Raw genomic sequence first — 69,338 nt, 5'->3', positions numbered from 1 at the left:
TTTGCCACTGCCTGGTCCCCTCCAAGTCACTGACCACTAGCTACTACAGCGGACATTCCCAAACATGAATGCAATGGTACCACTTCTCTGCTTGACACAAGAGTTCCCTACACTATGGGGAAGTCAACATCCTTGGAACTATGGGCAAAGCAGAGCACAGAAAGTCCTTGAGAGGGGACCAAACAGGAGCAGAGGAGTTATGACAGGACAACAGAGGCCTCAGTGGCCACGGAGTGAGTTCTCTGTCCTAAGAGCAGTGGGCAGCATGGGAGGGTTTGCAGCAGGGGAACATGATCACATGCGCATTCTCAGGCTTTCCCTATAGTGCACACTCACCATTTGTTCATCTAGAAGCACCCATCAGTCTGAGCGCCAAATATATAACTCTGGACGACTGAGTGCCCCCTGGGGCAGGGTCCAGGCCTTGATCAGCAACACCAAGCACAAGCCAGCTGCAGCTGAGTCCAGGAGAGGGCCCAAGATGAGCATGGTGGGGCAGGCGGGGCACTGGGGGCTCACCCTGCACTGCCTCCTGAGGCTTCCAGAACATGTCCGAGTTGATCAACATCTCCTTCCGGTTACGGTTGACAATGATGATCTTGCTGCTACGACTCAGGACACGGCCATAGGACAGGCGGAAGTCACACACAATTCCTGGGGTGGGGGACAAAGGGAGAGTGGACACAGGGCCAATATCCTGGGGAGTGCCCTCTGTAGCAGACAGAATGCAAAAAGGTTCCCATTTTCACCTCTCCCTGACCCTTGCCACCTGCAGTGACTTTGCAACTCCCCAGCCCTTCAATCTGGGCTGATCTCAGGATGTGCTTTGGCCAGCAGAATGTGTCAGGAGTGCTGGCATGTGTCCTGAGACCAGGCTTCAAGAAGCCTTGCAGCTTCCATTCTCCCTCAACCTTGCTCACCAAGCTCTACATGTTTTTCAACCTCCAAGTGAACTAGCCTAGGCCAGCCTGTGGGATGATGATAAACACGGAGGAGGAGGTAGGGAAGAGAGAGAATTCAGAATCTCAGCTGAGGCCATTCTTGCCCCACTATAGCCAGCCAACTCCCAAGTATCGAAGCCAGCCCGGCCTGGGCCAGCATGGCTGCCCTCCTGCCACCCCGACTGCTGACTCCTGAATGAGTCCTGCCAAAACTAGATCCCACCTCACCTGTTGCTGAGCCTTGAGCAATAACAAGTGCATTTTAAGCCACTGAGTTTCGGAATGGTTAGTACACAATAGCTAACTGGTACAATTATCATGTGTCAAGCTTTAACGTACTCAGGTGAAAATGTGTATGCTGTATGTGTACGTGCTGCGTAGTGTATGCAAATGGAAATGCTATGTAGAAAGCCCTGCAGGGCACCAGTATCTGTGTCCTCCTTTGTACAAAGCTGCGTCTCAGCACACAACTGTAACCTGGCAAGAATTCGCATGAATTTCAAATTGAGGGTTGTTCAAAACCCTTGAAAGGGGAAAGTTTGGGCACTGTAAGAGGGTGGATGACTAGGAGGATGGGGTGCCAGTGAGGACCAGACTAGGAGAGTCAGGGTCACGGGGTGACAGGGGTCCTGGAGGAAAATGGAAGGATGGGGAGGAGTCAGAGGCCCACCTGCCAGGAGGACGACATCGGCCTTCTTCAGGGTGGCGCTGCGGTTCTGCCGGATGTGGAGGGGGTGCCTGCGGCCCAGGAGCCCCCGTGCCATCCCGCCCAGAAAGCAGGGGACACCTAAGGCCTCCACAGCAGCCCTGTGGGTCCAGATACAACAGAAGTGAGTGTGGCCAAGGGCCTTCCCATCCCCAAAGGGCACCAGAGGACTAGGAACCAGGAATGTGATTGTAAAGGCAGGGCTGAGGCTTCTCACCGAAGCTTGTCGGCAGGTGTTGGGGGCAGCAGGGCCTGGCTCCCCACCACCAGAAGGGGCCTTTTGGCCCGGCTCAAGATCTCCACACAGCGCTGAACCTGGGGCGAGAGGTGAAGCTCAAAGAGCCAACCCTGAGTCACCATTAGCCCCCAAGATCAAGGCCCCAGTACTGACTCAGGGAGAGGCCATGCTGCCAGGTAGGGGTCCTCAGCCAAGGATGAGAAGCAATTCACCTGCTGGGGGGATGCCTGGGGGATGTCCAGAGGCAGGGGCCCCTCACACTGAGGCTCCCAGGCTCCTGCAAAGAGGTTGGCCAGGTAATTATCTAAGTACCTGCGAAGAAGAGAGAAAGGGGTGGTTACCAGGATTCACTACTGGGGTTTCAGGAGCTGGAGGAGGAGAGGGGTCAGGAGGAAGCGGGACAGGCACAAGATGGTCAACGGCCCAGGGACAGATAAACCCCAGTGGCCAAGTCTCTAGTGGCCTGTTTCCCCTCAGAAGCTGCTGGTGACCACTCCAACCTGACACAGACCCTCAGAAACAAGTAGCCCCGGAGTAAAGTGCCTGGATCAGGGCCCTAGCTGCGGGGTCAGGCAGAGGTGGCTCTGCCACTACTAAGCTGTACGACTTTGGGCAAGGCACTTAACTTTTCTGAGTACTCTGATCTGTGAAATGTAAAAGGGAACATCCCAAGGTTCAGTGACCTAACCATTAAGGATATAAAGTCAGTGGAAGCTACTAACATAACTCTTTTTCTGGCTTCCCGCATCCTCTTCTGTCTCCTTATTGAGTCACAGGACCTCAACTTTCCCTGAGGCCCCAGGCAGAGCTCTGAAGACACACAGATAAATCCTGCTCAGCTCTACCCTCAAGAACACCCAATGCAGCCAAAAACAGACACGTGGGAGTTGGTAGGAAGCAACTGGAACCGGAAGCTTCTATTTTTCTTTGAAGGATGAGTCAAGATTGCAGAGAATGAGAAGAGGCCAAGGAAGGAACCATGGAGACCCCAACAGGGAAGGAAAAGGCAAGGGAAGAGCCAGCCTTCCCTTGCCTTTTCCTTTTTTGCCTCCTCTCTGAGGAGGAAAGCCCGAGAGAGAGGAGGAGAACAACGAGGTGAGGGGACTGGGAGGCCAGGGAGTAGAGGCTGTAATGGTCACAGAACAAAACTGCTTAAAAACTCTGCCTCCCGGACAAGGTTACAGACCACTTCTTAAATGTTAGGACCACTAAACACCCTTCTCTATTTTTTCTGGTTTCCTAACCATACTGAAGGAAGGATGGAAGACAGCTTGCCTTACACTTGACATGACAATGGACTCAGCCCTGTTCTTATTAACCATCATGATGATAATGGTTAATTCTTTTATAAGTCAGCATTTGCAGTAGCAGAACAATCTCATCTATTTTTCACAGGACCTTCGTCTAGAGAGAAAAGCTAGAGACGTTCATCACAATTAAGTCAAATCATTATGCTGTACACCTTAAACTTACACAGTGCTGTCAATTGTATCTCAATAAAAATGGAAAAAAGTCTAATTAATTGCTCAAGTAAACACAGCTAATTAGCAGCAGTCCTGGGATTCATTTCATTCATTAGAGATGGCACATAGCTCTTTGGGTAAAGCACTGAAGGCTCCTCCAGGCTGAATCTTTGTGTGCCATTAACAACCTGGATGACTTCATCCAAATCATTTGGTAACAATATCTTACCATGTTAACTCAAAGCGTTGTTATAAAAGACACTGAGTAAAACTGTTACTCTGTGAGCTGGCCCTGAAGATACATCTCATGCCCAGGGTGCAGGGACCTGTCTGTCTTGTTCACGGATGTTCCCCACTGCCCATCCTGGAACCTGGCACATAGCAGCACTTGATAAATATATGCAGGAGGACTGGAAAAAGGAGGGGCAAGGATAGGCAAAGGGAAGGGATAATGGGGAAGGAGGAGGAGAAAACCGATTCTCCCTCCTGGCCCTGTTTCAGCCAGGCCCACCTCAGTAGTGACCAAAAGTGGACCCTTTTGCACATGTCTGCTAAGGCTGTGCCCCTACCTGGACCCCTTTATATCCACTCAACTGAGGTAGTGCCCCTCAAACTCACAGCTCTTTCAGGAAAAACTTCGGGCTTGTCCCAGGCCAGCCCCATTGCCCTGCTCTCTCCAAAATCCTGGCCACTTGTGACTCACGGCCCCAGAGTGAGCTGTGCCCATGTCACAAGCCTGTGGGGACCCACTGTCCCCTTCTCCAGGCATTCATATGTGATCCATCCACATTCCTGCATCCCACAGCCACCACCCAGATCCAGGACATCATCACCTCTCATCCCAGGGACCACCACACCTGTTCCCCAGCTTCCCAACTTCCATCCAACCCTACAGTCCATTCTCCAGCAGCAACCACAGGGAATGTAATAAAAATCTGCATCAGGGTATTCCACACCTCTGCTTAAGGCCCTGCAATGCTTCTCAACAGATCTCAGATTAAAAACAAAACTCCAGGCACTCCCAGTGGGCCCTGCTAGCTGCTCTGAGCTCAGCCTCTGCCCCTCTCCTCTTTGCTCACCTGCTGCTGCCACATGGGCCACGTTGCTTTCCCAACCCACCAAGTTCATTCCTGCCTCAGGACCTTTGCATATGCTATTTCCTCCACCTGAAATGTTCTTCTCATGGTTGGCCCCTCTCAAGTGATGTGCAAATCAATGAATGAGTCAAAAAAGGGATAGGTACTGGCAAGAAGTTGCAAGAGAAGGCAGGGAAAGGAGGAGGGCACGATGGGAGTGGGGCTACTTACCACGAGACTACTCGACCCATGATATCCTTGGGTTGCCTGGTTGATGATATCTCCCTCTGGACCATGAAATAGGGGTACAGCACATCAATAGGCAGCTCCACAAACACTGGGCCTGCAGGGGCAGGGAAGACGCTGAGCCTACTGTGCCTCCTTAGCCCCTAGACCCTAGGGCCTGACCACTGCCCAGCCCCAAACCACCTACCCGGGGTGCCTGACTGAGCAGCAGCCATTGCGGCCCTCAGGGTGGGCATGATGTCCCGCACCCTCTTCACGGAAGCACAGAACTTGCAGAGTGGCCGGAACAAGGACATCTGATCAATGGCCTGGAGCGCACCCCGGTTCTGGCAGAGATGGGTCCAGAGGAGTTACCACGTGAGCCCTTCGAGCCATCCTGGAGCCTCCACCGCCCTCCTGAGCACAGGGTACCTGCAGCAGAATACTGGCAGCGCCACCCAGAAGCAGGACTGGAGACTGAGCTATCTGGGCATTCTTCACTGCTGTTACTGTGTTGGTGAGGCCAGGGCCTGCCGTCACTGCCGCCACGCCCACCGTTCCTGGAACACAGGTCATCACCCTCTGCATCCATGCCCTTCCTCCTGGCCACCCCTAAAAAACCTGTGCCCCTCAAAGACCCCTCATCCCAGTCTCACCAGCAGCCCCCAGCCCTCTCCACTCTGCCCTCACCTGTCAGGCGAGCCACAGCATCGGCAGCAAACACAGCCGTGACTTCGTGGCGTGTGTCCACCACACGGATGCCCAGCTTCTCACAGGCTACCAGCAGCGGGGAAATGTGCCCACCAACCAGTGTAAAGAGGAACCGCACACCATGGGCCTTCAGCACAGCTGCCACGCTCTCGCCACCATGCCTGATACTTGCCTTGTCCACCTGGGGCGACGGAGAGAGAGGAACAAGACTGTCAAGGACCCGGGAAAGGGTGCCAGGGCAGGTGGGGAGAATGGCAATCCCCCTCCCCTAGAAACAAGGGAGCAGGGTCAGGGAACTGAGAAAGGCATATATCATATATGAGGCCCAGAGCAAGACACATCATCCTACCAGATCCTCTTGTCATTACAGTTGACCCTTGAACAATGTGGGCGTTAGGGGTACCAACTCCTGTGCAGTCGAAAATTCACATATAACTTTTGACTCCCCAAAAACTTAACTACTAATAGCCTGTTAACCAGAAGCCTTACCAATAATATTAACAGTTGACTAACATATATGTTGTATATGTGTAATATACTATACTCTTAAAAAAAGTAAGCTAGAGAAAAGATGTTATTAAGGAAAGTATAAGGAAGAGAAAATACATTTACTGTATGTAGTGAAAAAAATCCACGTATAAGTGGACCCATGCTGGTCAAGCGTCAACTTGATATCCTTTCATAGCTAAGGGAACCAAGACCTGCCCAAGCAAGATTCGAAGTCCCATAGCACCAACACTGTCAAGCGCCCCACTTTGTTACACTGCCTGCCTGGGGTGGTGGAACAATTAGGGAGAGAGGAGGGGGAAAGTGGATCTACAGAATCCAGAGGAGTTAGGCCAAGAACACAAGGTAGGGGTCATTGGCTGTGACTCCAGGACTGCCTGCCCTGCAGTATCAGGACCTGGTAGCCTGAGTGCAACCTTCAGCCTACCAGGCTCCTTCCCACTCACTGGCCAAGCACAGATGACAAGCTGCCAGCCAAGTGCCTGGCATGTGAGCAGCATCCCAGCCTCAGCTTCCACACAGCTCCGTACATCAGAAGCTTTTGCCTTAAATTTCACAAGTCCTCAAGGCCAGTGGTTTTGATTCTGGCTAGGAGAGGAAGGGCTGGGAAGGGGTCAAAGTTGCTTCAGGCAGGAGAGAAAATATTAGGGAAGAGATCTGGTAAATTTCTGAGAGAGGAGCCAAATAGTTCAGATCCAAGTCTGTGCAGTCAGCTCTTTCCCAAAGAGGTCATCTAGATCAAGCTACCACACAACGTCTCTGAGCCTGTTTCCTCTGCGAAAAATGCAGACAGAAGCAAAAGCTTCAGAAACATGTTGGGTACATAAGAAAATTCCTCTAAAGCACAGAGCAACTGTCAAAAGATATCACAGCCACATCCTCTGGTGCTTGCCTTCATAGCCCTGACCCACGGTGTTTAGGGAGCATCGTTCTGTGAAAAGGGCTCGGCTCTCTGGGGAAGGAGGTGGACGTGGTATTGAGTGCCCCGGCACCACAGCTGCCTTATTATCTCTAACGAGGCAAAGTCCAGGGCCTCGTATGCAGTTTGGCAATGGGGACAAGGCCTTGGACTCTCCGACCAGTCCCTCGCGCCCGGGAACTCATTCCTGCTTTGGCTGCCCCCAGCCCGCCTCCCGTCTGTGCCCCCACACCTTGTGCGTCAACCGATATAAAAGCCCCAGGGAATGAGCGGCGCCCAGCACAGCTGCCACTAACGTCCCGCAGACCAGGAAGAGGAACGAGGGGAAGAAGCTCCCGGCAAGGGTGGCGGCCGCAGGCGTCTCCATGAGGTAGCACCTAAATAAAAATAGGCAGTTCTAGTGCCTGGATGCAAACATACTTTATCCATAAAAAAACAAGCCCTCTTCTCCAGAGTTTCGGTGGGGCCCTTTACGCGGCAAGTCTTGGACCTAGACCACGCCCCAAACCACGCCTACTGGGGGACCAGATCACGGCCCCTCGCGATGAAAGGCTCCCCCTCTTACGCCACCTACACCCAAACTAGCCACCACAATAGCCTCAAAATACTCATTTTCCTACTTACCTGCTTCTCAATGGATTACGCAAAGCCCCTACTCTTTTGCATCAAGGTCCCGAATCTCATCCCCAGAGGTGAGCCCGCCCCACGTCTACGTCACCAAGAACAACGATGCCACGCCCCCAGGCTGGCGTGCGCGACCCTCTCCTCAAGCCAGGTCCCACCTCCGAGTGAGCGCCAGAGCCGGAGCCTGACCCCGACCTCAGGCCGCGGAACGAGGCTAAATCACCACGGGATGTCCTTCCAACCTCTGGGGAACTTCAACCTTCATCTACAAAAAATGGCGCTGACTCCAAAGAAATTCGGTGCCTTTCGTGTCACATGACCTGAGCGCGCAGCCCTCCTTTGCCCACTGGCATCAGTAGTCTGGACCGTTGTGCGTGCGCAAAGCCGTAGCTACGCTCCAGGGCTCCTCCTATAAGGTCTGTCTCTACTGGCCGCCTCCTGCACAGGCCCCGCCTTCTCTCGCCTTTCATTGGCTCAGTGTGAGCCTCATGCCCTTCTTTACAGGAGGCCACGCCTATCGATGTCAGCCATTTGCCAAGACCCTCTCGGGCCCACCTTCTGCGGCCTTCCATAGGTCCCACAGTCCCTAGGCCGCTTTCCACGCCAACCGTGCTATACGACCCTTTACGTTGTCTGGGCGTGAATGGCCTGCCTCCTAGCCTACCGTAACCCCGCAAAGGCAGAGGCCGTAGGCCAGCCTCTGTTATTGGCCCCACCCTTGTAGGCTCCACACCCTTCCCGGACGCTTGGGCTTCCTCTGCTCCACGTGCTAGGGAATGAATGCTCCAAAGAACAGTGGTCCTTGGTTCCAGCCCGCGTTCCACCGTATTCCTGCCCATGTTCCACCATATTCCAGCCGTCTGGCTTCTGGGAAATGATCACCCCATTAGTAAGGGGGAGTAAATTCTGGTACCCAACGCCCTGCTTCTGTCCAAGACAAATGCCGCCATTTTTACACTGGTTCCTATTCCTCGTCAACTTTTGGGATTTCCCTCTGAGAATTCCACCCCATCATTAATTTTATCTTCTACCGAATCATTCCTAGGTTTTAATTTAACCCATTAAAAAAAAAGAAGAAAAACACCATTGGCCCATTCTCTACCTGTTGCTATACCTTTGCTCCTTTTTTTTAGCATAATTTCTCCAATGAGTTACCTGCACTTGCTGCCCCCAGGAACCCCTCCTATTCCTTCTTGAACCCACTCCAAACAGGCTCTTTCCTGCCACTCTCTGAGAGCTGTTCTGGATTATTCCAACAGTCTTCGAATGGGTCCCCTCTCCCATCTGCCTCTCATCCTACACTCTTCCTACAATTAACAATATAAAATGCAAAATTCCTAAAAAAGGCTTTTAAGCCCAATTAAACTCCCAGAGCCAATAATAAAATAGTGATCATTATTTTTTGTCAAGCACTTAACTATGCAAGGGGCTGTCCCATGAACTTTTGATACATTCATTCATTTAATCCTTACATCCCTGTAAGAGAGGTGTGTTATCATTATCACATTTTACAAATGAGGAAACAGAAACACAGGTTAAGGCACTTGCCCAAGGTCCCACAGCTTATAAGAGAAAGAGGCAGAATGTGAACTCAGGCAGAACTGCCTGAGCCCCCAGACTAGGAGCACCTCAGTAATGGGTACTGTGTTTCAATCATATGAATTCCCCATGTCTATCACAGGGTGTATGTAGTGTTTGAGGCCCAACCAGATCCCCTTGTGTTTATGTCAGATTTTATTCTAAATGAGTTGGGAAGCCAGAGGGGATTGTGAACAGCCTAAGTCACACAAAACACAATTGCTTATAGGGGCCTTGTTTGTAGCAGCCAAAAACTGGAAAAACCAAAATGTCCTTCCATAGATGAATGATTAAACAAACTGTGGTCCATCCATACCATGGAACACTACTCAGCAATAAAATGTGTAGGGGTTCAGAATGAGTCACCCCAAGATGTGCCTCTCTGGTATGTGGATTGTTTTGAGCTAAAAGGCAGACAAGATCCTGCAGACAAGAAAAACTCTGCCCCCACTTCTTTTAACTATCTAGAAGAATTTGAAGTAGGCGCCTTGCCCATAACACAAATTATCAGAAATAACTTTTGGGGACACATCTATAGTGCAGGGCAAACTTCTAATTACTGAACATCTGCTTTTCTTATCATCTTGTGACCTTCCTCCCCTCTAAAGGTGCCTTACTTCATCCTTGGCTTAGAATGTCATATATATTTCATTTTCCCTTTCTGTCCTTAAACCTCCCATGTATGTGGAGTCTCTCTCTCTCTCTCTCTCTCTCTCTCTCTCTCTCTCTCTCTCTCGTGTATGTGGAGTTCTCATACATATATATGTAATTAACTTGGTCATTTTTTTTCTTGCTAATCTGTCTCATATCTATTTGATTATTAGACTCACCAAAAGAACCTTAAGGGTAGAGGAAAATTTCCTCCTCCCCATAAAAGACAAACAATTGAAACACACAAAAACTTAGATGAATCTCAAAATAATCATGCTCAGAGAATGGATTTGCGCTTGTCAGGGGCAGGGGTGCAATGCATGGGGGTGAAAGTGGTCAAAGGGTACAAAATTTCTGTTGTAAAAATAAGGTGTGGGGATGTAATGTACAGAATGGAGACCACAGTTCAGAATACTGTTTGTATATTTAAAAGTTGCTAAGAGCCTGCTAAGATGCAGGATCTCTCATAAGAGAACTTTCAAGTTACAGAAAATTTGTAACTATGTGAGGTAATGGCTGTTAAGTAAACTTATTGTGGTAATTATTTTGCAGTATATACATTTATCAAATTATTATGTTGTACACCTTAATCTTATACAGTGTTATATGTCAACTATATCAATAAAACTTGGGGTGGGGGGAATTCCCTAACCACAAGCTCACAAAAAAATTATGCTGAATGAAAGAAGCCAGTCTCAAAGGGTTACATACTATATGATTTCATTGATATGGTATCCTCCAAGTATGAACACCACAGTGAGGGAAGACAGATCAATGGTTGCCAGAAGTATGGGATATGAATGGGTGTGATGGCCACATCCACAGCCCTTTAAAGAAAGGGGTTTGTACTCTTTTGATTTCTACACCCTTTCCTATATCCTGGGATGTAGATGCAAAGGCTGGAGATAAGAAAGTTACTTTGGACCAGAAAGGGGAAGCCATGATTTAATTAAAGCAGAGCCACTTAACCAGCTTTGAACCACCCACCTGCAGACAGTTACATGAAGAAAACATAATGTCTATCCAGTTTCAGCTACTGTGTTTTAGGGTCTCTTTGCTATAGCAGCTCATACTATACAATAACTAATATAAAAGTTAATGCCAGAAGTGTGGTTCTGCAATAATAAAAACCTAAACAATGAAGGATTAACTTAACAGTCAGGTAGTAGGTCATGAGGACACAGACACAAGATAGAAAGCTGGCGATCCATGTTCTGTCATGGCAAATAAGTAGGTAAAACTGCAATGTCTTCCATGACAGATTGGGTACCTATTGGATACCACCTCCAGGAAGTGATTGGGAGAAGCCAGACTATTTCTATGTTTGCTACTTCTTGCTACTGTCGAAAGAGCCAGAGAGAGAGAGAGAGAGGTGAGAAAGACAGAGACACAGAGACTCAGAGAGATAGAGAGACAGAGAGAGATAGAGAGACAGAGAGGGAGTGTATTGGACAATCGCTGAGGGAAGAGACCATAATTATACTAAGGTAGCCTCTCGCCATGCAGGCTACAATTTAAAGTGACTGAGTCTGATGATTTGGGGCTCACAGGGGAGAAGTAATACAAAAGTGGCCCTGAGGAGGCAATTATAGCAAGAGATTGGCCCTTTCTCAGCAGCCTCAAGAGAATGCCAAGGTCCAAGCATAGAGGTCAGGAAGTTAATGAGGGCAGCATTTGGATTTAAGGGCTATATCAGATGGACATGATGCTAAGTGAAATAACTCAGGTACAAAAAGACAAATACTGCATGATGTACTTAGAGTACTCAAAATTGTAAAGACAGACAAGTAGAATGATGGTTACCAGTGACTGAAGGAGAGGAAAAGGAAAGTAGGGTTTAATGGGGACAGAGTTGCAGTTTCACAAGATAAATCAGTTCTAGAGTTGGATGGTGGTAAGGGCGGCACAACCGTGGGTCTGTATTTAATGGCACTGAATCATACACATAAAATGGTTAAGATGGTCAATTTTATGTTATGTGTATTTTACCACAATAAAAAAAATTGGTTAAAAATAAAAGAACTATGTCAGAGAAAATGTTTGGCTGTGGTTTCTTGCATATGGAGCTGCCTAGAGACAAAAAGATGGGATACCTATTGAATTTTGGCAAGAAATCATGATCCTGGACGAGAAAATACTGTGACTGTTTGGCTTAGAACACGATAACCCTAGGCCCCAAAGTCAGACCAGCAGGGATCGCACTGTGAAAGCTTCAGCCAAAGAGGACAGAAGACAGTGAGGATCCTTCCAGAGATCAGAGCCAAGGATCATGGAGGACAATAGACAAAGAACTCACAGCAAAGGGAGGAGCCTTCGCAACTCCTGCCTAATAAAATTTTTTAATTGCTAAGATTCAGCGACTTCTGTGTGTTTCCCATGCTTCCACTGAATTTTTTTTTTTACTATGGTTTTAACATTTATTTTGTATGTTCGGAAATTTCGTTTAAGTTTGTAGGTTGCCAGACCATGAGAAGCCATTCCAAGGTTTAAAAGACAGATCTTATGTTTCAAACTGGATGCAGCGAATGGATGAGTCATTCAGCTACGTCCCGTGGAGTGGGACACTGTCTGTATGAGAAGGAAAGATGCATAGATATCATGTGACATTGAGTATAGTAGTGGCACCAGTAGATCTGGTTATGCTGATCTAGGGAGGCACCTTCAGGTCTTTTAGCGCCAAGGTATCTATAAGACAAACAAATTCTTCTCTTGCTAATATTGACTGCCTCTCATTGCATAACTTTTCTAAACTGAAAGTAAATTAGAAGTAAACTTTTAATTGTGGTAAAATACACATAACGTGAAATTTACCATCATAGCCATATTTAAGTGTACAGTTCAGTGGCATTAAGTACATTTACATTCTTGTAATCAGCTCCATCCTTCACCACCATCCCTCTCCAGAACTTTCTCATCTTGCAAAACTGAAACTTCATCTCCATTAACCCCTCCCTCCAGCTCCTGGTATCCACCATTCCACTTTCTGTCTCTATGAATTTGACCACTCTAGACACCTCATAGAAGCAGAATCATATAATATTTGTCTTTTTGTGACTGGCTTAGTTCATTTAGCATAATGTCCTCTAGGTTCACTCATGTTGTATCAGGTGTCAGAATGCCTTTTCTTTTCAAAGCTGAATAATAGTCCATTGTATATATATATATATATCACATATTACTTATCCAATCATCTTTGATGGACACTTGCATTCTTCCACCTTTTGGCCATTGTGAACAATGCTGCTGTGAACATGGATATACAAACATCCCTTTGAGACTCTGCTTTCAATTCTTGTGGATGTATACCCAGAAGTCAAATTGCTAGATCATATGGTACATCTATTTTTTATTTTTAGAAGAAACATCATAATGTTTTCCTCAGAAGCTGCACCATTTTACATTCCCACCAACAGTGCACAAGGATCCCAATTTCTCTATATTCTTCCCAACTCTTGTTATTTGGGGGGAGGGGGGTGTACTAACCATCCCTATAGAAATGATAGCATAACTTTTAATTCATTATTTTGCCATTCTTTCTTTAATTTTGCCAAAACTTCTCCCAGAAGAGATAGATTAAAAGCCCTATGCTGGCACAAACACGCATGTCAAATTCTGTTTTTGCAAAGAGGGAGTTAAGGCAGCTCAGTCACACTAAAGGGACACTGCAATCTATGTTTCCCAATATGATGCTCATACACCATTTCTGACTGGTCTCTAGAACATCCTCTTTAATCCTCTCAAAATTGTAGCAGAAGAAAATGAGCCACAAGATTCAGCAGTGGTCATGGGGGGACAGAGGGCAGTGAGGATCCTCTCAGAGGACAAAACTAGATATGGAAGGAAAATTAGCCATCTTTACTCCCTATAACTTTTTAAATTTTGCCCCTCAGTCCTTGGCCTCTGGGCAGTAGCAAGAAGAAGAGTGGGAAGTAAAACAACTTAAAATATCTGTTTCAGCTTGAGGGTGGGCTTTGGGCTGCAAGTACCAGAAAATCCAAATGCAAGTGAGTTCAAATGCTATGGACAATTCTTTCACATGCCAAGAAATGTCATTGAAGATACGGAGTTTTTTCATCTTTTCTACTCTGCCATTCTTGGATGTTGTGTCACAGAATGGTTGCAGAAGCTCCAGACATCACCTTCCGGACATAGATTCAAATAGAGACAAGAAAAAAAAATGTCTCTTCTCACAGCTTTTTTAAATGCAAAGAAACTACAGAATCCGCCTCCGAAGACTTTTCTCCTCTTTTATTGGCCATGCCTGAGTCATGCGCCCATTTCCATATCACTCTCTAGCAGGAGAATGGAGTTATTATGACTTATAATAATCAAAATTCTCAACTCTGAGTCTAGTAAGAGCCAAGCTTCCAAGATTTCCCTGAAACATAAACTAAAGCAGGGTTCTGTTAGCAAGAAGTAAGAGGGAAAATGGATGGTAGGCTCTTCTTAGAGTTCATACCAAAGAGAAAAGAAGCAAGCCCTTAATTTGCCCCTCCTTTCCCCTACACACATACTCTTATTAGTTATCTATTTGTTATCTATTAGTTAACTATTAGTTATCTATTGCTACATAACAGATTACTCCAAATTTGGTGACTTAAAACCACACGTTTATTATCTCAAAGTTCCTGTAGATCAGGAATCTGATTAGGGCTTAACTGGGACCTTGACTTCACAGTCTCTCGTGGGCTGCAAGCAGATGTTGACCAGGATTGAGGTCTTAGCTGAAGGCTCAAGTGGGAAGATTCTTTTCCTAGTTTTCTTATTTGGTTCTAGGCTGGATTCAGTTCCTCAAGAGCTGTTGGCCTAAGAGCCTCAGTTTCTCATTGTTGGCTGGGCGCTACTCAAAGCCAGCCAGGGAGAGAGACTGCTAGCAAGACAGAAGTCAGAATCTTTGTAATCTGATTATGGAAGTGACATCCCCTCAATATTTTCATATTTCGTTGGTTAGAAGCAAGTTACTCAAAGGGAAGGAATTACATGAGGTCATGAGCACCCGGAAATAGGATTACTGGGGACCATCTCAAAGTCTCCCTACCCTATATATCCACTCTTTTAAACTTCAGGATTTCAGTGAGTGACCACCTGTTTCCCCAGCTTCCACCTTCACCCTCTCTCTTTCTCTCCTCCCAGAACTAGAAAGGCCTTCTTCCCCTACCCCTTCCTGAAGTAGGCATCCCCCTCTTCTTTCTATTGGGCAACAACAGCAGAATAATTTTAGGGGAACACAATTTAATGGGAAAGAGGAGAGGATTTCAACAAACACATCTTGTAACACAGGAGCCCCAGGCCTGGGACTTGCACTTGGGTTTGGATATTCCAGAAAACCACCAGGATGACCAGATGGGTGAGAAATGCCATTTATTACTTATGAGGCAGGGAAGCTTCAGCAGCGACCCAGTCAGAGCTGCAGGAAAAAAGCTGCTCCTGACCAAGAGCAAGCAGTTTTTTATTCCCACAAGCAGAGGGAGGGGTTATCTCATGGGGGGAGCAGCCGCCTTCTCAAACGGACGGGAGCAAGATGTTCTGCTTGGTTAGAGGAACAGATAACATCCATGGGAGTAGCAGGAAATGTCCTTGGGAGTAGGCACTACTGAAAGCTCTTTGTGTACTGCCTTCCTTGGCTGCTGGCCGGACAGCTATCAGTCTTTTGAGTATGTAGAGGGGCTATGTTCTAAATTAATCCTACACATCTGTTTAGCATTTTCAAAATCTTATCCCTCTGAGAGACATACAATCATGTACACACTGAGATATGCAGAATGAGTAGTAGAACTGGAAAACAAAGAAGCAAGGAGAGGCATCTTAAAGGCAAGGTATAGTGGTCTACATAATAAGTCAGAGTTGTCAGAAATTGTGGCTTGGTTTCCCCAAAATGATCAGAGATAGGTAGAGAAAGAGAGAGAGAGAGAGAGAGAGAGAGAGAGAGAGAGAGAGAGAGAGAGTTAGTTTTCCTTAAGCTTTACCTCTTTCTTTTTTATGAGATTCCACTTGTAAATGCACCAACCAGAATCCAACAGGAAATGGATGATGCACTCCTGATGGATAATACAGGAGCAGTTTTTTAAGGGGGCTGTTTGTAAAAGTGTGGGCAGAATTAAGGTCTGGTGCAGCAACCCAGAGCTAGCAAAACTGGAGAGCTGTTAATGCCCATACACCTGAAGGCGCAAAGGAGAGAGTGGTTACAGCTACCCAGAGAAAGTGGCTGTGTGGAAGGGACAGTGGCCTCTGGTTAAGAGAACAGCCACCCATGGCTGCCCTCCCTCTCCTGCCTGTGCCTACCATTGGCCAAACCTAACTAGAAACCAGAGGGCATAGAATCATCAGTGTGGTCCATACAGGTTGGTCTCCTGAGACATAGAGGCGAGTGGAGAAGGGTAGACCTGGTGGGGAAAGCGGAAGGTACAGCACATTAACCATAGACCATAGTTTCCCAGAAAATATCATGGTGAAAGCCTCTCCACCAGTGTTTAGCTTGCTTTTTTTTTTTTCCCCTAGTTCCTTGAGGTATAAAGTTAAGTTATTGATCTGGGATCTTTCATCTTTTTTACTGTAAGCACTTACAGCTATGAATTTCTCTCCAATTACTGCTTTTGCTGCATCCCATAAGTTTTGATATATTGTGTTTTCGTTTTCATTTATCTCAAAGTGTTTTCCAGTCTAACTTATAATTTCTTCTTTGAGAAAAAATTACATTGTTTAAGAACGTGTTTTTTAATTGCCACATATTTGTGAAGTGTGTGTTACTGATTTATCATGTCATTCCATTGTGGTCAGAGAAAATACTTTGGATGATTTCGATCCATCACCAGAGTTTAGTTAAACAAAAGCACACTACTAAAACACAATGAAATACCATTTTGCATCTATTAGGATGCCTATAATTTTTTAAATGGAAAATAACAAGTGTTAGCAAGGAAGTGAAAAACTTACAGCCCTCATACACTGCTGGTGGGAATTTACACCACTATGGAAAACAATCTGGTGATTCCTCAAAAAGTTAAACAAAGAATTAACTTACGATCCAACGATTCTACCCCTAGGTATATACCCAAAGGGACTGAAAACAGAGACTCAAACACGAATGTTCATAGCAGCCCTATTCACAGTAGCCAACAGATGGAAGCAACCCAAGTGCCCATTAAGAGATGAATAGATAAACAAAATGTATATCTATACAATGGAATATTATTCAGTTATCAAAAAGAATGAGGTTCTGATACATGGATGACCCCCTCAAAATGTTATACTAAGTGAAATAAGCCAGACACAAAAGGACATATATTAAATGGTTCCACTTATATGAAATATCTAGGCAAATTCCTAGCAACAGAATGTAGATTAGAGGTTACGGGAGACTGGGAGGAAGAGGAAATGGGGAGTCATTGCTTAATGAATGCAGGGTTTCACTTTGAGATAATGAAGAAGTTTTGGAACTGGATGGTGGTGATGGTTCCACAAAATTGTGAATGTAGTTAATGCCACTGAATGGTACACTAAAAAAAGGTTGAGACAGCAAATTTTACGTTTTTTTTACCAGAATAAATTTTTTAAGTTCCCCCTTCTCTCTTTTTCTCCCATCATACACCAAGGAGAGAAATAAAGAATCCAAAGGGAAGAGAGCTAGAGGATAATAATGAAAACAACCACGGTTCAGTGTAGGATTCTGACAGGAAAAATAAACAAAGGCAGCCTTGGGTTGGTGACAAACAGCCCCCCAGACGCCCCACCCCCCCCAAAAAAAAAGTGGAAAAAGTTCTGAATGACACAAAATAAAAAGGTGCTGGACCCAGTACCAATACCCACTCACTGCTGACTAAAATACTACTCTCCACTGACTGTTAAGGTTGGGCAGGGTAAGAGGCGTCCCCCACTGGTGACTATCCTGCACTGCAGACCGCGTTGCATCCCACCCTGCAAAGTCAAGGTAGGTAATCAAGACAAAAGGAAAAGGCAGCCTTTATGGAGTTCATGGCAGGTATCAGGCATTGTTTGTTAACTGCCTTATTAAACAGGCTGTTTTATTTAAGGTTCTGGGAGTGGCCCCTGTTTTCCAGCTGGGGAAACTGAATGTCAGGCGGGGCACACGATCACGGAAAAGCCAGCACAGGAATGTAGAGCTAGTGTTTATTTAAAAACCGGCAGCTTCGCGCCAGGGTCCTTCTGAGAGCCACCCTCACCTCCCTGTTGCGCAGAGTGTACACCACGGGGTTTAGCAGTGGCGTCACCACCGTGTAGAAGACAGCCACCAGGCGGTCCTCGTCAGGGTTCCCTCCAGACCGGGGCCTCAGGTAGATGATGGAGGCGCAGCCAAAATGCACAATGACCACGGTGAGGTGGGCCGCGCAAGTGGAAAAGGCCTTGCGCCGGCCGGCTGCCGAAGGGATCTTCAGGATGGCAGCCACGATGAAGGCATAGGAGAGGAGGATGAGGAGAAAGGAGACCAGTACCACGAGGATGCTCAGGAAGAAAATGACCAGAGCTTTGTCAGCACTCTCAGAGCAGCTGAGCTTCAGGACCGGGGCGATGTCGCAGAAGAAGTGCTCTACACGGTCTCTGCCGCAGAAGGCGGAGGAGAATATCATGGTGGTCTCTATCACAGCCACCGAGAACCCGGAACAGAACACTAGGGCCCCCAGGCAGAAGCAGACTGTAGGTCTCATGATAACCAAGTATCGCAGCGGGTAGCAGATAGCTACATACCGGTCGTAGCCCATCAGGGTTAGGAGGAAGCAGTGGCTGCAACCTAAGCCCAAGAAAAAGAACATCTGAGCCCGACAGCCAGCAATGGAGATGGCCTGGCTCTCCATGAGCAGATGAGCCAGCATATTGGGGATGGTGACCAGTGTGTAGCAGGTCTCCGAGAGGGACAGCGCAGCCAGGAAGCAGTACATGGGCGTGTGAAGGGTCCGATCTACATGGATGATGGTGATGATGGTGATGTTACCACTGAGGGTGACCAGGTACGTGAGGAAGAACAGCGTGAAGAGGGTGGTCCTCAGGTCTGGCAGGTTAGAGAAACCCACCAGCACAAACTCTGTCACCAGCCGGGTGTCATTTTCCCATTGCTTTTCAGGAGTCTGAGAGGAAAGAACAGAGTAAATGCAATAGAACAAGTTACAAGGTGTCTGCTATGCAGCAAGGACCTGTGCAGTAAGAGAATCATCCTCGTTTTATAAAAAAGAAGAGAGACTCAGAAATGATGTCACTTGTTTTCCTAATGTCACCCAGCTGGTGTCTCTGCAATAAGAAAAAAGAACCTAAGTGCCTGTCAACAGATGAGTGGACAAAGGAAATGTGGTGATATATACAGTGGAATATTATTCAGCCATGAGAGAGAATGAAATCCTGCCATTTTTGACAACATGGATGAAACTTGAGGGCATTATGCTAAGTGAAATAAGTCAGACAGAGAAAGACAAATACAGTAAGACCTCACTTATATGTGGATTCTAAAAGAGCCAAACATAAAAACAGAGTAAAATGATGGTTACCAGGGGCCGGAGGGTGGGGAAAGAAGAGAGATGTTCAAGGATACAAACTTGCAACTGGTAGAAAAATAAGTCCTAGGGATCTAATGCACAGTAGAGTGAATGCAGACAACAATATCATATTGTAATCATCAAACTTGCTAAAAGACTACATCTAAATTATTCCCACCACAAAAAAGAAATGATAATTCTGCGATCTGACAGAGGTGCTAATTATTGCTATGATGGCAATCATGTTACGACATATAAATGTATCAAATTAACATGTTGTACCCCTTAAACTTACACAATGTTATATGTCAAATACATTTCAATTAAAAAAAAATAGAGGAAAGAAAATCACAGGAACCTCCAAGGAATAATAACTATATTTGGGGTAGGGAGAGATGGTAAGAACATCAGGGCCTCAGGTTACATCCCGCAGAAACAGATTCTGAGGCAAAGATTCAAGAGCAAATAGTTTATCTGGGATGTCATCCCCCCAAACCTGAGATGGGGGTGGGAGAAGAAGACAGACAACAAGGGAATCACCATTGTGAGAAACTAGAATTTAATCCCACCTGGGGAACCCTGAGGGACAGTGAGGAATTCAGTGTGTTTTTCCATCAACCCTTGTTTATCAGTGCTTGAGAGTTTCTACCAGGAAACATTAAATTTGACACAGGTACAAGGAATTCAAGGTCTGGCTGATGAGAAAGGGGATGTGGACCAGGAATTTACGATGTCTGCCACAGTCCAAATACCCAAGAAAGGCAAAGCTTGTAACATAGTCATTATCTAAATTTATGTAAATTTTATAAAAATTTAAAATTTTTGTATTTTAGGACTGCATTGGTGTGAAGATGAATATAATCTTCAATCCTAAAAGTTCATTTATTTCTTCTGATCTTAAAAGAAACTTGAACAACTTCGTGGACCCTAAGCACTGTGTTCATCAAATGGAAAGTAACTCTGAAATGATTGACCATTATTAATTCAAATGATGAGACTGCAGCAAGAATCCTGGATTGGCGATCATTTTATCATTTTATAATCAATTATTCTATCTCAAAAAAAATATATTGGAATGGTTTTTGAGAGTATTTTACTCATTTGTATTGGAATGTTTTTTGAGAGTATTTTACTCATTTGGAACATAGGACTCTGTTTTAAAGAAAATGGTCCTAATGCAATCTTTCCCTGCTTACCAAGAGTTATTTGATTTAGAAGTAAACATACTTTACTGTTAAAGTGTACAGACGAAACTTATTGTATTTAGTTAACCAATGTGATCCTAAAAATAAATTTAAAAAATAATAATAAAAATAAATTAAAAAAAAAAAAAGAAGTAAACATACATGGCTCAGCCCCAAGATCCTCAAATAGCGACTCAAGGAGAAGGTGGAGTTGGTGGGAAGTCCTGATTTATGCGCCATCTAGTGGGTAATCTGCAAGCCAGTGACTCTTATAAAAAGGGCAAAAAATAAATAAATAGCTGTGCCCCTGAAAATACTTATCCACGGCAATAGGACCAGAGAAATTGAGAATGCTCATTTAAATGTTTTGGAAGTTTCCTAAAATTTTAGTTCTCGAAAAATAAGTCTTAGATTTTAGTTCTGAAGATATACAGAGAAAAACAACAAAAAAGTGCTTTGTAGAGTCTAGAGACATTACGGTTCTAAAGATAAGACAAGTCAGGACCAACAAAAAACTTAATAGAAGCAAACAGGAAATGAGGGAGGGATGCCCACTTTTTTCATGAAGAAAGAAAACCAGTAAGCAGGAAGCAGGCAGCCCTGTTGATTAAGTACAGGGATGCATACTTCCGTCCAGGGCCGGATGTAAACGTTTTAGGCTTCATCGTCTGTACAATCTCTGTTGAGATTGCTCATTTCTGCCGCTCTAGTGTGAAAACGGCCATAGACGATGTATAAATGAGTGGGCATGGCTGTGTTTCAATTAAACTTTATTTACAAAAACAGATAGGGAGCCGGATTTGGCCTTCAGACTGTCGTTCGCCAACCCCTAATCTAACACAAGTAAAACTAAAAGAATATTCAACTTAGGGAAACTCCAGTGAGGTCCTCTGAGGAATTCATACTATGAAAAAAGCAAATCCTGATTTGAAGTCTTCAGAAACCAAAGCATAACAAGAGTCCGAAACCAAGAATCTCTGACTCTGCTTAAGAAATCTAGATCAAGAAACAGCACACTGGACAAAGATGCACAGAATGTGTCTGAGAGAGGGCCTTTTACTGAAAATGAAACGTCAGAGCCCTTATAGAGAGAGAATGGTAGAAACCAACTACCTATGAGACCGCGTGGAGAAAAAAAGTATTTGGATCTGGCTATTTAAAAATAGAATTTCTGAATATCACGAAACATTGTTAAATTAAAACAAACTTATAGGCAAACACAAACTAGAAAAGGCTGTGATCTTAAAACAATGTTTAGCTCTTACAGATGATTAAGAAGAAAATGAAAACTTCCAGTTACAAAATAAATCAGTCTTGGGGATATAATGTACAGCATGGCAACTATAGTTAATAATACTGTATTGTATATTTTAAAGTTACTAAGAGAGTAGATCTTAAAAGTTTTCCTTACAAGAAAAAGAATGTGTAACTGTGTGTTGATGAATGTGAACTAGACATTGTGGAGATTGTTTTGCAATACATACACATATCAAATCTTTATGATACATGTCAATTAGACCTTAATTAAAAAAAAAAAAAAGAAGAAAACGAACACCAGGCCCATCCCCCAACACTTGTGGAGTTCAAATGAAGGTTTACATACTATACAACTGAATATTTAAAGTTAAAATTAACAAACAGTTGAATGAAATATGGTCTAACTCCCCACATTAAGAAATATACCTTAATAATGACCTGGAAATGACCTCCAGGAATAAGTAAGCCCTGCCTGGGCATCTTAAAGAGGGAAATTGTAAAGGAAACCCCTCGATAAGCTCTCGGTATAGGAGTCTCTTCTACTGCAATTATCCAGCCTCTACTTGCATGCCTCCAGTGACAGGGAGGTCACTCCTGGACAAAAATCCCCATAGAGCAGAAATTCTGTGCTCAAAATAGCCGTTCAGTGACCTGCAGGACAACAAATTTGAGCTCTGGTATCAGACAGACCTGGATTTGAATGTCGGTGCCTTCACTTACTAGGGGCAGTATGACTGTGGGCAGCTGGTTTTGCCCCTCTGAGCCTCGTCTGTGAAAATGGAGATTGATCCCGTGAGCTCACAAGTAACAGTCAGTAAGATTCCCTGAACAATGTTGTGAACCCTTTGGTCTCAGATTCCTTGCAAGGAGAGACAGGATTGTTATCCTTGGCTTTGCACCACTGGGGAAGCAGGGCGCAGACGGGATAATTGTTCACATTCTTACTCTCAGGGTACCAGGATTCAAAGCCAGGGGTCTGTCTCTGGAGGCTGTGCTTTAAGGGCTGCAAGTTTGCAGGGTCCACTTTCATCTTACATATATTCACTGAGCATCTGTTTAGTGCTGGGTGCTGCTCTGGGCGCTGAGAACACAGCAGGGAACTAACTACACAGGCAGAGATCCAGCCTGGGAGGAGCAGAAAGTTCAGGGAAGTGAATCGGGCAATAAGCAACGAATGTGATAACTAAATAAGTGAGACTGTCTATTGGAAGGTAAGTGCTACAGAAAAAGAAAAAGCAGAGTACTTGAAGGGTAACTCAGGGGTCTGAGGAGGGTTGCAGTTTTATATAGCATGGTCAGTAAAGGGTTGTTTAACATTCAGTTAACTCTGAAATTTCTTGTTTACCCTCCCTCATTTTCAGATCTCACTTCTAGGGCTGGAGATGGGCCAAGGTGGCTTCTCCAGCCAGGGAAAGTCCCCAAATTCACACTTGAGAGAAATTAACAAATTAGTCAAGAGGATACTTAGCGGGGAGGGGGGTCCTGGTAGAGGCAACAGCCAGTTCAAAAGCCCTGGAGGAGAAACAGCAACAGGCAGCAGCAGGGGGCGGGGGGGCGGGGGGACAAAGGGAAGAAGGTGGGGGTGGAGAGGCGATGAGGGCTGCTGCGTAGGGTCTTGCGGGTCACAGTGAGGACTTTGGTTTTTATGCCAAGTGTGGTAGGAGCCATGGAGGACTCCGAGCAGAGGAGAAATGTGACCTGACTCAGGTGTTCACAGGTACTCTCTGGCCGCTGTTGGAGGACACAGTGGGGTTGACATGGGCGGAAGCCAGAAAACTAAGGAGGAGGCTGGTCCAAGTGAATGAGGATTAGGGCTGGACCGGGATGGGGGCCATGGATGTGGTGAGAGGTGGCCAATTCTGGACAGATTGTACAGGTGGGGCCCACTGAATTTCCTGACAGGTTAAGAGGTGGGTATAGGAGAAAGAGCGGAGTGTGGGAGCTGGCAGAGTTACATCAGGAGGTTGGGGTGGGACCGGTCCAGCCAGGGGTCAGAGGGGAGTCTGTTCAATTCAGGGAACACCCGTGAGCAGACACACACCCAGCATGGTGGACTCACAGGGCAGCCAGGCTCCTGTCCACCCTCACCATGGAAGTGACATCTGCTCTGGGCCCCTGTGCCCGCCCCAGAGAGAAGGAAGAAGAAAGAGCCCCACTCCTTGAATGGGGCTGAAATTTAACCTTGCAACAGCTGAGAAGCTGTGACTTTGAGTTTGCCTCAAGGTACCCAAATTCTTCTTTCCAATTGTGACAGGCGAGAGTACTCCGCCAAAAGGAAGTCAGGTTACAGGAGTAGAAAGTTCCTTATTTGCATACCAGGAACCCAGGAAAATTGCCTGGCCCACTGCTTGCCTGGTGGGAGAGGTAGCAGGAGCCAGTGGGTACCTACCCTAACGCAAGCGGCATCATTCTCGCCTGTTACAAAGGTCATGCTGATGCCACCCCACCGTGAGAATAAGGGGAACACCTGGGGTTAGAGTCTGAAGTCTTTCCTTTTCCTCTTTCTTCTCACCAGGAAGTCGCCCAAAAGCAGAAGCCCCTTCCCCACCACCCCTGAGTGATTCTATATGAGTACGTGTGCATTCGTGGCCATGAAGCTCCAGAGTATGTGTGTGCATGTGTGTGCCTGCTGCTTACATGTGTGTGCATTCCTTTTGCAACCCATGTGCTCACCCGCACATGAACTGGGAGTGGGCTGGGGAAGCTTCTCCAGCTAGACAAAGGCCCTGAATCCACACTCACCATGGCCCAGGAAGGTTCCTGCCCTCATCACTCTCCGCTCACCGCCTGAGAGGGGAGGGGCTGAGGACCCAGGTCCTGTTATACAAGGGGTCCCCAGAGCTGCTGTCCCAAGGCCCCCCCAGCCACTAACAAGCTCCCGGGGGCTCAAACTGGCAATACCCTTCGGGGTTTTTCCCTCCTGGAAACTGGAGACCCCAGGGTCCACTTTCCAGGCCCCCAGGCTCTCACGGCAAAAAGTGGGGGAAGGACTAATTACGATTTCTTTTTGTGGATGGCGGTCACAAATGCACTCCTCACTCCATCCGTGCTCCCCAGTGTCCATCGGTGCCCACCGCACACTGAGCAAAGCTGCTACCTCCAGCCCTGCCCTCAGGACGGGAGGGAAGAAGTAGATCACTTGATATTGTTACATAAACGTTGCCAGGCTGACCATCTATCTCATAGCGACCTTAGCCCGACTCCTCTCCCTGTTCTCCCCAGAACTGATGAGTCGCCAGCTCTTTGCCACTCTTCCTCAACTTCTCCATTCCCTCAGCCCTCCCCTAACGCAAGCGGCATCATTCTCGCCTGTTACAAAAGCCTGCGTGTCGCCTCCCTTTCAGTTTTTCTCTGCACCTGCTGCCAGAGCAGCTCTGGCTGCATCCCCTCTCTACTCAGGGACTTTCCATGGCTCCCATTGCCCTCAGAGCAAAGCTTAAAATTCCCCGTCTTCATGTTCAAGCGCCTCGTGATCAGGCCTCTGCTACCGCTCTAGTTTCATTCATTCTCCATGCAAACCGACACATATCCATTTATTAAATTACCAGTAAGTAAGAAAGTGAGGTGTAGACCCGCCATTCCAAATCGCTGACCCTTCCTCTGAGATGTCCATGCTGTTTCACACCATTCTGCCCCTCCCCATGCTATTTTTTCCCCTCCTCTTAGCTTCGGGGCAAACTCCCACGCCTCCTGAAAGACACATCTCTAGTATTAAGATGATACACAGGAGAGAGAAGGAGGCATCTGAAAAAATACAAAGGAAAGGGCCTGCAGAAATGACCGGCTCAGCTGGCTAAAACTGCTCTCTCCTCCCATGCTACCCTGTGCTCTTCAGCTAACGTGTTTTCCCATAGCTCCCTCCCCCACCTCAAGGGCTCTCAAGCGCACAGCTGTTGATTCAGAGCTTGCTATCCAACTAATCTTCTTATCTCTGTAGCTGTGTAGGAATAACAAAACCGTGTAAAACTGCTTGTTTTGTTACAATTAGAGCTCAGCTTTTGGATAGGAATCCACTGAGCAGGTCCCGTCTCTCTGTTCAAGAATCCTATAATGTTGCCGATAACACCAAGGTCTCAGACTCTACCAAACAAACGACCCGTAAGACCCGTGGTCTGGAAACTGCCCCCACCCGAAGCTCCCCTTCCCCATCCTGAGTCATGAAGCACACGTGAAACCTCAAAGGAATCCTGCACCCTTTGCATGGACACTGCTAGGGTATATAAGCTGTAAGAAATCTAACCAAGGGGAGATCGTGCTTTGGGTCTGTTGAAAGCCCCACGCTCTCTGCAGGCATTAAATTCTCCTTTCTCTAACAAAGTTGTCTGAGCGTCCGATTTCCTCCATCAGGTGTCACTTCCTGCAACGCAGACACCTTGTTTATTCATTTACCCATTGACTGATGACAGGTCCTTTCCATATTTTGGCTAATGTGAGTAGCATTGCAGCAAACATGGGAGTCATAGCTGAGAAATTCAACCTCATGAGTTAAAATTCATAGCAGGACATTATGGAGAGCGGATTGTAAGCTGACAAGGTCCTTGCAATCTGCGAGGTCAACCAAGGGTTACCTCGGATTGTAAGCTGACAACGTCCTTGCAATCTGCGAGGTCAACCAAGGGTTACCTCGCCTCTGCAAACTCCTTCTGAGAACAAGATAGTACGAACGAAGCCACAGGCAGATAAATAAGCTAAAGGTCGTGAGAAAATGTGGCCTCGGAGAAGTAGAAGAAACAGTGTTGCTATGCTTTAGAGGAACCCCTTATGCCAGTAACGATTGTTTGTTCTTGTATAAAAGCAGCTTGCAAAAATAAAACTGCGCCATTGCTCCACCATCAGTGGACAGTGGACCTCCTGATCCCAGCTTTCTGTCTTCTTTCTTTTCTCAATCTCCCACCGACCATTCCCACTCAGGTTTATTTTCCAGGGCCACGCTGGATGTGGCAGGATTTACCACTTGCTGGACGTGGCAGGACATGAGTACAGTCTCAGGTATTTGCATACCCACTCTATATTGATAACCCCTGTCATAGCTTGGGTTCTCCTAGAAGCATCCCTGGGACAAGGGTTTGAATAGAAGTAAGTTTCTTTGGGAGGTGACCATAGAAAACACAGGCAGAGAAATGAGAAAATACAGAAAGAGAAGCTAATAGAGCACATGTTATCAGGTAACTGAGCCCCTGTGGCAGCTGGTGTTCATTCCTACTGGAAACCTCTGGGAAGCAGCATGGAACAGTTATTAGTTGTTTCCACAGAATTTCTGCTCTGCAAATCTGATTGCCTCTCAGTTTACCCCACCCCCAGTTCCAGAGCACAGACTGATTGCTTTAAGAAATAAATACATCCTGTACCCCACGACCATAGTGATCGGTTAAAGTATCAGTGTTGAAAAGCAATTTTACCCCCAGGGTACAACTGGCAATGTCTGGAGACATTTTTGGTTGTGACAGTGGAGAAGAGACATCTAGTGGTTTGGGGCCAAGGCTGCTGTTAAACATCCTACAATGCACAGGAGAGTCTCCAGTAGCAAAGGACATCAATAGTGCCAATGTTGAGAAATCCTCGGTTAGAGAATGGACACGTGACACAATCAGAGTCAATACAAAATGAACCCCAAGACTAGAAGCTTCTCAATTTCCTGGGAAGGTCAATATTGTCTATGATGTTTGCACCTATTTTGCCGACACAGGGGGAGGGCTGGAGCTGTGCAGGTGGGAAGAGAAGATGGGTTGGGTACCACATAAAGCCTGAGGATGACACTGACACTCAGAGAAAAATCTGTAGAGGTGAAGAGAAATTCAGCCTTTGTAGACCTCATCTGAGCCACTCAATCAAATCTCCCCTGAAGCTGGTCCCTCTTAGTTATATGAGCTATTTTTTGTTGTTAAGCCACCTGGGTAGATTTTTGTGTTGTATGCAAACGAGAGCACTCCAAGTGACAGAAGAATCAAAGAACATCATCCTATCCTCTTTTCCTGGAGGACTCCAGTGTGAACACAACCTTGTCTTGGAGCACAATTGATCACAAGACATAGAAACCCACCCACGCTGGTATATGTAAAGGAATATTTATTACATGACTGCAGCATTGTCTGCAGACCCCACAGAAGCATGAAATAGAAGTTTCCTGCAGAACCAGCATCGAGCACTTAGAAGGCAATTACTAAATACCTGTGCTGTCAATGGAATGATGCTCAATTAACTAAAACTGATACTTCGAGTACCCGCCACCCAAAACTGTCCATCCATATTTCTTAATCTGTTAGTGGCCTTAAAAGCTCCAACTGACAGCTTTCTGAGCATCTCCATTAAACAATGTTCTTGAGCAAGAAAATCTGATTGGCTCGTCCTAAAAGTCAGGTGACCACTCCAGATTCAATCAGTAGTGTCATCTGCCAAAAGAATAAGAAGCATGAGTGGCCAGGCAAACCAAATGGATTTAACCCAAGAGGGGAGCTCATTAGCCTTGGAGAGACAGAAGCCCCACCACTACAACTCCCACCTTACCCAGACACAGACAAACGACACCAAGTGTTAACTACTCCTTTATTAGGTGGTGATGGAGTGGGGGCTGTACAATACAAGGCCTAGGAATTTAGCTACACAGGGATTGTGACCAGAAGCGATATTACAAAAATAGCCTAAAAATACTTCTATTCTGCCACAGGGCTAGGCCAGGGGAATACCAGGAGAATGGGTGCCATTCAGGCAGTTCCTTCTCATCCTGCAGTCCCATACGTACAGGGAGACAAAGTGAAATGCACATATCTCCCATGGTCCTCATGTTCCCGCCAGCCACCCCTCCCCCCGCCCAGTTCCCAAAGAGAGGTGGCCCAAGCTCTAGGGTGGGGCGGGTCTGGGGTGGGCTCCCTGGGGCAAAGCCATACAACAAGTTTCATCTGGAATGCAGTGAAGTGAGGGAGGTGGGGTGGGGAGGAGGCTCCCATGTCTCGCCAACCCCTGGCCCCAGAGGGTGCGCCCAAGGGTGCCTACTTGGTACACACCAGGGTCATGTACTCGGTACACAGGATCCCGGTCATGCCTGTGTACTCGGTACACAGAATCCAGCTTGGCCGAATGGGCCCACAGACTCAGCCCCACGGGGGCACTGGGGAGTTTGCAGGGGGCAGGGAGCATCTCCATATATATATTTTGTAAAAAATAATAATAATAAGTTTGTTTAAATGAATTTGTTTCTATACAAAATGTAAAAAAAAATAATAATAATACACTCGTGTTGGAGTGTGAGGAGTGAGAGAGGCCAGAGGAGGCAAGAAAGGAAGGAGGGAAGAGAAAACTGGGGAGCAGAAAGAGGGGAGGGCAGGAGGAGGTCCCTGACTCATCACAAGACCCAGGGAGTCGGGGTCAGCCCTCACCCCTTATAAATAAAGGAAGACTAAAGCCCTAGACTGGTGACCTATCTCAGTCACAATGCAAGGTGGGGACAATACAGAAGAGTTGGTAGAGAGAGAATTAAAAGGATTAAAGGAAAGAGGATGAAGAGAGAGAGTGTGTGTATAAGGGTGGGTTATCTCTTCAGACCCCCCAAATCCAAGAACTTAGGAGCATCTCAGGCCAACACCTGCCTCTTGGGGGTGGCTTCAGGCTGGGGCCCCAGCTGGGTCTGGGCCTGAACCAAGGGGCCAGGGACAGACAGGGGGAGTGGCTGAGCAGGCAGTGTCCCAGTGGCTGTAGCTGTGGCCCCAGTGGCAGTGGCTGGGCTGGGTGTAGAGTCAGACCAGTCGGAGAGTGAGGGAGGTGAGGGGCTGGCCCAGTGCTCAGGGGACTCGGGGGATGGGGTCAGGTAGGGATGCTCGCTGGGGACCCGCAGGAAGCGGGCCTTAGGAGGGCTGCCGTGGGCCCCAGCTGCCGGGTACTCCTCGCCATGTCCTGGGACTGCCAGGTATGGAGGGGGCCGCTCCTGGGGGGACACAGGGGTCCCAGGGTTCAGGAGCTGGGGTCCTGGCGCCAGTGGCAGCAGGAATGAGGGGCCTGGCGGGGCAGGCGGGGGCAGCCGGGCCCAGTCAAGGGGAACGGCCACAGGGTTCAGCAAGCCCAGGCTGAGGACGCAGCCCCCGGTGGGCTGGCGCCCTAGACCTGCCCGGCCTGCACCACCAAGTTGTGCCAGGGACACAGCTGTGGTAGTGGCGCCCACATAGGGCCCTTCTAGGGAGAAGCCTCCAGGGGAGGCAGGGGGGCCACCAAAGGGCCTCGGGGAGTCCAGCGAGTCCACAGGTGACAGTGTGACCGAGCTTTCAGCCAGGGGGCCTGGGCAGGCCAGTGTCAGCTTCTTGCCCCGGCCCCGGGTGCCCTGCGGCCCCAGCCCGGCCTTCCCTGGTAGCCTCCGGCTCTTCTTGCCCCCTGACTGTGCCGCCTTGAGGCCTGGGAGAAAGGCCCCAGGTGGGCAGAGCAGGGGCCCCAGACCGTGGGGTCCAGGGGGGCTGCGGGGCCCACTGGGCTGGTCCAGCAGGCCCACAATGTCCTGGTGCAGCCTCTCCTGAGCCACATCGCGTGGCAGCCTGTCCAGGTGGTCGGTGATCTCACGGTTAGCAAAATGGTCCAGCAGCAGCTTGGCAGCCTCGTAGCTGCCCTCCCGGGCAGCCAGGAACAAGGGAGTCTCCTCCTGGGGGGATCCAGAACCCACAAGATGTCAGGGTCACGAAGGTCAAAATGGACTCTCAGTCAGGAACAAGGGAGCCTCCAGCCTCTGGTGAAACCTGAGAGCTAATGTGCATACTCTCCAGCCCAAAAGACCTGGGTTAGAATCCCAGGTCTGACTGGGCCACCTGGGCAAATTCTTTCCTTTAAGCCACATTCAATTGCACCTATTGAGCTCCAAGCCCCAGAGTCAGGACTAGGGTGAAGAGAGTGAGGCACTCACCTTAAGCACAAAATTCATAAACCTCAATCATAAATAAATATTTTAATGCAATGCTTTTTCATGTAAATTATACCCAAAAGCTCATAACAAATACAATATGGAAATTTCATGTAAAGACTGAATTCGCCCCTGAACCCCTCTGAGCCTCATTCTTCTCATCTGTGAAATGAGGAGAGTAATACCACATTGCAAGGCTTTCTAAACAACAATCATAACAGTTACCTTTTATTGAGGATCTGCTAAGCACATTACTTCACTGAATCCTCAGAAGAGGCAATGAGATGGGTACTATTGCTTCCTCACTTCACAGATGAGAACACTGATCTTCTGTTGGAGCCTCTTGGGCCCAAATTCCACCCCTGAAAGCTGGCTGCAGGCAGAGTAAATATGCCCCCTCGCCTACCTCACCCTGCTCTCTGCTACCTGTGGAGGGCTATGCCAGGGCTGACCCCCAGGTGTGTCAAGGGCTAGGGCTCACCTTGCTATCCTGCATGTCTTTGTTGGCTCCGTTTTTGAGCAGGGCCAAGGTAGCTTCCACATTGTTGACAGCTGCAGCCCAGTGTAAGGCTGATTTCCCTGGGGGAGAGGAGAGATGTCAGGGTCAGAACCAGGCTCACGTCCTGGCCCCCCAAGGCAGGGAAGCAGGAAGTGCCCAGAATATGGCCTGGGGGGAAAAGCAGACGTGCCATGAATATTTGAGTGCCTGTGTTTGCATCTGTGTGTGTGTGTGTGTGTGTGTGTGCGTATGTGTGTGTGTGTGTGTGCGTGCGCGTGCATGCACAGTCCTGTGGAATGACTCTGTCCAGGGAAGACATTATGCAGGTGTGTGCCCATCTGCACATGAGACTCTCCATACACAGAGGAAACTGTGAAGCCCTCAGTTGCTAGTACTCATAGATGTGCTGTCCAGTACAGTAGCTACCAGTATCATGTGCCTCTTTAGATTTAAATTAATTAAAATTCAATAAAATAGGTGCCAAAACCATTCAATGGGGAAAGGATAGCTTTCTCAACAAGCGGTGCTTGGACAACTGGTCTCCACATACAAAAGAATGAAGTTGGACCCCAACCTCACACCATGTACAAAAAAATAATTCAAAATGAATCAAAGACCTAAATATAAGAGCTAAAACATTTAAAAGAAAACACAAGAGTAAATCTTCATGACCCTGAATTAGGCAAAGGATTCTTAGATATGACACCAAAAACAAGCAACAATAACAACAACAAAAATCAATAAATTGGACACCATCAAAATTAAAACTTTTGTGCTTCTAAGGACAACATTAAAAAAATGAAAAGAAAACCTACTAATTGGGAGGAATATTTATAAACCATATATCTAATAAGAGACATACCTATAATATATAAAGAACTCTTTTAACTCAATAATAAAAAAGACAAATAACCCAATTAAAAATGGGCAAAGAATCTGAATAGACATTTCTCCAAAGAAGATGTACAAATGGCTAAAAAGGGCATGAAAAGATGCTCAACATCATTAGCCATCAGGGAAACAAAAATCAAAATCACAATGAGATACCACTTCACTTCCGCTAGGAACAGCTATAAACAAAAAGACAGATAATAAAAAGTGTTGACAACAATGTGGAGATACTGGAACCCTCATACGCTACTGGCAGAAATGAAAAATGGGGCAGCCACTGTGGAAAACAGTCTGGCAGATCCTCAAAAGGTTAAACATAGTCACCTTGTGACCCAGCAATTCCACTCCTAGGTATCTACCCAAGAAAAATGAGAAGATATGTCTACACAAAAACTTGTACATGAATGTTCAGAGCAGCATTATTTATAAAAAGTAGAAACCACCCCCAAATTAGAAAGAACCCAAATGTCCATCAATGGATGAATAGACAAACAAAATGTGGTGTGTTCATACAATAAAATATTATTCAGTCATTGAAAAAAAGAAGTAATACTGATACATGCTATACCCTTCATGAACCTTGAAAACGTTATGCAAATTGAAAGAAGTCAGTCAAAAAAGACTACATATTATACGATTCCTTTGATATGAAATAGAGGCAAAAAGTATACTAGTGGTTGCCTCGGGCAGGGAAGATGAGGGGATTGGAGGGCGAGGGGGTGATGGCTAAGAGGCGAGGGCTTCTTTTTCAAGTGATGGAAATCTCAAATTTATTGTGATGATATTTGCACAACTATGTGATTATACTAAAAGCCATTGGATTTTATACTTTAAATGGGTAAACTGTATGGTATATGGATTATATCTCAATAAAGTTTTTTTTAATAGGTGAAACAAAGACTAAAACATTAAATAAATTTAAAAAAAAAAAACATTAAATGAAATAAAACATTTAGTTCTTCATTCACCCCAGCCACATTACAAGTACTTAATAGTTACCACATGTTGTTAGTGACTACCATACCAGACAGCAAAGACGGACTATTTCATCATCACAGAAAGTTCTGTTGGCTAGTGCTCCTTTAGAGCCATATTTCTCAGCCAAGGTGATTTACTCCCCCAGGGGCATTTGGCAATGTCAGAAGACATTTCTGGTTGTCATAACTGGGAGGTAGGGTGCTACTGGCATCTACTGGTTCAAGACCAGAGGTGCTGCTTAACATTCCACATTGTACAGGGTGGTCCCCACCACCAAAAATGACCTGAACCCAAAAGTCAATGGTACCGAGGTTGAGAACACCTGTTCCAAAGGAGGTTTGTGAGCATCTGAGTGTATCTACAGTAGTGTGAGGTCCTCTGGACATGAGGACAGGTTGTGAATCCGCACAACTCTGTGCAAGCAAGCCACCTGCAGGGAGGGAGTGGCCACCACGTACAGATTTGGGCGATTTACAAATTTATTACACTAACTTCCCAACAGATGGCAGCAGAGTAAGTTCTTCTAACAAAGTAGTTGGAAATGAAGTGTCTTAGGGAAGGATACCCTTTTCTAAATCACTGATGCACCCTATGAGCTAGTGGACACCATTAAAAAAATGCATGAAAGTGTAAGTCCATGTTCAAGCCCATTATGTGTACATGAGCTTCAGTGATTGAGTCAAAATGTGGCTGCGAGTTCACACCAACAAGACGGTCAGGGTTCATGAGACATTCTCTCAGCCCCCACCCACCACTAGCTCCCACCAGCCTACCGAGCTCGTCCACAGCATTCACATCGGCGTGGCTGGCGATGAGCTCTTCCACCATGCCCTCCACAGCCAGGCGGGCCGCCAGGATCAATGCTGTTGAGCCATCTGCCATGCGGGCATCCAGGTCTGTGGAGCGGTTCCGGATGAGAATCTAGGGGAGCGAGGTATAACAGGGGAAGTCATGGCAGGAGCCAGAGGACCAGGAGCCCCTCCAAACCCTATAAGGTCCCCAACCCGCATGTCCCCTGAAATCAATAAGGTTCAGGGAGCAGCTACTTGCTAGAAACTGCACTCCCATATATACCCCATTTTATAAATGAAAAAAATGAACTCTGAAAGGCAGAGCAAGAGCATGAACCCAGATCTGCCTGATGCTTATCCCAGCTCTGAAGCCCAAAGGGGCAGGCTCATCTCACCTGGAAGACGCCCTGGGCATCAGCAGTGACAGCTGTGTGCAGAGGGGTTCGGCCCGAGTGGTCCTGGGCATTGGTGTCTGCCCCAGCATCCAGCAGCCTCTTGGCAGCGTCAGCCCGGGCATAACGGGCAGCCAGGTGCAGGGCCGTCTCGCCTGTGCGGTCAGTCCGCGCTCCGAGCTGGGCCCCCTGGCAGATCAGGTCTGAGATGATGCTGGCTGACGTGTCTTCTGCCTCATCCTCCTCAGTCGGCATCGGCTCCAGGGTCCCCCCACAGAAGGAGGCCAGCATCAGCGGGGTGAAGCCATCTACAGGGGACAGGAGCATGTCACAAGGGAGGTGGACACAGGCCCTTCCAGGGAATCCTGCTGAGGACACTGTATTAGGAGAAATGGAACACATGGAAACACATCTGCATACACAAATGCGTGTCTGTGTTGGTACCCCAGAAGCCAAGCCAGGATGAGGATTCATGGGCATGTGGTTTGTCACAGAGGGGCTTCTAGGCAGACGAGGATAAAGGACAAGGGAGGGAGAAAGTCAAAGAAGCATGCACCTGAGACAAATTCCCAGCGGGTTATTTCAGCCTGATCCCAAAGGGGCAATCCGGAGGCTATTGTACCTGGAGTTATTATCCAGCTCGAGGCAAAGGAGTTGTGGCTTTCAGATGCCCGCACCCACTGGTTAAGAGCATCCCCAGGGACATAAAATCCCTGAGGAACTTCGAAAGAGAGCCACACATGCAGGCCATTGGAACAAAAGCAGAATGGAGCTAGGGGTAGAATACTCTGAAGTATGACAAAGATGAATCCAACAGGATCCAGATAACAGTTTGCTGCACTCTGCATGAGCGTTTGCCCTGGTGCTCTCAGGGAGACACTTGCACCTCATTCTTCATCCTCAAGCTCTGGATAGAGCCGAACCCTCTCCCTCGAGGACAGTCATATGGCTCAGGCCTGGTCGGTCTGCATACTCCAGCCCTCAGCCCACACTGATTGGTTCAGGGATGGGCACATGACCCGAATCAGAACTCATCCTGGGACATTTGCTTGTGCAGATAGGAAAAGACTTTTGTAAGGCTGGTCCCTCTTGTGGCATGGTGTCCCCCCAAGGAGAAAGTCTGCCTGGGCTGGAGCCAAGAGGTGGTGAGTCCTGGATCCAAATGTACCTGATGCTTCCAGTTACAAGAGCCAGTAAATCCCTTGTTTTACTTAAGCTAGTTTGAGTTAGGCTATTATCACTTACAACCACGAGTCCCGATTAACATGCAGCCCCACAAACACCCAGACGTACCTAGCTCTCCCCAGAACACAGACTCAGATGCAAATTCTCATAAGCAGGACAGGTAAGGGGCATCCTGGGCCAGGAGACAGGGTGCCATCACTGACCTGGGCCACGCACATTGACATCCATGCCATCAGCATCTGCATCACCCTGTGGTGGTGTCAATGCCATGGCTGGTGCCACACGGATATCAGCAGCAACCAGATGGTGTTGAGTCCACTGACGGCAATCCACAGCATCCTCGGCCCCCGCGCTGGGCTCCTCTACCTGGAGGCACAAGGACCCAAGTTCTCACAAGAAGTTAGGAGAGAGAAAGAGGGGCAGTCTGGGCACCCCCACAGGTTTCTCTCATGGACATGTACACACAGCCCCCAAAACCTGATTATTTTCTAGGTGAGGAAACAGGAAATTGACACACTGGAACTCAGAGAACTCATCAGAGGAAAAACTGGATTTTAATCCAAATCGGAAGCGTGGAAGGGCCGGGAGCCCAAGGTGGGTGATCAAAGAAAAGACAGAATGCAGCACCTATCAACTCGAACCCGTCTATACACTAGACATGAATGCTCCAAAAACAAGATTAAGAGATTAATTCTACTGACAATAGCATTAAGAAGAGTAAAATAAATTAACATAAAAAATGCAAAACTTGTGTTCTGGAAACTACAAATCACTGGTGGAAGAAATGTGGGGCAGGGGGTCCTTCAAGGATCAGTATTAATCGGAACATGAACATGATCATGAGGTATCAGGACCGAATAGTCACACACAAAGGTATCAATTTAACTTCACAAACATAGCATCTGGGCTGCTAGCAGGAGCTTGATAAATTTCAGACTCATGGTCCAAAAGGCATGAGTAATATATGGAAACAGGACAGAATATTCTTAGCCAGCCTGCCAAGGCATTTAGTAGCCTCTTGGCACCCAACACAGAGCCTAATCAAGCCAGACATGAGCTTAAGGATCCAGGTGACTTCCTTTGGGCTCTCCTATTGACCCTCAGGGCCCCACCCAGGACCCTAAAGGCAGGGGGTCAGAGGAGGGGGCACAACCTTTAGTCGCTTGGCCTCCGGGCACTCCGTGTCCATCCAGTCTGTGGCCACCTCCCCCAACAGACTCTCACCCTTGGCCATGTTCCTGTGAGGACAGTGGGAAAAGGGAAGAGGGAACAATGGAGACATGTGACAGGGAGGAAGATTTGGAGTGGGGTCAGAGCAGAGGTTCCAGAGGTGAGGTCGGGGTCCAGAGTTGGGATAGGTCAACAGGTGCAGGCGGCACGATCGAGATGTAGGGCCTAATGAAGGGGTACAGGATGGGGTCAAGGTTGCAAGGGGATACAGTCAGGGGTTATGATGAGCGATGGCCAGGGTCTTAAGGTAGAACTGTGGAAGGGACAGGAGTGGTGTTAGGGGTTAGAGCAGTGAGCTATGGGATAGGTGAGGGTCATAGGCATACGTCAGGGGTTACAGAGGATGACATCAGGGATCATGGAGGATGGAGTTAGCCTCTTAACAGGTAAGAGATGTAGCTAAGATGAAGAGCGGTCGGTGGGTCATGGGGTCATAGGAGAGGGGTAAATTCAGGGGTTAGGTTAGGATGAGGTTGAGGGTCTTGACAGACAGGCCAGAGAGTTGGAAGTGATGCCCAGGGTCAAGGCCAGGACTGAGGATCATGGGGAATGGACACTGAATTGGGATGAAAAGAGAGTCAGAGGGGAGGTCAAAGGTCAGGGGAGTTAGAGCTAGAGGAGAGGGTCAGGGATGGGTTGGGGTATAGACAGAGGTCATGGGATCAGCAATCAAGTAGGAATGAATGCGAGTATCAGGGTAAAGTCTGAGAGACCAGGGTCAGGGTGGGGTCAGGATAGAATTTGAACCAGGAAACGGGGACACAGGAAATGGAGTCAAAGGTCACAAATCAGGGTGATCCCAGGGGATAATGGAGTCAGTGGTCAAGGGGATGGTCAGGGATCCAGGCTGAAGTCTGAAGTTAGAACCCAGTTGGGGTCAGAGGTCAGAGTCAGGTCAAGGTGAACTCAAGGGCTCACAAGGCCCCTGAAGACAGGGACCGGGAGCGAGCAGGGTACTCACTTCATGCCCAGCGCATCTTGGCCCACAGGCTCCCGCCGGCCCTTGTGTCCAGTAGCCATGTCCTTGTGCAGAGCAAAGCCCTCAGGGAACCAGAGGGTGCTGTGCTCACGCTTGCGCCGGGCCACCATGACACCCAGGACAAGGATGACCAGCAGGAAGACGGCGCTGGCAGCCAGCAGTGGCAGCAGCGGCACGCTTGGCTCTGGCAGCTCCAGTGGCTCCCCTGCAGGCAGGAAATGGGGGACTTCAACCACGGCCCGGGGCCACCTCACCAAGGGAGCACCGCTTCTACCCAGGTTTCCCGCCAGCCGGGCTCACCCCGCGCGGCCCGCAGAGGGTACGGGAAGTCCAAGCGCTCCACTGCCGACAGTGCTCCTAGGTAGTCGGCCGCGCTCTGGGCATCAGGGAAGCAGTGGTTGTTCTCTGGTGATTGTAGGCACAGCCGGTTGTCAATCTCCAGCATCACCACTGAGCTGCAGGGACATAGGGGAGGGATAGGCTGGTCCACGGGGTATCTGTACCAGCCTGACACCAAGTCCCATCCCCTTCCCCAGTACCAAGCTCCAAAAGAGCTATGTCCATTCACTATGTCACCCTGGCCCGCCTGCCCCCATGTGGCGTCCAAACCCACGGTACCCCCAAAACCAGTCTTGCTATGGCTACCAGTGTCCCCTAAGCCATGACTTCAATGGGCAGTGTTTTCATGTCAACATCTCTCATGGATGCTGTTGGCACATGCCCAGATTTCCCTTATCGGGCTGGTGTATCCATCGCCCGAATGCTATGAGCATTGGCTTTCAAGAGCTGACAACTGCCTCTTCTCCAGAGAACTGGCCTCAGCTAAGTGGGAAAAACCTTCTCCCTTGGAAGATGACACCCCTGAGGGCAGCCCTCATCCAGGGACTGGCTGATGCAGGTGTACAAAAGCTGGCCCTCCTGTCTCAAGGTGGGACCAACCCTGATGTGCTATTCACGCTCCAGAGCTCTCTGAGGAATCAGGCTGAGACTAGATCCCAGCGGAGGCTCCCTCCTGCCTCAGTTTTTCCCCTGCCCCATCCTGCATCCCTCATCCTTTTCTCCTGAGACCACAACTTCCATAGGACACATATATCTGAATCCCCAGCCCAGGTTCTACTTCCAGGAACCCAACTCTCCAATTCTCTTTCCTTGGAATCCCCAATACCCCATACCCCAATCTCTTCTTACTTCTCTGGCTGCCCCTTTTCATAATCACAAAACCAACTCAAACTGGTCCTATCCTGTTTCTAACAAGACCTGGAACCAAAGTTTACCCCACTTACAAGTAACACTGGTGAACCCTTAACTGCTCCCCCTACAGAACCAAAAGGACCGGGACATGACCGGAACCTGAGCGCCGGAACCTTTTCAGAAGCAAAGGGTCCATTATCTAGGAAGATCCAGTGCTGAAACCCCTTAAATCTTGACCTGAACCCTGAATCAGGAAGACAGATTTGAGCTTTGCTTCCTGTCTCCTTGCCAGCCAAACTCTCAAATAAAAGCTTTCTTTTCTCAAAAGCTGGTGCCATCCATTGGCTTCTATACACGTCGGGCGCAGTGAGCCCTTGCTCAGTGACACTTTTCTGAGCTAATTTCCCTCAACTAATCCTTAGGTCTCAGTGTCCCCAGATCATTCGGTCCCTCCTCTCTCCCCACTTCTTTCAGTCCTCCCATGGCTTCAAGGATTGTCAACATCCTTTTGTCTTTCTTGTCTCTGTGTTCAGCCTCTGTCTTTAGCACCTTCAACACCCCATAGACTTCTCAGATTCCGCGAGCCCCAAAGCGACCCCTCATTTTCACCCAGTGTCCTCACTTTGATGAGATGCCCTCCAGCCAGTCACCCCAGCCCAGGGACTGGCACATCTGCCACCCTCTACTATCTCTCCGAGTCCAACCCATACCCAGCCAGAGCCAAGCCCTCCATCTCTAAATCCAGCCCTTCTCTCTGTGTCAGAGTCCACCCTGCTCATAGGCTGTACTTCCCCCTCGGGCTCCTCTACCAAGCCACCAACAGGAGAATTCTACATTTTCCATTTCTAAACAAGCAAAAAACTACACATGCTCTTAACTACTCTGCTACACCCCTGCCTCTCCAGGAGGAAGTAGCTCTACATCAAGGGGCAATTCTGCTCCCCTTGTTCAAGTCTGTCACCTCTTGGGAGTGGAGTACTACTTATATCGAGTGGATGGGGACCAGCGATGCTGCTCAACATCCTATAGTGCACAGGATGGCTCCCACAGCAACGAATGATTTGGCCCCAAAAGGTTGACACTGTTGGACTTATTGCCAAGAAAACTCTCCAAAATGTTAAGTGAAACACACCAGACCTGATACATGAGGCTCCCCTCCTGCTCAGCGCCTGAGCAGTCCCCACGGCTCCCCAGGGTGGAGCTACTCACCCGATCACCTCTGGGGCCAGCTCCCTCCGGTTCCGGGCTTCAGAGCCAGGGCCTGGCCGGTGGTAAGGAAAGACCATGGCCTGGCCATGCTCGTCCAGGCGGAAGCGCAGCGAAGTTCGTAGGATGCCGCTGAGCCGCTGCAAGAAGTCGGCGCTGGAGCGCAGCAGCTCCTCGGGCGGCAGCAGCACGGTGAGCACCAGCACGCCGCGGGCTAGCAAGGCCGGCACCTCGCCGGCACAGTCCAGCCCGTCCCAGCCGCACTCCTCTGTGTTACAGCCCTGGTCACAGCGGCCATCCGCAAAGTGGTCCGCGCAGTACTTCTCGTATACCGGGCTGGGGGCAAAGAGGGGGCGCGGTCAGGGGGCCTCCACGTCGCTGCACACACAGTACAGAGTGACTCCGGAGACAAAGGGGGGACAGACAGCGAGCAGAGGACTAGAATGTATCTGCATGTATCAGGCTTTCTGCAAATCCATCCATTCGCTCAGTAACTATTAATAAGTCACTACTGCTAGAGCCTGCTAGGTTCTGGGAGCTGCTGTAGGCACCCAGGATATGCCCAGGCACAAATCCTTGAACACGTGGAGCTGGCATTCCAGTGGGCGGGGTCAGCTGTTAAAGGAGGCGAATGAGCAGAATATGCAGCATTTCAATTACATGTCAGTAAAAGCTAAATGTAAATACACACACATACACTCACACATAGAGTGCTATGTGGAATTAAAATGCTAAGGAGAAAAATAAAAGCAGGGGAAGTGCTGGAGTTGGCCAGGGAGATCACTGAGAAGGTACCACTACTGGAGCAAAGACTTGAAGGAGATGAGGAGGAGCCATGTGGCTTCCTGAGGGAAGAGTATTCCAGGCAGAGGGAACAGACAGTGCAAAGGACGGTCAGAGATGGCGCGTAGACAAACAAGACACAGACTAAGATGAATGGATGGACAGACGGAAAGAGAGAAGTGGCCCAAGCACAGATGGACAGACAGAGGGGCTCACTTGCAAGCACGCTCGCGGCCGCCAGCCCGACAGTCGAAGTTGTCGTAGAGGCAGGCGGGAGAGCTACAGGCGGGGTCACAGCGGCTGTTGTTGAAGAGGCGCCAGCACTGCAGCGCCGAGCACTGCCGCCAGGGGTCGCCCACGCTCAGCGAGCAGTCACCGCCATCCCAGCCGCAACCCGGGCTGTTGCACTCGCGGTCGCAGCGCTTGTCCCCACTCTTGGCCTCGCAGGCGGCGCTCGGGCACAGAGGCTCTTCGGGGGCCTCGGGGGCCGCGGCCGGCACCTCGCAGCGCGGTCCAGCCCAGCCCGGCACGCACGCGCAGCGGAAGAAGGGCGCCAACGGTTCGGGGCGGCAAGAGCCCCCATGGAGGCAGGGGGAGGCCACGCAGCTGGCGTTGGTGACCCCCGGCGGCGACTCCCGGGAGCCTCTGCAGGCAGGCCCCGACAGCCCCGGAGGGCAGGCACAGCGTGGCCCACGGACCGTCTGCTGGCACGGCACACCAACCGGGCACTGCAGCTCCCGGCAGGAGCGCGCCACCCGCTCGCAACGCGGACCCGAGAATGGCTGGGGGTGGATTGGGGGGCGAGAAAAGAAAGGAAAAAAAAATAGCATGGGGCCAGAGAAGGAAAAGGGAGAAGGGAGAGATAGGGGGGGATGGGGGTCAAGACTTGGGAACGCTTGAGCCTCCAATCCCCCCAGGTCCTACCAAACCTCTTCCCCTCCAGGTAATATCGAGATTTCTCAGAAACTCCCTTCTCTTCTACCTCTTCTCCCCTAAAGCCACGCCCTCCCGCCAGGCCATGCTCCCACTCCTCTCCCAGAGACCGATGTGACCAGGCACCCCCACTTACCGGGATGCAATGGCAAGCAAAGGTCAGAGCACCCCCAGGGCCTTGACTGGGAAGACACTGGCCTCCATGCTGGCATGGCTGGGACTCGCAGGGAGACAGCGCAGTCTGACAGCGAGCACCTGGGCAAGCAGGAGCGGCTGGGTCAGCCACAGTAGGAGAACACAGGCAGGATCCCAGGCCAGCCCCACTGCCCACGCTTACCTGTGAAGCCAGCTTGACAAAGGCAGCGGAAGCCCCCACCTGGCTCCTGCAGGCAGTCTCGGGTGTGTGCTGCATGGCAGGCACCCGGGTGACACTCATTGATGTCTGCCTCACAGCGCAGGCCAGTGTATCCTGGGGGGCAGGTACAGCGGAAGCCACCCACCAGGTCTACGCAGGTACCATTGTGCAGGCACTGGGGTTGTAGGTCCAGGGGTAGGCCTGGGCCACAGTCATCCTCATTAATCTCACAGAGCACACCTGGGAAAGGGAAGATGGGGAAGCAGTCAGGAGCAGACAGAGACCCAGCCTCCCAGCCTGTCCCCCAACCCTGGCCCTGGCATACCCAGCGTCCCAGGGGGACAGGAGCAGAGATATCGGGCCACAAGGTCAATGCAGAAGCCCCCATGTTGGCAGGGCTGGGAGGCACACTCATCCACGTCATCCTCACAGTTGTCACCAGCATAGCCAGCCAGACACTGTGGTGGGGACAAGACAGGGATACGCTCAGCCCCAAGGGACACAGACACTCCATATGAAGACATAGAGAATCCTATCACAAAAGGACACACAACAGTCGTCCAACACACAGAGACACGCCCAGTGTGCAGAAAACACACCCAAACACAGAAGGACACCCAGACACGGAGGGCCACAGACACACGAAGTGCAGATGGACACACACGCACAAAGGACAGACACACAGGAGAAACACCTAGATACCCAGATACACCCAAGACACACACAACCAGAGACACATACTTAGACACCAGCACATGCATTCATGCCCAGAGACACCATGCACAGAGAGACGCAAAGATATGTCCAGGAACCAACTAAAGAGAGACAAAAATACCCCCGGATCTACCCAAAGTGACATCCACAAAAATATCCTCAGTCACAAAAGCAAAACCCAAGCAGGCCTAGAGAGACACACCGACAGCAGGCTACAGACACACAGACATATGTGGCCAGACACACCCAGATGTGTCTCCTCCCCTGAGCACTTCTTACCTCACACACATAACCTCCCATGTAGCCTCGGCAGGTGCCCCCATGCTGGCAGGGCTGGGCCAAGCAGGGGTCCATCTCCTGCTCACAGTGGCTGCCTGTGCGGCCCTCTGGGCACACGCAATAGTGGGAGCTGTCCTTGTCCACACAGTGCCCACCAGCCTGACACAGCTGCTCCATCCGCACCCCTGCCCAGAGAGTAGTATCAGGCACACACTCCCACCTCCCTGCCCGCATCACACAAAGCACCATCCGATGTCCTTGCTGCCACCAGTCACCAGAGTCCTACCACATTCCATCAGGTTGTAGTGTGTCACACATCCCCCCAAACTGCATAGTCCCAGTCACTGACACACTCACCCACACACCTTCACGATTCACACCAGCTCAGTCGCACACAGCATTGCAAACGTCATCCCAGTTGTCTTATGGTGACACGCGCACCATCCTGGCTGACTGTCACATACACAGTCACAAATCCACACACACCCAGCCACACACCCCATCACTCCTATATGCTCTGTCCCACCCTCAACGGGCTCACACTGGCAAGAAGTATGTGCACATGTGCCCTCCTGAGCTACACACACCAGCCACGCACGCGCTCCCTCTCACCCATCTGGGCTGCGGCCTCTCTGCAGGGCAGGCTCTGGATGTCACAGAGGCTGCCGCTCCACCCCGGAGGACAAAGGCAGTAGAAAGAGGTTCCTGTCCGGGCACAGCGACCCCCGTTCTGACAGGGCGCACGGCTGCACCAGTCTACCAGCGTCTGCAGGGGAAGCCCACAGCATCAGCACTCAGGGACCTCCAGAAATCACACTCTAGATTTTCCCCCAGGGTCCCGGCCAGGCCCCTCACCACAACCCCAGTGCAAATCTCTCCCCAGGACCCAGGCAGGCTTCTCCCTCAGGATACCCAGCATGCCCCACCCACAAAACACCCCCTCTAGACTCCTCCTACCACCACCATCACCACCACCTGCCCCCAGTAACCCCGCCCACCTGGCACTGAGTGCCAGTGAAGCCCTCGGGACAGGTACAGCGGAAGCCGGAGTGGGTGGCAGTGCAGACGCCCCCGTGCAGACAGGGCCGCGAGAGGCAGGGGTCGGCCTCGTGCTGGCAGTGTGCACCAGTGTAGCCAGGGCGGCAGAGGCAGCTGAATGAGTTCACGCTGTCCACACAGGTCCCACCATTGAAGCAGGAGCTGGAGGAGAAGTGAGGGTGGGTCAGGCTCCTCCCCTCTCACAGGTCCCGCCCTCCCTCCTTGGCCCCGCCTAGCGTTGGATGGGTACACTCTCTGAGTACTATCCCCCCACCCACCAAGAGGGGCTGCAGCCCCAGCAGAGGCCCCGTCCTGTCCCTCAGCCACAATTTACCGGGTACTTCATTCAGCACTAAGGTGAGAGCCACGTGGAGGCCTGGCTCTGGCCTGGCCTTGCCCCCTTAGGGACCAGCATCTCTAAGATGACCCTGCCACTTCCGGGACAGTGCCCCGTCAGCATCAGAGTCTTGAGGTGGATGCCAAAACGAGGACCGCCCCCCTTCTTGTCCCCACTCCTTCTCAGGTCCTGTGCCCCACCCGATGCCAGGGTCCCTGAGCTTCCAGTAGAGTCCCCATCCACCTGGGGCTGCAGTTGGGCAGGTCCTGCTCACAACGGAAGCCTCCATATCCTGGGGGGCAGGTGCAGGTGAAGGAGGCCACGTGGTCAGTGCAGGTGCCTGGGCCGCAGGGGCTGCTCAGACACTCGTCCACATCGCGGGCACAGCGGGGGCCAGCAAAGCCAGGGAGGCAGGAGCAGGAAAAGGAGCCCACATGATCCTGACAGGAGCCACCATTCAGGCAGGGGTCTGTGGTCAGAAGAGAGGAGGTCTGGTCACTCACCTCACCAACGCCCCCATCAGCCCTGCCTGACCTGGTCGTGCCTTCCATAGCAGGGAACTTGGGAGGAAACCAGGCTTAATTAGGAAGGGCACATTTGGTCAGAGGGATCAACTTCTGTCCCCTCTGTTGCCTCACCGCCCCCCATCTCACCTATGTGGAAGGGGAAGGAGTTGGCAGAACCAAAAGGTCCCTTTGGGCTGCCAAGCACATACTGTTACTTGTGTCTGCTTAATTCCTGGACTCAGCACGGGAGGCCTGCTGGCCAGGAGAGTGGCCACTGGCCACACTTAGTCCTTAACGTGTGGCTGTTTCAAATTGAGATGTGCTATAAGTATAAAATACACATCGGATTTCGGATTTTGAAGACATAATATGAAAAAAAAAAACACTAAAATATCTTAATAGCTTTATATTGATTACATATTGAAATAATACTTTTTATGTATTAGGTTAAATAAAATATATATTAAATTTAATGTCACCGGTTTTGTTTTTGGGTTTTTTTACTTTTTTAATGTGAGTACTAGGAAAATTTTAATTGTATATGTGGCTTGGGTCATTTGTCTATTGGACAGCACTCCTAAAGAACTTAATGGGAGTCTATTCTCTCATATTTTACACAAAATCCTAATTTGCTTGCTGTCAGAGATAGAGTACAGGCTTCAGAGTCAGACAGGTCTGTGCTCCAGTCCCAGCTTTGTCCCCTCATCTGCTACATGACCTCAGGCAAGTCACTGAACCTCTTTGGACCTCAGTTCCATGAGTAAAATGGGGAAAGTAAGAGCACTATGAAGATGAAGTGAAAGCACAGTGGCCGGCAAATAACATGACTTGACGAACATGTTTCCTAAAGCAGCACCCCTCAAGGGCTCCCCCGAACTCACTGGGGTCACAGTCATCGATGTCCTGGTCACAGGAAGGGCCACTGTACCCCCTGTGGCAGGTACAGCTAAAACTCCCTGCCAGGTTGGTGCAGGTACCATGGGATCCACACGGTGAGGGGCTGGCACACTCGTCTACATCCTGCTGGCATCTCAGGCCTGGGCGGGAGGAGTAAGATGACATCTGGGGTTAGAGGGGGAAGGGGAGGGTCTGAGAGTACCTGTTGCTGAGGAAGAACCTGATGGCTAAGATAGGAAAACAAGCTATGCTGTGATTTGCCTCTAGGTGTTTTGCACCTACTGTTCTAAAACTTTCTTCTTGCCTCAGTGGGCGGGGAATGCATTCTCTGATTGAGGTCTGCTGTTCCAGGAAGCTGTCTCCAAACCCTCAGCTCAGAGATCTAGCTTCCCCAGCTCCATATCCCTTCCTCTTCTCCAGAACCGACCACAGAGGCTATGAGTACCTGTGTCCAGCTCTGTCCCTTCCCAGAAGGAAGCTCCCTTAAAAGGCAGGGCCAAGGGTGAGTCCCCCTCTGGGTCCCCAGCATCGCCCGGTATGCGGCAGGGAGGAGAGAAGGTGAAGTAGAGTTGGAGGAGAAAGAAGCAGCTTGTGTACCTTGCCAGCCAGGGGGGCAGGAGCAGATAGCCGGCTGGCCAGGAGCAGACTCACAGTGGCCCCCGTGCTCGCAAGGGTTTGGGGTACAGGGGGACAGCAGCTCACACTGATGACCTGTAGAGGGCAAGCAGAGTAAGAAAGTCTCAAGAGATTCTTTCTTTCATCAGCCCCCAGGGTCCCCACCTTGATACCCACATCCCAAGATGAAAAGAGGAAAAGAAAACAAAGAGAAACATACAGAAGGAAGAGAGTGAAACAGGAAGTAAGAAGGAAGAGGGAGGTGGAGAATCCTGGGGAGGGAAGGTAGGGACACACACCATGGACACCAGGGGGACAGATGCAGTGGAATCCCATTCCATCGCTGGTGCAGGTGCCGCCAGCCCCACAGGGCTGAGACTCACAGGCATCTTGAGCAAGGCTCTGGCTGCACTGGGGGCCACTCCAGCCAGGCTCACACTCACAGCGGAACCTGGAGGGGGAGGCAGTCAGGGCTGGCATGTGGGCAGGGGTAGGGGGTCAGGGGCTGGGGAGAGACCTCACCCTCCAGGTGCATCGTGGCAGACACCGTGACTGCAGGGTTCTTGGGCACAGGGATGGCTCGGGGGAAGGCACAGTGGGGGCAAGGAGCCAGGTGGGCAGAGGCAGCGGAAGCCGTTTTCCCCATCCACGCAGGAGCCTCCCTCGCCGCACGGGCTGGATGCACACTCGTTGATCTCCACGTTGCATAGGGGCCCTGGGAAGCATGCAGGCAACCTCATCCCAGGACAAGGACAACTGAGCCAGTGGGGAGGGACAACCTAGCCCCATTTAGCATGGCCACACCCTTGAGCAAAGACACTCTCATTCTCATATCAACTCTTGTGAAAATTAGAACAGCCGCCTCCTGAAACCAGAGCTACCTTCCCCCAGATCATCCTTATTCCCAAACTTGCATAAAGTCACTTTCATTTTCACGAAGGATTGCCTTGGCCCCACTCAGAAACATTCCTATCCAATCAGGACACCACCTATGTTCCAGGATAAACTTGAGCCGATATGGGGACAACCTCATACTGATGAGAGAAATGCACAACCTCAGGGCAAAGCGTGGACAATCTTGTTGGACAGGCGAATGCAGAGAGAGGGGCAAAACCCAGCCAAGGAAGATGGATGATTTCACCTTCACCCTCTAAAGACCTCCTTTCCATGGCAGCCACTTGCCCACCTGTGAAGCCAGGCTGGCAGACACAGTCGTAGCGGTTGATACCATCTCGGCAGATTCCAAAGGTGCAGGGGTTGCTGGCACAATCATCTATGTTCACCTCGCAGTTCACACCTGGGGAGGGGGAACAAGACATGGGTAGCCACCGCTGTGCCCTACCAGGGGCACCATTTCCAAATCCTCCGTGCCCCTCCGGATGTACTGTTCCTGCCCCAGCCCGGCCCCTGGTCCCACCTGTGGTGCCAGGAAGGCAGCGGCAGAGGTATTTGTCCACCAGGTCTAGGCATTTGCCCCCGTGGCGGCAGGGCTGGCTGCGGCACTCATCCACCTGACTCTCACAGCGCGTGCCTGTGTAGCCCGGGGCACAGGCACAGGAGAAACTGGCAATGCCGTCCACGCAGCGACCGTGGTGGCACGGGTCCGGGGAGCAGTCATCCACGTTGAGCTCACACAGTGTGCCCTCGAAGCCTGCGGGGCCACAAGGTCAGACTCTGCCCACCTGCCAAGGTCCTGTCCATCCATAGTCATGGCTCCAACCAGTCCTGTCTAAGCTTTACCTCAGGCCTTGCCCATCGAGCCCGGAGGAGGCGGGCTCAATTCAGGCCCTGTCCTAATTGGCCTCCACTCCATCCAGCTCTAGGTTTATTCCAGGACTCGCCCCTGGTCAAGACCCTTCCAGTTAAATCCCACTCCCAGCTATGGCCTTGCCTCCAATTTTTACACTATCAACCCTGTTCTGCAAACGGGGACACACAGGAGGCGCCTGGGGATACAGTGTGTTGGATACCACCCATCCAGTTACCAGTGCCTAGTCTCTTGCCAGACCCTTTGGCCCCAACCCATAGCCTTACCTCAACTTAAGTCCATCGTTGGCTCCGCCCCCTGGCTGCCATTGCCCCTGATTTGCTGTGCCCCGCCCCCAAGTTTTCTCTCAGGCGGTTATTGGCCCTTTCCTCCAGGAGCCCTGCCTTCAGACTCTTGTCAGCCTGGCATTGACCTGCCCTCACCCTCTGCGCAGCGGCACTCGTAGCCGTCCGGCTGGTCCACGCATTTGGCTCCATTCCGGCAGGGTGTGCTGGCGCACTCATCAACATCCAGCTGACACATGGCCCCGCTGAAGCCTGGGGTGGAGAATGAGGTGAGCAAAAGCCCAGACAGGGTCAGAGCAGTCACCCCTCACCAGCCCTTGTTTGGGTGGGAAGCCCATTTACTTATTTTTAAATTAATTTCGATGTTGTTCAGAACGTGGTTTCCGCTAACATGGTCTCATATGCTCCCATTCTGGAGCTGCTGAGCTGCTGCCCCTGCAGGGACCTGTGTTCTTCAGGCTCCCTGGACCCAAGGTCCTCACCTGAGGGGCAAGTGCAGCTGAAGCCATTGACTCTATCCTTGCAGACTCCACCGTTGACACATGGGCTGCTCTGACACTCGTCCAGGTCCACTTCACAATAGGTGCCTGTGAAGCCTGTGGTGGGTTGGGGGATGGGGGAGGAGGAGGATTAGGGCAGGGGAGACTACCATCCGAAGGGAGAGCAAGCGGGGAGGTACCCCCCTTTCCACTTATAGATGGTTCCCCTGAGCCTTGGCCTTTGCCCCCAGCCCAACACTAGATTCAGTTTTCATCCTCAGGCTGGCCCCTCACTAAGCTGTGGTCCCAATATGGACCTTGCCTTCAAACCACCCTCTTCCCTCTCCACTCCACAGACTATGCCCTGTCCTCAGCTCCCAGCCCCAGGACCCACCATAGCCGTGTGCCCAGCCTTAAGTTCTACCCCAGTATTAGTGGGAGACTGTCTGCCGGCTCTGGCTCCACTTAGACCTAATTCTAGTCCCCACCCCCATATTGTCCATGCCCCCCAACGGATCCTAAGGTCAGCTGTAACCCCAGCCTGAAGTTCTACTGACTCCATGTGACAACACATCTGGCCTCACACAAGATTCTGCTCTGGCCGCACCTCCACCTCATCCCAAGCTTCAGTCTCTCAGCGTCCTCTCCCAGACACAGTTCCACCTGTGTTCCCCTCTGTACCCTGCCTGCAGGTTCCCCTCAACCCCCACAGGCCCTGCCCATGCCACACCCACCACGTACCTGCCATGCAGATGCAGGTGAACTGGCCTATGCGGTCGAGGCACGTGGCCTGGTTGCGGCAGGGCCCAGATAGGCACTCGTTGACATCCGTCTCACAGCGTGGGCCGGTGTAGCCACGGCCACACTGGCACAGGAACGAACCCTGTGTGTTCACGCACCTGCCCAGGTGCTCACACGGGTTGGCACCTGCAGGAACAGGCACAGCTGGTGTGGGCAGTTGAAGACCAATGTATCCCCACCTTCCCAACTCAGAAAATGACCCCTCACCAATGGAGCACTCATCCACATCCTGGTCACATGCGCCGCCTGTGAAGCCTGGTGGACAGGTACAGATGGCCCGGCCATTCACCGGGTTCGTGTCGCAGATAGCATCCTCATGACAGGGGTTGCTGACACAGGCGTCATCCAGATGACACAGAAGCCCTGGAAGGGGGCAGGCAGAAATCAAGGGCAGACCCTCCAGCTCTGTCCAAAGTTCCCACAGCCCCACATAGTGTTTGTGTTTTGTTTTTATTAACCCAGAGTGTATTTAGTAGTTATTTTTTTCCCAGCCATTTATTATGAAAAATTTCAAACATATAGAAAAGTTGATTTGTACGCCCACCGCCTAGATCCAACTATTATAAGATTTATCTTTTTTTCTGAATCGTTTGAAAATGAATTGGAAACATTCACATATTGTTTTTCGTGTATTTATTTATTTATTTATTTTTATTTTTTTATACCTACAGCACGTAGGCGGTCTCCCATCCAAGTACTAACCAAGCCTGACCCTGCTTAGCTTCTGAGATCAGAAGGGATCAGGCGTGTTCAGGGTGGCATGGCCGTAGACTCACATATTGTTTTTAAATCTGTTGCCTCTTTTTCTGATTATAAAAGGATCTTACCTCAAGCCTTTGCTTCTGCAGTACCCTCTGCCTGACACACCCTTCCTTCCATTTCCAAGTCCCCCTCCCATACACCTTCTCTGACCTTTGCCGTTTCCAAAGGTCCCCTCTCTTTCTCACAGTATAGCTGTCTATTCCCATGGCTTTTGCCCTGGACTATATGCCACCCTCCTCTTAGGCCTCTTCCAGGCTTACCCTTTACTCCAAATTTGGCCTCCAGTATAATCACTCAAACACTCAAGTCAGACACCATCCTTGTCCCAGCTCAAGAACCATTAATGGCTCCCTTGCTACCTACAGGGGAAACAGCTACTCACCAGTCTTGCCCATGGGGCAGGCACAGTAAAAGGAGGCCACGCGGTCATGGCAGGTGGCCCCATGGAAGCACACAGCCGTAGCACAGTCGTCGATATTCTGACTGCAGCTCTCACCAGTCCAGCCATTGACGCACACACAGCTGTGGCCACCCAGTGTGTTAAAGCAGGTGCCCCCGTTGTGGCAAGCGTTGGGCTGCAGCTGACACTCATCCACGTCCTCTGTGCAGAATTGGCCTGCGGCACAGAGATGCACCAGTCCAGACACGCCGACTGTGCATGCCCACCCAAGGTCTGCCGCTCAACTCCCTTCAGCCCCAGTGCCCACCTGTCCACTCGGGAGGGCACTGGCAGTTGTAGGTATTGACGCCATCCACACAAGTCCCCCCATTTAGACATCGGTGCCCTGGACAGTCATCCACATTCACTTCACAGTTCTGGCCCTCGAACCCTAGCATGGGAGGAGAAGGCAAGGATGGTCACTGCCAGGCTGGCCAGCTGCTCCCCCACTCCTGCTGCCTCCCCTGAGAACAGTTCCCTCACCCGGAAGGCAGGCACAGTCATAGGTGAGGTCACCATTCTGTCTACAGGTACCCCCGTTACGGCATGGTGAGGGAGCACAAGGCACTGCAGGGTTCTCACACAGTGGCCCTGTGTAGCCAGCTGGGCACTGGCAGCGAAAGGAACCAGGCGTGTTGAGGCAGGTGCCACCATGACGGCAGGGCCCGCCCACTCGGCACTCATCCACATCACTTCGGCAGCTGCGGCCCTGGTAGCCAGGTGGGCAGGAGCAGATGTAGCGGCCATCTGGCCCCACTGAGCAGCGGGCACCATGGGCACAGGGACTGCTGAGGCAGGGATCCGGCAGGGAGCAGTCAGGGCCTGGGGGGACCGGGAGAGGGTGAGCTTGGGCAGAGTACACCCATGGCTGCCTAGGGCTCCCCTCCAGATCATCCCTTACCTCGGAACCCACGGGGACAGCGGCAGGAGAACCGGGCAGTGCCCGCTACCACTGAGCTCTGGCAGACACCTCGGCCAGCACAGGGGCCCGAATGGCAGGGATCTTCCAACTGGCACCGCTCACCCACCCAGCCTGGTGGGCACCTGTGGGCAGAGACAGTTCAGTGGGGGCAAGAAAGCTCCAGACACAGAGATACACACAAGACAGGCTAACAGGCAAACAGCAATTAACACACTCATTTATTCATGCAAGTATTCACTGAGCACTTACTACATTCTTAGCTATAGGAGTACAGCAGCAAACACAATAAAAGTGGTCCCACCCTCTTGATGCTCACAGACAGATTAGGCCAAGAGAAGATACACAAATCATGAATTAACAACATGCTAGCAGGGAGTGGTGAGGGCCGTGAGGGCCATGAGGTCCATGAAGGGTATAGTACAGAACGGGAACTCCGGAAAAGAAATGTCCACGTCTCAGAACATGTGACTGTTACCTTATTTGCAAAGAGTCTTTCCAGATATAACTAAATGACAGATATCAAGATGAGATGATCCTGGATTTTCCAGGTAGGCCCTAAATCCAATGACAGGAGTCCTTTTAAGGGAAAGGCAGAGGAAGATTTGGGAGAAAGAGGCCGTTGGAGGCAGAGATTGGAGTGTTGCACCCACAAGCCAAGGACCGCCTGGAGCTACTAGAAGTAGAAGAGGGAAGGAAGGACTCTCTCCTAAAGCCACTAGAGAGCACGTGGCTGCCAACATCTTGATTGCAGACTTCTGGCCTCCGGGACTGTGAGAGTAAATTTCTGTTGTTTCAAACCACCCAGTTTTGAGTAATTTGTTATAGCAGCCACAGGAAAGTAAGACACAGGATAATGGGAACAGAGTGGGAGGAAGGCAAATATATTTTCACAGACTGAAGGAAGGGAGTGGGCCATGGGACTGTGTGGGGAAGTGTTCCAGGCAGAGGGAACAGCAACTAAAAAGTTCAGACTCCAGAAGACAACCTCCCAGGCACACACAGACAGACCCAAAAACATACATACACAGATACACACATAGAGGGACACACCAACTCCACATATTGGCTTGGCAAATACTCGGATACCAACCCACGGGCTGGGTCACACATATGGGCAACTCTCACCTGGACAGACAGGAGGACCCCAGAAGTCCTCCACTCCTTTTCTGGGGACACATATACCCCTTTTTTCCACGGAGGGTAGGAAGTAGACACCAGTATTGATGCCTTTTTGTTGGGGGGAGACCCGCAGCCCCCTCCCCAAATTCACCAAAGCAAGCTGGATGGAGTGTGAGGAAAATATGAGAACTGGGAGGATGGTGACCCTAAGACTGGAAATCTCCAGGGAAAAACTGGCTGGATCAGAGGGGCCTAGAGAGGGTCCAGGGTCCAGGCCCCGCCCCTTAAGCTGCCCACCCCTCGTGCTGGTCCCTCCCTCTCGTTTGTCCAAGTCACTGAGGGCTAAACTCCAGCAGCTGACTCAGTCCTTAGCGTCATCCACAATATCCCCCCACCCCGGCTCCCAGCGAAACAGGTCAGGGCAAGGCCGGGCGGGGGAGCAGATAGTGTCAGGAAGGTAGGGCCCAGCTCCCAGCCCCCTCCCCAAAGGCCCGCAGGGCAAGGACGGCCGCAACTACAGTGTGCCGGGAGGGGGCGCGCTGCACCAGGCTCCCCTGACTGCTGGTCCCACCGCTAGGCAGGGCGCGGCAGCGCAGCCCCCTCCTGGCGCCCGGGGCGGGTTCTCACGCTCTGCGCCCCGCTCCCCTGCCGACCGGTCAGGCCGGTTCCAGCCTCCGCCCGCGTCCCGCCCCACGGCCTGGGTTTCGGGGGAGACCGACTTAGGCGTGGGGGGGGGGAGTTGGCGGGGGAGGCGATGACTGGAAGATAGAGACAAGGGCTTGGGAGCCTATTTTGAGGGGAAAGACTTGGGGGATCTATAGGGCAGTGACAAATAGGGCCATCCCTAAAAGGATACGAATATTTGGGACCTTGAAAGAGATTGGAAGTGGGGCGCGGGAAATAGTTCCCACGGCCTATCTCTGGGGACTGAGCCCGCTCCACTCCGGGAGATCCAGGCTCCAGGAGCCTGCGCGCACCGGTGATTCACCTGTCGAGGGGCGGGGCAGCCACGGGCGCATTCACCTGTCGGCAATATTCCAGACACTGAGCTCCACTGTGCAGGAGCCCCGCACCGCGGCTCCGCCTCCCGGGCGAATGGCTCCAGGTCAGGTCGCACTTTTCCCCACATCCACCATTGCAGACTCCCAGCCCCAGGAACCCACTCAGCTAGGCTAATCTCCCCCACCCATGAGCTCAAATGGAGCTCCACTCAAAGTGCGTGTATAATTTCAAAGGGGCTCTCCTGGGTCTAAAGTCCACGTTGTTAAATGAATACATGAACGAATCAATTAATGGCTACCAGCTGAACTGCTATTACTAATGACATTCTAAAAGGAACCAAGCATTTCCCCATAATCTTGAGAGGTTCCCCCTTAAGGCACCTACTTCCTGTGTCTCTACCGTTGTTATTTATAATAATAATCCCTATTTATTGAGCACTTACTGCATGCTGAACACTATGCTGAGTTCATTGTATGAAGGACTATTTAATTCTGTATAATCAACCTCCTAAAGGAACTATTATTGCTTCATTTTCCGGATGAAAAAAATTGAAGCTCAGAGAGCAAGAAGCACTTGTTCAAGGTAACCTAGACCCAGAATTCAAACTGAGCTCTGTCTGCCCCTGCTCATCTCTCTCCTAGCCTCCGCTCTGCTTCACCCAGCCCTCCATCTTTCCTTGTATTATCCAACAACCCAACTCTTGGGCCCCTTTGCGGTAACCAGCCAAGGAAAGCACCTCTATCTCACAAAGGCAGTGAGGTTCAAAGAGGGGACATGACTAACCCAAGGTCACACAGCAATAAGGTGGCAGAGCTGTATTACAGGCCTCTGTGTCCCCACCACAAAATCCTGAGAAGGGGAGGGTGCAGATGGCGTACCCACAACTGCCAAGCCATTGCTATTGGTCCCTGAAGATTTGCTGATTGAATTATAATGACCTCCATCAGGAGCTTTACATGTGATCTCAGGCAGCTGAGAATCCTGTGAAGTTGGGGTTACTGGGCCCATTTTCCAGACCAGGACACTGAGGCTTATAGAGTTGAAGTCCCAGTCAGTCAGCGATGTGACGTGGGATTTGAACCCTGGCCAGGCAGACTCCAGAGCCCCTGGTCTCAATGCTGCTGATTCTGATTGGGAAACAAGAGGTTGCCCGAGCCACACACACGTAGGTAGTGGCAGAGGCATCCACGGTGGACAGAGGCAGGGAGGGAAGACAGACCGCCTCCCCACACAGGGCCCACTCATGGCTTAGAGCCAGGCACTCACAGGCAGGCAGCCTCTCGGGAGGGCAGCTGGGTGCAGCGACCTCCATTCGCACACGGGCTTCCGTCCAGGCAAGGAGGGGCTGTGTGGGGGGCAAAGGGAGGTGGGCGGGTCAGCCAGGAGCCCAGGAACCCTAGCTTGGAGTGACAGACCCCCACCTTCCCTCCCCCAGGCAACAGCTGCACAGAGCTGGGGGTGTCTCTGCGGGTGCAGGGAGCCCCCGCATCTACAGTTCCCACGCCCCCCCCACCCTGGCCCCAGCTGTTGGGGTTGCAGCTGTCCCTGCCAGCTTGAGCCCTGGGAACCACAAGGTAGGGTTGGGCAGGAGAAGGCACTGACTTGTGCCAGATGTGGGGGCTCAGGAAGCTGCCAGAATGGGGGGTGCTGAGGCAGGAAGTGAGGCACTGAGTGTTAAAGAAAGGTCTGGCTGGGTCTGTGTGCCCAGATCCTGGGGTAATAGAGGGGCAGGGGCAGGGAGTCCTGGGGCCATGGGTCTCCCTTCCAGTGATGTTGGGCATCTTCTCTGGTAGGGCAGCCCTACGTGGTGGCTCTGGGGAGAGAAGCCGGGGCATGTACCCCAGGTGCAGCCAGCATTGGGTGTTGCAGGCATAGGGTGTGTAAAGGGAGGGGCAGCTGGCACAAGACATGTGCTGCCCTGTCCAGCGTCCCCATCCCTGAGGGCTGTGTCCCTCTGGGGTGTGGCACAATCTAACTGTCCTGCCAGACAGGTCTGGGGCATGGTTGGGTGTGAACTAGTGGAGAGTTGCGTGTGCTGACAGGTGGGGGGCCACTGTGTGTGTGCGCGTGTATGTGTGTCACAGAGAGACAGAAAGATGGAGGGAGATGGAGAAAAACAGAGACAGACATAAAAAAGGAAACTAGAAGCAGGCAGACACAGAGAGAAGGAGATAGAGAAGGGCAGAGACAGAGAAAGAGACAGTGAGAGACAGGAGGAGTTGAGCTAGACATGAGAATGGGCCAACATGGTGTATGTCTCCTTTCTTAGGAGGACAAGGAGAGACAAGAAACTATCACCCAGACAGGGGTCTGTGGGTGTTTGTGAACTCACACTGGGGAGCACGTGACCCAAGCTGTGGGCCTCAATGAGCTCTGGGCTGTGCAGGCACATGTGCACGTGCATGACGTGCATGACGTACATGGGTGTATAGATGTGTGTGCCACATACGCAGGCTGGGTCTGTCTGTTGTGCATCCATGTATATGAACTCTGTATTTGGGTGTACAGCTGTGTGTTCGTGTGCACAGGTATGTCTGTATATGGATTGGATGTGCCTAACTGCATGTGTGAGCTGGGTGTAGGCATGCCTTTGGATCTGTGTCTTAGTGAATGCAGGAAGCATGTGCGAGGCCTTCGGTTGATGCACGTCAATATGTGAGCTGTGTATATCTGGGTGTGTCTTGCGTGAGCTGGGTGTGCACATCTGCGGGTGTACTGTGTGTGTGCACGTCTACATCTTGGTATGTGTGACCCAGGGCTGTGTATGCTCGCTGGCCCCGCAGGAGTGGCCGCTCCTGCCCGGTCCTGCTAGCTGGGGCTGGGGCATAGGCTAGGGAGGCCAGTTCCTCCCGCACCCCCTCCCTTCCAGCGCCCAGCCCCACACCGGCGTGCCGGGACCCCTGGACAAGGCTGCTGGGCCCGCGTCCCTCCTCCGCCGGCCAAGCCTCCCTTTGGGGGGCTGCGCCCGCGCAGCCCCCGCCCGGGCCCCGCCGCCCGTCCCGCTTTGTCTGGCAAAGAAAGCGCGAGGCCGGCCGGAGGGAGGGGGTGTCTAGACGGCGCGGCCATTGTCCCAAGCGAGGGAGGGGAGAGCCGGGAGGGGGAGGGGCGGGGGGCCCCGGCCGGCTGGGGAGGGGCTCGGGCTGCGGGGCCCAGGCGCTAGAGCCCGAGAGAAGCACGTGGGCTCGTGCCCCCCTTTCTCTCCCCTCCCAGGGCAAGAACGGGGTCCCGGGGCCAACTGGTCCCGGCGGCCAGGGGAGGGAGCGGGGCCGCAGGCTGGGGAAGGGGCGCGGGCGCCGCTGCGGCTCCGACTCCTGTTCCGGCTCCGGGTCTTGCAGCGCTCCGGCCTGGGAAGTTTCCTATGAGTTTAGAGCTCCGAGAACTTCGCGCCCCCTCCTCGCCTCCCGCCCCGCCAGGCCAGCCCCGGGTGGGTCGGGGGGGGTGGGGCTTTTGTACGAAGGGTCACCGCCCTGGGGGTATTTGGGCTCCAATCATGACCTTCCCAGGACTCCAGATGGGCGTGGGTTGGGAGCGAGCCCCAGATTATTGGTACCCCTCAATTTTGAGTCCCTAATGCCAGCACCTCGAGCTTTCACTCCCGGATTCCTGGGTCCCTTCATCCCCAGCCCTGATCGTTCCTGGGCCCCTATGCCTTGGGCATCTGGGGCCCTGCCCCCCCTCATTCTGAGTCTGTCCCCCAGGACTGGGACGCAGCAGCCCCGGGCTCCTGCGCCCCTGCCCCTGCTTTGGTCCTTGGCTCCCAGGCCTCCCCCCAGCACCAGACTCGAGGTCCTTGCACTCCGCTGCAACCCCCTCCCCGTCCCCCTCACCCAGTCTGTCCAGCCCTCTAGATTCCGGCCCCTCACCTGCAGCCCCTGGCCCCGCTAGCAGCAGCAATAGGGGCAGCGCCCGCACAGACGGCAGTGGCGGCAGCGGCGACATCAGGCGGCGGTGGCGGGCCCGGGCCCCCGGCCCCATGGCGGCCGGCTGCGACCCTCCCTCCTCCCTCCTCCCTCTTTCCCTGGGCTCCGTGCGCGTCCGGGGCCAGCCTCCGCGCGGCCAACTTCGCCGAAGTGAGGCAGCCGGGCCGCCCCGCCCCCAGCCCTGGCGGTTCGCCCCGCCCCCGGGCCTGCCTTGCTCTCCCCGCCTCCCGTCCGGCCTCCCGGGGTCCCAGCCCACCTTCCATCCACCCTCCACCTACCCACGCTGCCTGGGGACTCGCGGACCCTCAGAAACTCAGGCCCGCCACGCGGGAAGACGCAGGACCAACTTGTAGTGGCAGACACATGCAGCCTGGTGAATATCCCCGTTCCCAACACGCCCAGAGCCGAGGACACATTGGGCCAGGACATAAACACGAACCCCCCCAGACACCCTGAAACTGAGGCTAGGCATGTCCTGAGAGGATCACGAACACACAGCCACCACGCACAAATGCAGAAGCATGCACAGAGCCGGGATTTAAAATTTGAAGCTATAGCAAACCCGAAACTCAGGCCCAGCCAGGCCTTGAGCCTGAGGCCCCATATGTAGCCTCTGATCTCAAACACACTCTAGGAATCTCATGCATATGGGCAAAAACACACATACACACTCCTTCGTACCCCACTTCCTCCTCTCTACCCTGTGTGAACCACGAAGGTCTACCCCAATGCCCCAGCCCCCAGCCCCACCCCATACCCCACACAGCTTTGCCACTCAATTTGATCAACTACCTTTTCCAAAATGTCCCCATTGTGAGAATGGGACCTCTGAAAGGCCCCAAGCCTACCCCGGAAGGAGTTGTCATTCTTGGGGGAAAAAAAACAGACACAGACACCTACAGGCTCAGGGCTGGGCCAGAGGCAGAGGCAGTCTCAGGAGAGCTCAAAGAGGGGTTCCTGAGGGCTCTGCTTGGTGTGGGGGCTACTTATTTTTTCATTCATTAATTCAACAAGTAGGCATAAAGCTCTAGCTCTGTAGGTCTGGCTTTGTTCCAGGGACTGGGGGTGCACCTTCCACCCTCAGAGAGAGCTTCCCAGAGGAGCGTCCAACGGAGCTCAGCCTGAGTGAACTGAAAGGATGACATCCCTTCAGAGGGACAGTCTTGCACCCACAGGAGGGGGCAGAGTCTGGAGGGAGAATAGGCAGGCCGGGGGCGGGGGGGCGGCGGGGGGTGCTGGCCATGAAAAAGAGAAAGAGGAGAAAGAGCTCAGGCTGGCCCCCTGGTACTTGGCTTGGTGATGAGGCTACAAGGAGAAGAAATGGGTGGGGGGTGAGGGGCTGAATCCGAGGAGCCTGGGAGTCACCCACGGGGCAGCCAAACATTGGGGCTGAGCATAGAGGAGCCATGATAAGAGATAGTCTATAGGCCCCCCAGAAATCTTTGGGCAATTTTAAAACTTTCTTTTAAAATACTTTGAAATACACAATAATGCAATTTCCATATGCCCTTGGTCCAGATTCACCCACACTTTGCCACATTTGCTTTATAATTACATATCAGTGTGTTTGTGTGTGTGTGTGTATGTGTGTGTGAGAGAGAGAGAGAACAAGCTGCAGACATGATGTTCCTTTGCCCCCAACACATCATTGTGTGTTCCTTAAGAACAAGGGCGTTCCCTTACCTAAACACATGACATTCTCACCCTCGATCCATATCCAAAGTTTTCTGTTGCCCCACTAATATCTTCTATAGCATGTTTCTTTGCTGGTCCAGGATCTAATCCCTCAGCATGTGTTGCATTTCATTGTATCTCTTGGTGGCCTTTAATCTGAATCTGTTCCTCAGCCTTCCTGTGTCTTTCATGTCGTTGGCATTTTTTTGGAGAGTCAAGGTCACTTGTTTCATGGAAACAAAAAAAAAGCTGGCCTGCTGCTTTTTCCTGACCAGGTTCAGGTTGTGTGTCTTTGACAGGAAGGCAGAGACCATGCTGGTCCTCCCCAGTGCATAGACTCAGGAGGCACCTAACCTCACTTCCCAACATTGACGATGTTAAACTTTGATCTCTTGAGCGAAGTTGGTCAAACTGCCTTCCTGTAAAAGCAACATTCTCTTCCGACCCACCCCGTTGTAATAATTAAATATCAATATCATATGGAGAGATAATTTGAGGCTGTGTATATCCTGGTACCCATCAAACTTTCACTAACTGATTTGGCATTTATTAATGATTTAAAAAATCATCCTCTGATGATTTTTTAAATTGAAATAAAATTCACATAACATAAAATCAACCACCTACCATTTAAAGTGTTCAGTTCAGTAGCATTTAGTGCAACCATTATCTCTATCTAGTTCCAAGACATTTTTATCGCCTTTAAAAGAGACCCTGTCCCCACTGGCAGTTGCTCCCCAACCTCCTCCCCCAGGCCCTGACAACCACGAAGCTGCTTTCCGTCTCTATGGATTCGCCTATTCTGGACATTTAAAATGGAATTATAGCACATAGGCTTTTGTATCTGACTTCTTTCATTCAGTGTGATGTTTTCGAGGTTCATAATGTTGTAGCATGTATCAGTACTTCGGTCCTTTTTATAGCTGAGTAATATTCCATTGAATGACTATATCACATTTTGCTTCTCCATTCATCCACTAACATCTTGGATGATTTTTTAAATGCTGGAAGAGGAAGAGATGAAAGAAGCAGAGAAGTATCACTAGACAGAAAGGAGAAGCAGGAGAAGCATGAAAAGCCAAGGGTGGAAGTTGAATGACTTATCAGGGCCCTTCATCAGAGATGATCCCCAGCCCTGCTGAGACCAGCAGACAGCCCAGCCCCAGGGGATAGGAACTGAGGACACTCTGCCACTCCCATCTTGTGAGTGCAGCCCCCATCTGGGAGGGGAGCTATGTATCCACCGTATGGATGCAGCCCCATGGGGAGGGGTGGCCCATCTTATGGCGACTTGCTGGAGGCTTCTAGAGGAAGATCTGAGATTGGAACCCAGGTCTGAGTGACTTCAGGCTACATGGAGCTTGAGGGTGGGGATGCGGGGAGGGGATTGGAAGAGAAAAAGACAAAAGTTGCATAAGAAGGGGCACAGTCTGACTCACAAGGAGTGTGCTGAGTCAACAGGCCCATGGAGCAGGCATAACTTCAGCCCTCCCCATGCCCATCACCCGAGGAGGAAATCCAAGCCCCTCAGCCCAGTGGACCCAGGCCTGACCCTCTCCAGCCCCTCCTAACCCCCTCGTCATCAGACTGAGACCAACTCCATCTTCACCCAGCTGACCTTGCACTCTCCTGGCCTTTGCCCTCTGCGTGGGACACCCAGCTGAACAGAAAGACTCTTTCGCTTCCTCTCCAAGCAGGAGCTCATAGCAAATGCGTTGTCTTTGAAAATACATTTTCTTATAGTTATAGGGCATGTTCTGCTATTTCACACACGTGCCATCCCTTTGCCCATGTCGATCCCTCTTTCTAGAATGACTTTCCTCCCCGCATTCCTGTACCTGTTGAACTCCTGTTCATTCTTCAAGATTTTAGCTCTAGGAAGCCCTCTCTGCCCACCCTACCAGACTGAGGTCCTCTGCTGCCCCAGGCTTTACCAGCACTCTCCCACCCTTTGGCTCAGCCTTGGCCACAAGGGACCGGGTCTATCTGTGTCCTGCTCTGTCTCCTTCCTAGACTGGGAGCTCTCCAGGGGCCAGGAATCACTAGCATGTGGTGGGCATAGAGGGGGTGACATTGGAGGGTTTGATGACTTAGGAAGTGTCTGAAGGAGTTGAGATGCCCAGCTCAGAAGAGCCACTACAGGGGGCCCAGATCACTTTCTTCAGTACCATTCTGGGAGATTGGGGATCCAGTAAAGAATCTGGGGGCTCAGGGGCAAAGGTAGGGGCTTTAGGAGGGGAACTAACTTCTCCCTTAGCCCATCTGAGAAAGAATTTTCAGCTGGAATGTATGCTCTAGGAGATGCTGAGCTCCCTGTCTCGAGGCAACCAGGGAAGGGCACACATTTCGCTAGGCCGGAAGTCTACAGGCTATGACTCTGCTGATATGGCTGCCCCTGGTCTGTGGCAGCCAGAAACGGTGAGAGAGCAGTCATGGTGAAAACAGGCTGAGGATGGCATTAGGGGAGTAGGGACAAAAAAGAAGAAAGATACATTTACAGAGTCCCTACTGTGTGCCAGTCCCTTTCTGAAGCCCCCACGACTCCAAGGGGACCCAGTCAGCAAGCAGAAGGTGGCGTCCTGGCTCCAGGGTCCTACTGCTGTCCTCCAGCCACTGTGGCAGGACCAGCTCAAGGTGTCTTGATCCCTGGGGGACAGGATAGTCAGAGCAACCATTCCCACGGCCTTGAGGCAGGCAGCTGCACAATTCCCAATGTGGTGGGGGTAGGGAGGCTTGAACCGCTGCCCCATCCCCCCTCACCCCCCCTCCGGGCGCTGCTGGCTGCCTTGGCTGGGGACTACATTTCTCCTCAATGAGTTCAGTCCCCAGGGATGCGGGACCTGGGGCCAGGCCAAGACACAGCTGCTGGGCCCAGGCCCACTGACCACGAACCTGAGAATGTGCCCTTGGCTTCTCCTCCCAGGACCGCAGTCCTGCCCTCTGCACAGAAGCTGGGGCCAGGCTCTGACACTCAAGCAGTGGGCCATGGGAGCCCAACCAGAACCAGCAAGGGTGAGGGCTGCCGGGTGTAGGTCCTGGGCAAGAGTGGGATGGCTGGACTCCAGGGGCTGTGGGCTGCGGACCCAGCCTGGACTCCTGGCCACTGCCTCCCAAGGCCCTTCTCTTGCTCAGACCCTCCATGGCTCCCCACTGCCAAGCGTGACACCCCTCTCACCTCGCCAGCCTCACTTCTCTGTCTTCCAGGCTTCCCCATGTTTGCATGGGTTTTGCCCACTGCTGTAAGCTCCCTTCTCATACCCAGAGGCTCCTTTCACCTGACAGCTCACTCTGACCCTCCAGCTCTTTTATATTCAGTCTTTTGACATTTACTAAGTCCCTACTTGGTGCTAGGCCCTATTATAGGTAGAGGGGACCAATGCAGAGCCAGTTCCTGCCCTGATAAGGGAAACAGACAAGAAATAAGTCTTCAAACAAATAAAAATCAATCATCAAGGGTGACGTGAGAGAAGGAGAGATTTCATGTTGGGTGAGGGTGGGGTGGTCAGGACCGGCCTCTCTGATGAGGGGACATCAGAACTGAGACCTGAAGGAGAAGGAGCCAGCGAGGCAAACAGCCAGAGGATGGGTGTTTCAGGCAGAGGAAATAGCACATGCGAAAGCCCAGAGGTGGAAGGAGTGAGTAGGTGAGAAGAACAGCGAGGAGGCCAGGGTGCTAGGTGCAGAGTGAACAAGGGTGGGAGGTCAGGGAAACCGATGGCGCCAAGTCCCAGGGGATTCTGTCTCGAGCACAGTGGATGCCACTGGAAGCTGACCTGACTAAGGTTGTAAAAGATCACTCTGGAAGCTCTGCCATCTCTTCTCCCAGGGAGCTTCCTGCTGCTTCACATGGTCTCCTCTAGCCTTCAGCTCCCACCACTCCTTCCATCTCGACTTCCGCCCCACCGTGTGATCCTGCCTGGCTCCCAGATCAGATTCTGAGTTCTGTGGGCGTCTGTCTTGCTCATTGTTGAATCCCCAATGTCTACCATTGAACCTGGCACACAATACATGAAAAAATTGTTGGGTGACTAATGAACGTGCTCCGTACTTCTTGGTGCAAAGGAGGATCCACAAGCTGAAACCTGTATGTGCCCAGCACCAGCCCTTGAGATGTCCCTGTCTGGACGCAGATGACATTAGATCAGGGCTGGGTTAGAGTAAGGCTAGGGGCTGCTGGGGCTTCCTGGGGCTTCCTGGAGAAGGAGGGGATGTAAAAGCCAAACATATAAGAAACACGAGTAGAGAGAAGGAAATTCGCTTGAATGGAGCATCTACCAGCTCTGCATATCTGGGCAGAGGAAGAGGATAGGCTACTCCCCACTCCTTTCGGGGACTGTGGTTTCCCTGCCTTAGGATCCTCCATTGGGCAGGACATCCGGTGGATGTCTTGGCCTCATAGGCCCTGAGCTTAGACCACTCCAGCCTTCCATGGCCCAGCCTCCTTCAGGACCCCATCTCCTGCTCATCTCTGTACTATGACACTCTGATATCACCTAATTTTCTGTCCTGGCCTCCCTGGATTCTGAAACTTGTCTTCCTTCCTGAAAGTGTGGCACTTGTCCTCCCTTCCTTTTCTCCTGCTTCAGGAAAGGGGAGTGCCCCCCACCCTCACCCTCTATTCCCGTTCAGGGGTTTTTATTCCCTCCTCCCTTGGCCATAGGTTGAGGTCTCCCATGAGAAAGTGAAATTCGCAGCAAACGCTCATCTCACATCCCCCACTCAGCCCCCAAGCTCCTGTCTCTGTCCTCACATCTCTCCCTACTGCTAGCTTCATTCTCTCCCTTTTCCACTCCACTCCATGCCCCGAGAGGCTGACCTCTCCAGACTGTATCAATGAACAGCCTTGTCCTCTGATTTCCAGGTGTGTTTGGCCAATCGGAGGCACTGGCAGAAGAAGAAGCCAAAAGAGAGAATAGGATATTAATCCTCCTGCATCCCTCTCTGTAGGGTCACCTGGGCGGACTATGTCCTTTGACCAAAGGCCCTGTCTACACACATCTCTTGCTGGGCTCTACTAACCTCTTTCCTTCCTCTTGCTCAGTCAGGGGGACCCAAAGATGATAATGGCTCTCCATGGGTGCTCACCCAGTTGGTTCCCCCAAATTCTGCAAACTGTATATGGTCCCTGTAGCAAATTTGACTCAAGTCACCTCATTTGAATATGCCAGTTTCTTCCATGCTCCTAACTGGGGTTACCACTGTTCTCTCCCCCATCCCTGTTTGAATACACTCATAGCACCCATGCCCTGTCCTCAGCTCTCGCTCCAGGGTTTCCTTCCTCACGATCTGCATGGCTCGGTCCTCCCAATCTCTCAGTGCCTTTTGACACTAGGAGCTATGACCCCCTCCTCAACACCTCCTCCATGCTTGCCTGCCTCTCCTCTTCCTTCTGTGGTTTATCTCCTCTGCCTGTCCCTCAGAGGTTGGGCGCACCGGGGGCTCAGTCTCCAGTCTTGTTCTCCATGGTTCTGGGGAGACTTCATCCTCTCTCCCAGTGTCACTGACCCTCCTCCTCACCACACACGGATCCTCCTCACCACACACGGATGCTCCTCGCTGGGCCATCTTTGTCTTTAACCCACTGGATGCTTTTAGGTCCCTGCCCCAGAAGTCCAGCCCCCAAGTAATATTCTAGACACACAGATTTGTCCTGGACTCTCCCCTGTTGGCCCCCAGCACGCTGGGGAGCAAGCTCCTGGCCTGGTGTGTAAAGCCCTTTGCAATCGCATGTCCTCCCATTCCCAACTTTCCTCCTGGTCTCATGGAAATGCTAAATCATCAGTGCATGGGAGCACATCCTTGCAGGGTTCCGCTCCAAGGCCGCCTCCTCCAGGGAGCTTTCTCTTCCTCTCTTCCCAGGTAAATGCACCATCCCAGTCCTCATTCACTTGGGCCTGACCACACTGGGCTGGAAATGTCTGTGCCCGACTCCTTTCCTCCCCCTCGCTGGTGCAGCGCCAGCGGCTTAGAGCTGATGGCAGAAACAGATGAATGAGTGCGTAAGTGAATGAGTACATGAGAGAATGACGGAAGGTGGGCTGGAGGCGAGAGCTCAGAGCTGGGAGAGGGAGAGGTGGAGCTTGGGAAGGGGCTCGGCCCAGCAGCCCCTCTCGAAGCCCTGTGGATCCCCGCTCGCGCTCATAGTGATGCGCGCGCTGATCCCCAGGGCCTGAAGAAACACGCGCCTGGATTGGTTGAGGCTAAGAGGGGCGGGCCTCGGCCAAGTCACGAGTCGCTATTGGCTCACTCGCCAGAATTTTGCCCAATCAACGCGATTGCTCCCCTCCCCCCGCCCCGTCTCTCTCCCGCCTGCAACCTCGGAGGCGGAAGATGGCGCCTTCTCGTTTCCCTAGCAACCGTCAGCGGACCCCGTCGCCTCGGCAACTGTACTAGGCCTCCAGTCAGCCTTCGCCGGGGCCCCTCCGGTCACCCAGACAACTGCTACCCGCTCAAGTCAACCATCAGCCCTTCCGTCGTCACCCTGGCAACTTTCGTCGGACCCACCATCTTGCTCCTGTCCGCAGGCATCTTCGCCCTGGCCCGCCTTCTCAGTCTCCTCCGGCCCATCTCCGGGCTCCGAGAGGGACACTTCTCCCACCCTGGCCGGGTGTTCTGGCACTGGTCACCGTCCCGTGCTGAGGCTGCGCGCAGCCCCAGCCTGTCTGCCTGCTCACTCTTGCGTGGGACTGTCCCTCTACCACAAGGAGCTTTTCAGAATGCAAGCCATGTCACTCCCCTGCTGAAAACCCTTCCTGGCTTCTCTTAAGAATCCCGTCCAAACTCCAAACTCCTCGGTCTGGTTGCCTCCTCCCTCACTCTGCCCCAGTAGCCACTCATCTCCACGTTGTTACTCCAATAGCCAGAGCGTATTCCTACCTTCCTATTTACTTCTCCCCACTCCCCGAAAGTGTGGTCCCTAGCAAAAAAAGCTTTCCTGAATCCCCTCTCACACTCACATAGTTCTGATACCTTTTCTCTGTTAAGTCCAGAATGGAGCTGTGTTCTTGTTCCACTATCCCCAGAGCCTAGACCAGTGCCTGACACACATGAGTGAAACGATGTTATGATGGGAACAAGGGAGGGCAGCGGGGGATGACTGGAAGGCAAGCTTTGGCCAGGCAGGCCCATCCCACAGATGAGAATGTATTTCTGAGGTCTGCTGTGTCCCCAGAGAGATTCATCACCCTGCAGGTCATGACAATGTCCCCAAAGGCCGGGCAAGAGCCAATAAGATAGAATTTGATGCTGTGACTAGCCTGGGGTGGGGTGGTCCACCCCTGACTTGTATCACCCTCATTTGGAGGCTGGAGCCTAGGCACTCAGAAAGAACAGAAATTGTGAATGTGGAGCAGATGATTCCAGGAGCTGAAGAGGCAGGCCTCAGACGCCAGATGGCCATTCAGGAAGCTGGTCCCTTCCCATGCCACATCCAGAATCTCACATATCCTAAAGAAGCTGAAAACTGTTTTCCTATGGATCTGAGACAGGATCCCAGGGATCTTTCCCAGGCTACTGTGACAGAACTTGACCTTACAAGGCCTGGAATCACCGCCGGGAGATCATGGGAACGAGCTGCCCAGGGCCTGGCTGGAGAAGGGGCTAGACATCCACCTGCCTGCCCAGGCAGGTCCTCCCTTGATGAGGTGGTCAGGAGCCAGGCAAGGAACACCCTCATCAGCACAATCCAATAGAACTTTTTATGCTGATGCCCTTGAAAGATGGGTAGTGTGACTGAGGAACTGATTTTTTAATCATATTTCATTTTAATTAATTTGAAATTAAATGGAAGTAGTCATATGTGGCTAACGGTAATGTATCGGACAAAGCAACATTTAGCTAAAGACCTAGAACTGGAGGTAGAATCCAGGGACAGAAAAGTCAGAGTTATGGTTTGGAGAGGGGTGGGGGGCAGGGGCAACTTTGTCAAGAAGACTAAGGCCTCAGGGAAGGGATGGATAGGGTACTCAGCATCTAGCTCCACGGAGGTGTCCCTGGTTCCCTGGGATCAAAGTGCTTGCTCACACATACACACGCTCACGCCTGTGTGTGAGCATATGGCTTGGTGTTCCCAAGGATACCCACTGATGCACTTGTATGTGACCTAGGAGTTTCACATCTGTGCACAATCCAAGAGACTACCTGTGTATGTACGCTATGTGGAATCGCAGGTGCATGCAGGCCAGTGAGTGAGGGCCACTAGTCCAGCAAGTCTTGCAAGAAGGCCCACATGTACTCATGCATTTCCTTAGGGTGGCTCTGTGGAATCCAGTGCCCCATATCTGGCAGTATGTGAGCCTCCAGTCGGCCGGGCACAAAGCGGCTGCTGATGGCCCCCACCAGCCCTTGGTCGAAGTAAGTGTCCTTCTCCCCCCACAGCAGCAGGGTGGGAGTGGCCAACTCCTGGGGCTCCAGGGGGAAGTTCCTGTAGCCAAGACAGATAGACAGGCAGAACGATGGCTGCCCCCACCCATTCCCTGCCCTACCAACTCCCCTGAGCTTCCGCCTGGGTCTGGTCTCACCTGAAGATGTTTCGGTAGTAATTGAGAGGCCCAGTGAGGCCACCGGGCTGTGAGAAGTCATAAAGGAAGGCATCGAGTTCACTAGGACTCAAGTGTGGGATACCCCTCTTGCAATGGGTGAGGGTGGTCTTGAGGATCTGGACACACAGCAGGGCTCTGGCTTCAGTGCTCAGTCTACCCAGTTAGAAATTACCCTCCACCCAGCCCTGGGCCTTCACCCTACCGCACCTGGAAGTCGGACATGGACAGCAACTTCTCGGGCAGCCAGGGAAGCTGGAACAGGAACACATAGTTGGAACGGAAGAACTGTCCAATGTGGCGCATTGCATAGTCTGGGGAGAGGGGATAACAGACATGAAGCCTGGGCCTGGAGTGGCCCCACACCCCTGCACTCCCATATGTACCTAGGTCAGGCACACAGAAGTGCCAACACTCAGGCATGCCACCGCTGCCTGCTTGAGTCTGTGAGGACACGTGATGTCTCCCCTCGCCCTGGCATCAGCTTCCCTCCCTGCTGAGTAATCACTGTATCCACAGAATGGGGGGACCTCCGCCTGCACTCACGAGAGCCCCCACAGCCACTGGTGTGCTTCCCCTGCCCAGGCCTGGATGTATTTCCCCTGCTTCATTCAACACATTTATTGAGCACCTACTGTGTGCCACGTCCTATTCTAGACCCTGGAGACCCAGCAATGAATAGGACAGACAAAACTCCCTTGTCCTCAAGGGAGATGACAGTCTAGAGATGGGGACAGACAAGAAACAACAACAAAAAAAGAGATAGAGACAGAGACAGAGAGATAGAGATAGGGATAGAGAACAAGCATACAGCTATGATTACAATGAATTAAAATCAGGTGATGTGATAAACATTGGGTAGCCAGAGATGGCATCTCATGCTATTGTAGTTATTTAGTTACCTATGTCTTCACTGCTAGAAGAAAGCCATTTAACCTCTCAGTTTCCCCTACTGGACCATGGGGATAATAACACTTTCATGAGCCTAGGAGGCCTGTGTAGGTTATTGTTTCAGGCTCCTTGTGAGAGCAATTGTTACCCGTAAGTGCTCAAAAATGTGAGTTACTCCTAAGTGTATTATCAATAATTGTAAATTGGGAGTGCCACTGGGGAAGGGACCCAGGTTCACTGCTGGACCCCCAACCCCTGGAATGTTGACTGGTAGATGGAGAAGTACAGACACAAACACACATCCCTTCACACAGGCCCATCCAGTGTCCCGGCCCCCCTGACACACCTTGGTACACTGACATGGGGGCAGCACTGACCACCACCATCCGCTCGACCAGGGATGGGTAGTAGATGGAGAAATTCCAGGCTAGGAGTGCACCCCAGTCATGGGACACGAGGATGCACTTGGAGTAACCTGGGGGATCAGAGGAACTGGAGTAAGTG

At 51.2% G+C, this 69,338-nt stretch overlaps 4 protein-coding genes across 7 annotated transcripts in view; all 4 read right to left on the bottom strand.

Annotated features, from left to right (window-relative positions):
- Positions 1-7,819, bottom strand: part of ILVBL (ilvB acetolactate synthase like) — a 10,122-nt gene extending 2,303 nt beyond the window's left edge. For 2 of the 3 annotated variants that reach the window (XM_011384118.2, XM_011384116.2), the window contains exons 1-10: positions 7,569-7,819; positions 7,019-7,163; positions 5,340-5,541; positions 5,082-5,209; positions 4,858-4,996; positions 4,656-4,767; positions 2,098-2,197; positions 1,865-1,962; positions 1,612-1,748; positions 520-654 (exon numbers count right to left, since the gene is read on the bottom strand). In XM_011384118.2, the coding sequence (XP_011382420.1) occupies positions 520-654; positions 1,612-1,748; positions 1,865-1,962; positions 2,098-2,197; positions 4,656-4,767; positions 4,858-4,996; positions 5,082-5,209; positions 5,340-5,541; positions 7,019-7,153 (1,186 nt within the window). In that variant the 5' untranslated portion in view covers positions 7,154-7,163; positions 7,569-7,819. The other variant, XM_011384117.2, reaches the window with a different exon arrangement.
- Positions 7,820-17,759: 9,940 nt separating this feature from the next.
- Positions 17,760-28,696, bottom strand: LOC105308258 (olfactory receptor 10T2-like). The gene is made up of 2 exons (XM_023525420.1): positions 28,553-28,696; positions 17,760-18,767 (listed from the first exon to the last, which is right to left on the bottom strand). The coding sequence occupies exons 1-2, from the start codon at positions 28,694-28,696 to the stop codon at positions 17,760-17,762; spliced, it is 1,152 nt and encodes a 383-aa protein (XP_023381188.1).
- NOTCH3 (notch 3) lies at positions 28,087-57,863 on the bottom strand. Its single transcript, XM_011384113.2, has 33 exons — positions 57,676-57,863; positions 55,079-55,157; positions 51,671-51,813; positions 51,253-51,591; positions 51,038-51,160; positions 50,713-50,946; positions 49,776-49,931; positions 49,509-49,694; positions 48,771-48,884; positions 48,427-48,540; positions 47,654-47,887; positions 47,423-47,533; positions 46,759-46,951; positions 46,536-46,687; positions 46,219-46,332; positions 45,606-45,761; positions 44,462-44,687; positions 43,842-44,043; positions 43,456-43,609; positions 42,844-43,028; positions 42,176-42,308; positions 41,833-42,090; positions 41,632-41,750; positions 40,779-41,344; positions 39,783-40,115; positions 37,683-37,837; positions 37,365-37,587; positions 36,327-36,411; positions 35,377-35,539; positions 33,992-34,296; positions 33,579-33,726; positions 30,919-31,016; positions 28,087-30,182 (listed from the first exon to the last, which is right to left on the bottom strand). Exons 1-33 carry the CDS (start codon positions 57,785-57,787, stop codon positions 29,130-29,132), a joined length of 6,966 nt encoding a protein of 2,321 aa, XP_011382415.1. The 5' UTR covers positions 57,788-57,863; the 3' UTR covers positions 28,087-29,129.
- Positions 57,864-67,146: 9,283 nt separating this feature from the next.
- Positions 67,147-69,338, bottom strand: part of EPHX3 (epoxide hydrolase 3) — a 4,784-nt gene continuing 2,592 nt past the window's right edge. For both annotated transcript variants that reach the window (XM_023525426.1, XM_011384111.2), the window contains exons 5-8: positions 69,181-69,309; positions 68,154-68,257; positions 67,926-68,062; positions 67,147-67,828 (exon numbers count right to left, since the gene is read on the bottom strand). In XM_023525426.1, coding sequence (XP_023381194.1) covers positions 67,603-67,828; positions 67,926-68,062; positions 68,154-68,257; positions 69,181-69,309 — 596 coding nt within the window. In that variant the 3' untranslated portion in view covers positions 67,147-67,602. The remainder of the gene's footprint in view (positions 67,829-67,925; positions 68,063-68,153; positions 68,258-69,180; positions 69,310-69,338) is intronic.

The sequence above is a fragment of the Pteropus vampyrus genome, unplaced genomic scaffold (assembly GCF_000151845.1).
Source record: "Pteropus vampyrus isolate Shadow unplaced genomic scaffold, Pvam_2.0 Scaffold561, whole genome shotgun sequence".
NCBI classification, from domain to species: domain Eukaryota; kingdom Metazoa; phylum Chordata; class Mammalia; order Chiroptera; family Pteropodidae; genus Pteropus; species Pteropus vampyrus.
The sequence above is the reverse complement of the archived record's forward strand: the minus strand, read 5'-3'. Positions and strand labels throughout refer to the sequence as shown.

Coding starts and splice junctions, on each gene's coding strand:
- LOC105308258 (XM_023525420.1), bottom strand. CDS start 28,696: ATGCTCCCTGCCCCCTGCAAACTCCCCAGTGCCCCCGTGGGGCTGAGT. Junction 18,768..28,552: donor ATGACCCTGGTGTGTACCAA/GTAGGCACCCTT, acceptor GCTGCATAGCAG/ACACCTTGTAACTTGTTCTA.
- NOTCH3 (XM_011384113.2), bottom strand. CDS start 57,787: ATGGGGCCGGGGGCCCGGGCCCGCCACCGCCGCCTGATGTCGCCGCTG. Junction 51,592..51,670: donor CTGTCCCCGTGGGTTCCGAG/GTAAGGGATGAT, acceptor CGGTCCCCCCAG/GCCCTGACTGCTCCCTGCCG. Junction 41,751..41,832: donor TTGTCAAGCTGGCTTCACAG/GTAAGCGTGGGC, acceptor CTGCTTGCCCAG/GTGCTCGCTGTCAGACTGCG.